We start from the raw sequence: 71,580 nt of genomic DNA, 5'->3' as shown, positions 1-71,580 counted from the left end.
TATACATATATGTTTCTTTCCTCCTATATTGAAAAAAAGCATTTAAATGCTGCTCACATCAACCCAAACACTCTGCAGAATGTCTTCTAAGAATGAGTCTAGGGGCACCTGGGTGGCTCAGTCAGTTGAATGTCTGACTTCAGCTCAGGTCATAATCTCATGGTCAGTGAGTTTGAGCCCAGCATCGGGCTCTGTGCTGACAGCTCAGATCTTGGAGCCTACTTTGGATTCTATCTCCCTCTCTCTCTGCCCTCCCCAGCTCATGTTCTGTTCTCTGTGTCTCTCAAAAATGAATAAAACATAAAAAAAAAAGAATGAGTCTAAAACAAGTAAAAAAGGTGTTTCAACATGGTGAAAAAGGACTGGAGTCAGTGTAAGGCCTAGACTCTGGAGCTGACTCACTGTTGCCCTGGGCCAGTGGTTGAGCCTCTGCTTACTGATCTGTGAAGTGGGCTCCATATGTCTCCCTTGACCCACAGAGTGTCATGGAACCCTGATGTTAATGCCGCTAATCTGTAGGAGCTGGTCACATATTGCTACTGGCTGTCAAGTCCAAGCCCCACCAACTTTCTTCCGCAGACCAGGGATGGGAGGCAGAATGTCACCAAGAATGTCTCTATCCTATACTATCAAAGAAAGAGAGTGACCTTGTTAGGTTAAGAAATATGCCCAGAAAAAAAAATCTTGTAAGAACTCCTGTACACGGTCATGCATGGTTGGAAATATTTTCCATGCCACATTGGGTTATTAGAAATAGAATGTAATGAAACAGCAGAAATCCATGGATTTCCACAAACACATCACAGTCAGCAAGATAGCAAGAGATGCAATGCTGATAAAGACGAAGGGACTCTGTGGATCTGATGCTCTCCCAGCCTTGACGGAGGGGCGGGTCCTTGGTGCTAAGTTGGCGAGAAGTCCTGTAGGAGACAGAGCTGGGCTCTCTGGGGCAGGTGTGGGCACGGACTGAGGGGGTACCAAGCCTGCCAGCTCGAGAGGGCCCCAAGTAGGCGACTGGCTGATAAGCCTCCATCAGGGTCAGAGTGAGCACTGTGTTTGCTGCATGGAAGGATACTGGTCGGGGGCTGACAGTGCTCATTTCCTTGTGGTTCCTCGGAACTGCGTTCCTTGCTTGCTGCAGGGGTGGCCTCTGCCTCTACTCCTCCTTGCTGATTCTTTCCTCAGGGAGCAGGATACAGAAGATGCCCCTAACATCTGATTGTATCCCTCTCTTTACCCTTTGATATGACATATTTGAAGGTGACAGCATCTACTGGAGAACTATTTTAAGAGCCATGTGGTGTTATCGGAAAGCAACAATAACATAGGGGCTGCCTGGAATTTGTCCCTGTGTCTGTCTGGAGGCTGGCCTAGGGCACATTCCAATTGCAGCCAGTTTGTCATAGCTCACAGGCAGGAAAGAGGACAAGTAAACAGGCAACAGCTTTTAGGTTTGGTGCTCAAAGCTCTTTGACTAGAGGAAAAGACGCATTATGTTTTTAAAGTAATAATTTATTGCTTACTTAATCTTAAAACTGGAAAGGCTTTCTTTCAGACATTACGTAGTCACAATGGGGTTCAGAGAGGGACATTGCCTGTCTAGAGCCACTCAGCAGGCAGCAAGGATTCTGGTCCCAGTTCTGCATCCTGTGACCCCAGTCCATTGCTCACCTATTAGTTCATGGGTCTGGTGTTTGTCACGTTTCTCCAGGAGGGAAGTGACAGAGCCTCGGGGGCAAATATAATGTCAGATGTGGCTGGAAGGTCTGGAGAGGCTAGTTGGTCACCTACTCCATTTTACAAATGAGGAGGCAGGTAAAAGCAGGCACCCGGCATGTCAGGGGATCATTACACTCATGATGAGCAGAGAACACTCTTCTCATGAGAAACAACACCCTGGGAGAGGCGGGCAGGTATAGATTGGGGAGATGATGAAGACCTGCCCATCTGCTCTGGACTGACCTGAGTCGACCTCTCTCATCTCCCCCATTTCTCCAGGTCTGCAGTCCCCTGGGAGTCCTGCCTGAACTCACCTTCCTGACCTTGGCCATGACAGTCTGACTCTTGGGTTCCACCCTTCCTGGTTATCAGCCGCCCACTCTTAGCCTCCTGGCCCTGGGTGTCATGTGAGAGAGCAGACAGACATTCCTCTGCTGGAGAAGGGCATGGAGCATGGGATCCAGAAGAGATTTTGTATCACAGTGCAGGTGTTATGGAAGTCACCTGCACCTAATGACAGGAGACCCCATACAAACTCCATCAGGGAAACAGGCATAAGTCAGAATAGATGACCATCTGCTTCAGGGAAGGGCTGATAACTGATGACCTAATGCTTCGCCCAAGATAAGGTACTTTGCAAGACTTCCAGGGTCCAGAAGGTATGGACTGGGAAACCCTGAACTATCAAGTTTCTGGTCCTGGCTTCTCACTGGATCTCCCTGTAGCTACTCTGATGGGGATGGGTGAGCATGTTGGAATTGCAGCCCATCCTTGGGCTAGCTGAACCCCCCTCCCCGCCCTGTGTTAGTTGGAGTCTGTCCAGTGCACCGGTCCTTCTGCCCATCCTACATCCTTTCTTACACCCACTTACTTACTCTCACTTACATCTTTACCCATTCTTACTCAAAAGCTTATTGCTTTTGACATTCCAGAGCTGTTTTTGTTGGAAGGTGGATGGGATGTTCAGGATGGGGGCATGACTCTGAGTGAGTTATAGCATCACAAAGCCCTGGGTTCAAATCCTGGCCTGACTGTGTACTACTGTTTGACTTAGGCAATCAGTAAAGCCCAGAGCCTTGGCTCCTCTGTGTGCAAATGGTGGTAATTAGAGTACATTCAGGCCATAGTGTCCTGCTGTGGGCACTGAGTGGGGTGATGAATGTGAAGCATGTGGCACTGCCTGTGGGGGTGGAGGACTCAGTGACCACAACCACCTCTACCACTCATAGGCAGTCACGTGAAAAGGGGCAAAGAGGCTTTAGAATCCAGAAGTCTTGAGGGGGATGTTTGGGTAGCTAAGTTGGTTAAGTGTCTGACTCTTGATCTCAGCTCAGGTCTTGAACTAAAAGTCATGAGTTCAAGCTCTGCGCTTGGCTCCATGTTGGGTATGAAACCTACTCAAAAAAAAAAAAAAAAAAGAAAGAAAGAAAGAAAGAAAGAGAGAAAAAGAAAAGGAAAGAAAAAAAAAGCAGAGTCCAGAAGACCTGAGGTTGCGTCCTAGCTCTGTCAACACACATTAGCTGTATATCCTTAGGCAGGTCACCTTCCATCTCAACCTCACCTTTTTTTTTTCAACATAACTGACATTTAATAAGCTATTTGGCCAAGTACCTTACTTACTGTAGGCCTTCTCCAACCTAGGAGAAATTTGGAGAGTTGATGATGTGAATATATAATTTAAAATACTCCCTTTATCTTTAGTTTTATGAAACTTGATGCCAATGTTAATATTAGGTAAGGTTTGGTTGACTAAAATCTAAATGGTTAATTAAACTTATTTGTCTTGTGTATTTGGAAATATTCAAGCTCATCAATGAAGCTTTTTAAACTCAGATTCACCATGAGTTATGTTGAGATTTATTTATTTGTTTATTCTTGGTTCCTGAGGCATGATAAAATAGGAATTTAAGGTTTGACCACTGTGGAAAAAAGAAGTGTTACACAGAAGACCTTGCATAGTGTTGTGGTGATCATTTTGGTAATGTATACATGTATCAAATCATCATGTTATACATGTTACATTTATATAATATTAGACAATGTTATATGTCAGTTATCTCTCAATAAAGCTAAAAACAATCAAGTCTGCATTTTATACTGAGTGGATACCATTAAAGGATTTTACATGGGAAGTGACATGAGAGGTTTTATGTCTGTGATGTGTTTATGCATCACTGTGGTTGCTGGGTATAGAAGAGCAGGAGTCAGAAGACAAGGGAAGGGCATTAAAATAGTCCCCACAAGAGGTGGTGGTGATTTGGACCAGGCTGATCCAATGGAGGGGGTGGTGGCTCTGGGATCTGTTTGGATGCTTGGACATAGGAGAGGGAATCAACAAGTGCACCTCTCACATTGGTGGAAGAAGGGGTGGAGAAGCTGTGGGGATGGGAGAGGCAGTCTGCCGGGAAGGGTGTGCCAAGAGTTCTATTTCAGTTCTGCTAAATTTCAGATGCTAGATGGAAATGCAAATGGGGAGGTCAGGAAGGATAGGGGAGTTGGAGAGGGGAGTCTGCTGGTTGGGAGGGGAACTTGTTTGGAGAGTGAATATAAGAACAGTCAGAAGAAAGACCAAAAAGGCCCTACAGTGCAAATATCCATGGATTGGTTATGATGGAGAGAAAAGCCAATGAGCCTGAGAAAGAGTGCTAACAGAGAGAGCAGAAAGGCAAGGGGAGTGTGGTATATAGGAGCCAAGAGAGGCACATGTGCCAAGGAAGAGGAGTGGCTGTTCAAGGTCAGTGAGAAGAGGAGGGAGATGCCATCTTGGGATTTGACCTTGGGCTGGTCTTTGGGAACTGTGACAAGAGTAATGTCAATAAAGCAATGAAAATGGATGTCCACCTGGAGTGAAGATTCCAGGGCAGGTGAAGAAGAGTAGAGAGCCTGTGTAGATGGTCTTTTTGAGAGGTTTTGCTAATAAGGAGAATGGAGAAATAAGACAAGGGCTTAAGAATAGGAGGAAAGTCAAAGGAATTTTGGTTGGTTTTAAGCATTTGTATGCTGTTGGATAATCCAGTGGTGAGGGAGAGAGTGGTGCTATAGGAAAGAAAGGGGATGACAGAAGAAATAGAAATCTTCAGGGGCGCCTGGGTGGCTCAGTCAGTTAAGCATCTGACTTTGGTTCAGATCGTGATCTCACCATTCCTGAGTTCAAACTCCGAATCAGGCTCTGTGCTGACAGCTCAGAGCCTGGAGCCTGTTTCAGACTCTGTGTCTCCCTCTCTGGCTCTGCCCCTCCCCTGCTTGTGTTCTCTCTCTCTCTCTCTCTCTCTCTCTCTCTCTCTCTCTCTCTCTCTCAAATGAATAAACATTACATTAAATAAAAAAGAAATAACGGTCTTCAGAAGATGAGAGGGGATGAGATTGAGAACACAAGGAGGGACTGACTCTTCACATGGCCCACAATGCTTCTTCACTTGCAAGGGAAACTCTTACCAGATACTCACCACCCTTTTCTTCTGCTCTTTAGCTGTGAGATAAGGGGTTTCCCTGAACCCCAGTGGGGCTGGTCAAATTGACACCATATGTCTTTGGTCTAGCTTAGACTCTAGGTCTAAAGGCTAGCTATGAGTATAAGCCAAAAATCTTTGAAAGGAGGTGATATGCAGCCTCTTGCTCTCCCAGCTCTTTCCCCAAGACTATTAAAAAATCTTTCAAACTGAGGTGAAGAAGAGAGTTTAGAGTGGAAGAAAGGGCATGTTGGGGATGCTCTACCCTTTATATCTTCCTGAGAGAGTTTGAGATCAGGGAGTAGAGAGAACTCGTGCTACATTTTTTTATGGTGTAGCCCAGGAATGAGCTGGTGGAATTGCTTGTGCTGTCCTGGGGCAACAGAGAAGTGTGGATATAGCATATCTCACTATGAGGGTCATTTCCTAGTATTCCAAGGCTCTGTATAGCATTTCAGTTTCTCTGTGGGTCCCTAGTAGGACATGGGAATTAAACAGAGACATGGATGGAGAGCTGGGACAATCCCTACTGGCTGAAGGTATGGCCAGGAGTCTGCCATCTTCAGAGAGCTTTGTGGGTATTGAGTCGGTGCCCACAGACCAGGCAGGCTATCAGTGAAGAGAGCATCACTCCCTGGCTATGCCACAGACCAAGGGCGATGTGTCCTATTGAAATCAAGGGAACACCTCAGACCTAATAGAGTTTGACACCAAGCACAGGGCACCTTCCTTCTTTTTTCTCCTCTGCCTTGTAAACCCCAAAGGTCAGTGTCAACTCCTGAAGCAACAAGAAACCCTGAGAGAGGGGGAAGTCCTGAAGAGGGAAAAATCTTGATGGAACTGTATTTTAAATCTTAATTGATAAGAAATTACATGTGTTTTGAGTTTATGAGAAAGCAAATAGATTGTCTATAAAAGATAGAATGGGGGCAGAGAGTCAAAAAGTAAACTGGATTGTAGAGAGTACAACCTTCATTTTTTGCGTACCTGTGCTGGGTGTCTTTCTTTTATCCTAATCCCAGCTATACTGCTCATTCTTGTCCACCCAGCTCTCTGCCCAGGGAGGCTGATCTGTGGGGACTGTACTGATGGTTTTCAGTTGCACTTGGCCAGTTGGGGGCACCAAGAGATCAGAGGGAAGAGAGTGAAGTTAAGGTGTTAAGGTGTTTACTTCCCCAGATCTCTCCTTACAGTCTTGATGGAAGGGCCTGGCTTCTCTGTCCAAGTGACCCACTCTGCATGATTATGTCTAGATTCTTGTAACTATTTTGTTATTTCCTCCCTTGTAGACTAAGTTTTATAAAAGCATGGAAAAACTGGTGTCATTATCATATTTTAGCCAACTGGTAATTTTTAAAAAATCTGTTGTTCAATCTCCTCCTCCTTCTTTTTACTGATTTTACTTTCTGCTGGTTTTGTCAGTTACATTGGGAGATGTTGTAAAAATTTCCTGCTATGATCATGGATTTGTCTGCTTCCATTTGAGTTGGGTCAATTCTTCTTGTATATATCTTGATGCTGTCTTGTTAAATGTAAAATTTTAGGATTATTACATCTCCCTGGTGAAAATTCTTTTATTATGAAATGTTCCTCTTTATTTCTAATACTGCTTATTCCTTCAGAATCTGAGGCATTCTCTTAGTTGGTGCTTGTATGGCATAACATTTTCTATTCTTTCACTATCAACTGTTGTGTGTCATACAATGTGTGTATTTTATAAGCACTATAGTCTTGTCCAGTCTGATGACCTGTGTCTTTTAGTTAAAATATTCTCTTATATTTACACTTATTGCATTTACCCATGTATTTATATATAAATTATACGTATGTTTAACACTATCTTCTTGCCACTTCTTTCTACTTTCTACTTGTTCTGCCAATTTCATGTTCTTTTGTCCTCTCCATTCCTGTCTTTTTTGGATTAAGTATTTTTTTAATATTCTATTATTTCCTGTTTATTAGGTGGTTTATTACATATCATTTAAGTAATTTTGATGATTATCCTAGAGATTGCATTTTATTTATGTCTACTACAGATTGATGCCTTCAGCTCTTCTCAGACAATGGAAGGCTGTTGCTCTTTAATTCCATCTCCTCCTCCTGCCCTATGTGTTGTCATGCATTTCAAGTCTATACCTATTCAAATCCCACAGACATTATTACTATTATTTAAATTTTTTTTTAAAGTTTATTTATTTTTAGAGAGAGAAGGAGAGCATGAGCGTTGGGGAGGGGCAGAAAGAGAGAGGCAGAGAGAGAGAGTATCCCAAGCTGGTTCCACACTGTCAGCACAGAGCCCCACTCAGGGCTCAGTCTTATGAACCCTGTGATCACGACCTAGGCTAAAATCAAGAGTCAGATTTTTAACTGATTGAGCTGCCCAGGTGCCCTTTTTCTGTTTTTATTTTAAAGAGAGAGAGAGCACAAGAAAGGGAGAGGGGCAGAGGGAGTCAGAGAATCTCAAGCAGCCTCCACACTCAGCACAGAGCCCCACATGGGGCTTGATCCACGACCCTGGGATTATGAACTGAACTGAAGTCAAGAGTCGGATACTCAACTACTGAGCCACCTAGGTGCCTGTCCCACAGGCATTATTATTATTGTTTTACACAATCAAGAGTCATTTATGCTGACTTACATTTTTTTTTCTTTCTATTGTTTATCATTTATTTATTTGTTTGTTTTTTGCATATCTGCTTCTATCTGGAATCATTTTCCTCATCAAAAGGAAGCCTATTAATACTTTAGTGGTTAGTCTGCTAGTTATAAATCCCTGTTTTTGTTTGTCTGAAAACATTTATATTTTGTTTTTATTTTTGAAAGATATTTTTGCTGGGTATAGAATTCTGGTTCTGCATTTGATTTTCCTTAAGGACCTTGAAGGTATAATTCCCACTATCTTTTGGTTTCCATCATTTCTGTTGAGAAATCAATGCTTGGTTATGACTGAACCCCTGATGATAATGTGACTATTTCCTCCTCTGCTTCTTTATATATTTTCTTTTTGTCTTTGATTTACTTTAGTTTTACTTTGATGTGTGTAGGTGTGGGTTTCTTTGTATTTGTCCTTCTTGAATTAACCCCCTGCCCTTTTGAGTCTATCCTTACTGTTCTACTTTAGAGGTTGGGAAACTGATGGATCATGGTAACCCATCTTTTGGCATTTACCAACCCCTCATTGACAGCATCATATCATTCTCTACTCTCCACCCCCCACCATGAGCTTCAATCTTACTCCAGGGGTTTTTAGAAGAGAATGTAAATGTTGATCAGATTGCGAATAGTTTGAGTTAAGAAATATTCTTCCAGATCAACACCATGCTCAGGCTTGTGTGATGATATCAGACATGGCACCCCCAGCCATTTATTGATACCCCTTTTCAGAGATAGTCTAGAATAGTAGTTAATATCACTGTTGATAATAACTAATAATAATTAAGGTCCACCTTCTTGACCAGACCTCCTGAAATTATGTCCCAGCTCTGCCACTCCTTCCCCCAGTAGCTGTGTGACCTTATGAAGTGACTTCTCTCTCCCTCAGTTTTTTACCTGTAAAATAGAGGACCCTAATAGTGCCAGCTCATGATGGCACTACTTCATAATGGTATTTTATTTTCCATTGAAGAAGCAAATAAATATCAAAAAAATATCAGAACAGTGTCTGGGACATAAGCTTTCTGTAGTCATTACTTACTGTGTTTATTATGATCCTGCTTTCAGGGTACACACTTCCATGTGAACATAGGGGCTGGTAAACACACATAATGACAAACAGCCCCACAATACAGGAAACCTACCATGGCAAAGGTTCAAAGTGGAGCATCCCCAGAGTCTCCGTGACCTGAGTTTGGCAAAGTGGTCTCCACCCTCTGGACCACGCATGTGTGCGGCATGTGTGGAAAGCCAGGCTCCTAAGCTATCTTGTCAAACATGTTGGTGACATACTTCCAAGGAAATAGAGTTATGTTCTTTCCAAATGAGATCATGGGACCAGAGGTGTGAGCTACTCACTCTCTCCACATTAATAGAGTCTCAATAACTATTTGGCTTTGTTTCTATATCCAGCAGACACTACAACTCTCATTCTCCCCTCCAGCAATTAATAGAAGAGACATGTAGGGCTATTTTGGGAAATGTAAAGAGCCTATCAAAGTGGCCAAATTGTTAGCAGCCATGCTTGGAAACACAACATAGAAATAATGCTTCATTCCAGGGCAACCGCCCTTCCTGAAACACCAGGAAACAGACGTTATCCTCAGGCTAACCCTTTTGCTGACTTTATTATTAATGTTTCTCCTTTGGAGAATCATGGTGTTGTGAAAGGCATAGATTTTGGAGACCAAAATGCCTAGATTTGTATTCTGGTTCCCCTTTGGGCTAACAGTGACAAATCCCCAGCTCTCCCCCACCACACCCCTGAAATCTTTGGTTTGTGCCTCCCAACACCATAGGAGGGACTCTGGCTGGGCCATGTGGGGAAGAAGAGGTCATTCCCCAATTCCACCAGCCCAGAGAGCTTTGCATCATTTATGATTCTCTTTCTTTAAGCTTGCAACACTTCAGTAAGGAAAATGAACAGGAGGTAGGGTCAGGACTATGCACAGCAAGGAGAGAAAGAGAGAACACTTTGCAACAAAGATCCTGAGGGACAGGTAGGATGGTGAATGGCAACCCTCAGAGCTGTTTTGTCATTTCAGATTCCTCAAAGCTTTGGGGTGTGACATCTATAGAATAAAGTTGTGGGGCATAGGCTGATCATAAGGAGGTCATAGGAAAGATTCATTGAACCTCATCACCTTTCACCTGTGACTGCTCATCTATTACTCTAGACTTGGGCCTAGGTGAATGTAAGCTCTTTGCCCAAATCCAATTCATTTCTGGAATTTGCCTTTTTTGAAGAGAAGCAGAGGACGCTGCCCAGATATAGGATCAACAAGGTATGGGGCTAAAAGAAGGGAGGCCTGAGCCAGGCCACCTGCCAATGCCGTGACATGGGTTCTTTCACACCTCCAGGCCTCATCTGCTCCAGGTGGGTGGACTTAGCTATCCTGCAAGGTATTTCCTGCCTGATCAGTCTGTGCATCCTTTCATAAATATCAATTGCCTGGGGGATACACAGCCCATGGGCACTGTGGTGCAAAGACGACACTGACAGGGGGGCACCTGAGTGGCTTAGTCGGTTGAGCATCTAACTTTAACTCAGGTCATGTTCTCACAGTTTGTGAGTTTAAGCCTCACATTGGGCTTGCTGCTGTCAGCCCATCAGTGCAGAATTTTCTTCCGGTCCTCTGTCTCTTTCTCTCTGCCTCTCCTGCAGTTGCATTCTCCCCAAACTACGTAAATGTTAAAAAAAAAAAAAGAAGATGACACTCAAAATGTGGTGACATGGTGGAAACCAAATTATAGCAAGAAATACTTTTGAAGGTGAAGGATGGAGCACATTTGAACAACCAAGAGCTTTTCCCTAACCCCACCCAGTCTTGGGAACTTGTCACCTCCACCCTAAAATAATGGGACCTTTTTCTTTTCTTCTAGAGCCACACCCAGAATCCCATGTTGTTCAAACTAGCACTCATAGAAACCATCCCACAGAAGTCTGGCTCCTAACTACTGACTCTGACACATGCATTACTTCTGATGTCACTCTCTCTGTGCAGTGGCGCTTCAAAAACCCAGAGCTAAAGACATATTAGACAGTCCAGATAAATCAATATGGTGGCTACTATGATGATTCCTTTTACGGACTGCCTTTGAAATGCTAAATATCTTTCCAGTTGTACTTCAGAAATCATTTGCTCCCTGTAATTCCAAGCCACACTGAAGATCCCAGCTTATTTGTTCTTTAGTCTAAATCCTATCATGGGCTTTTGGCTAAAAGCAATAAAATCTGCCCCAACCTGCAAGCTTTATACAGGGAAATGTACAGATACTTTTTTTTCCTTTTATATAATTTTGTATATTCCAAAAAAATAATATCAAACAAAATCGTTCTGAGCAGAACCTTGTAGTGAGTGCATCCTGAAACTGTTACCAGTTTCCTTTCTAATGGAGAAAATCAATTCTCAGGAAGGCTGTGAGGCTGTGCCTGACATCTACCCTTGGTATTGAAACCTGAACTCAGGTCTCTAGTATTCTTGTTTCTACAACCTTCTACCCAGTCTGAGATGATTGACTCCAAACCTGCGAGGCTGTCTCCTGCCTTTGAAATGGAAAGCAGTTTCTACAGACCTGACTCAATGGTCACTGGACAAAGTGAGAGCTGAGACAATGGTAAGGTAAGCTAGTAACCTCCCTCCTGCCTATTAGCAAATCACATTCACAGCCACTGCTTCTGTACCGCAACTTCTCCCAGGAAGAAAGGCCTGGCAAAGTCCACACCGGAAACTCCTGATGCGTGACCTATGCTGTGTGAATGGCTTCAGGCCCTGGGAGGTGCATAAGTGATCAGACGAATTGCTGTAAGAGTTAAGTCCTCCAGTTTTGCCTCCTTCATGGTACTCTCCATGGCTGAGGGCCTGGCTCATAAGCTCAGGCAGAGTAGATTAGAGACTTTTCTTCCACGAGAGTCCTGTGGAGGATGATGGATGTGCCTCCAGGAGGCTTCCTGACCCCTAAACAGCACCAGTTGGTGGCAGTGGCCATATACGGTCTTTTAGTTTCTACAGGCATTTTTAATGCCGCACTGCCCCACTAGGGGGCATTTACATCAAAGCTGCCCAGGAGGAAACCCCCCCAGGACAGACAGGAGGGTTACATTTCCAATCCAGAACACTGGAGAAGAATTTCCCTCTTAGGTTTTCTACAGGGGGAGAAGGAAGGAGGGCAGCACTAATGGAACCCAGGGTTTTCTCTGGGCAGAGGAGAAGCCCCATTTTGGGTGTGGTTGCAAATGAGGGAAGGAATCACTTTGCTCCTCAGTCATTCAGCTTGGCGACGAGGCTGGCCAACAGCAGCCAGGCAGAGTCTGAGGGCCACACTCTCCCAACAATAGTGCCCAGATGCTACGCTTCAGTCCAAGCAGCCATTCCGGGCTGAAGGCTATTATAGTCCCTGGCTCCGCCTTCGCGAATGGGCTCCGAGCTCCCCTCCAGCAGCACTGGGGGGCTTCCCTGTGAGAAGACCACAGGCTCGGGAGTCAGCGGGCCAGGTTCCAGTCTTGTTGTCCGCAAGCTGCTCAACTCCCTGGGAGTCGGTTCCCTTACCTGGTAAAGGGATGGCAGGGCCCAGCGTCTTTGCTCAATACATTGCTAATCGCTGCTATTATAAATGATGCTTCTGAGGAGAAGCAAAGAGAAGGAAGATGTGGGTTCCCAAGAGGAAGCATTCCTGCCACCAGGCCCTGAGGGATGGAGAATCTTCTCTATGAGTTTCCTGTCAAAGCTTTGAGGCCCAAGAGACAAATCGTTTTGGAATGTTCTCTTTCCCCACCACGGTTCTCACAGGAAGGGCTGTGGCTTTGTTGTGGCTCCTCTTTGAAGGCAGAGTCTGTCTATAAACACGGATTCCACCTCCTTCCCTGGCTCAGTGTCTACATGTGCAGAAGTGAGGGGAGTATCTGAATGTGTGCCTCGCGGCGGGGGGAGGGGGGCTGTGCTGACTCCTGGAGCAAAGGCGGATGAGATGCAGGCGCTGCCATCTGCTCTCCTCAGGGAGGGGAGGAAGGGCCACAGAGGAACTCTGTTCCCTTGCCCCCTGGGCGTGGGGGTGGGGGTGGGGGTGGCCACGGAGAGCCAGCTGCAAGCCTCATGTGCTGCTGAGACTACAGGCCCTGGCAGGGAGGTGACGTGAGGGAGGATGTGGAGTGGCGGGGACACAGGATGTCTCTGTTACAGCGTTTGGCTGCCTGTGCCTAGAGAGAAGGCTGAGCAAGCCCTGGTGCAGGGTGTGCGTGAGCCCCTGTTTCTGGCCACTGGGAGGTGGAGGTGGGGTGGAGATGAGAGCTGGCCGGACGGTTGTGGGTGGGCCATCACGGAGCTTGAGCTGCCCAGCTTGGGAAGGAGGGAGCACATGAGTGGGCCCAAACCAGGCACAGCTGGATCTGGGGCCAGATGAGACCAGGAAGAGAGAAGCGCAGAAGTGCCCTGCTTCTGAGGCAGCCGGAAGTCAGTGAGGAGTGAGGTCAGGGAGGCTCAGTGTGAGGTGTTCCTACCAGGCGCCAGACACCGTGCTGGGTCTGTGAATGAACATCGACGTGGGGCAGGTGCAGTCCTAATTGCCTCAGTGTGTCAGCTAACATCATCCTGATGTTACAGATGAGGAGACGGAGGCTCTGGGAGGTTATGTGACTTGCCTTAGGTGACACCATGGGTAAGTGGGGTTGCGGAGGCTGGGCCTCAGACAGCTTGGCTCTAGCGTGGAACTCATGACCATCCATGAAGCTGCCTTCCTTCTGGGGCTGGCACTGCCTCGCGACAACTATGTGGAACAACCACGATTCATCCTACTTCACCTAGATGCAAGTGGTAAGGACAGAGCCAGAACTCAGAGCCGGCACTCTCTGGCTCCAAAGCCTGGGACCCTTCTTGAGGCCCCAACAACAGCCTGGACCCCCAGGGTCTCAGCCCCAAACACGGGTGATAGCTCAGCTTCCTCTGTTTTCTTTTTCCGAGAGCTGTTTCTCTAATGTAATAATGCTCACTTCTTCCTGCCTATTTTTGATTGTGGGCTCTGCCTCCTCCCTTAGTGTCCCCCCAACCCCCAACTTTAATTAGAGCTCACAACTGACTCATGATCTTGTTTCTTCCATCAGCTCCCCTGGTACTGAATGCTTCTGTCTCTTGGTTCCTCACAGAGCAAATGGCCCAAGGAGAGGGTCCAGGGCTTAGAGCTCAGGTAATTGGGGAGACAAACCTCCGAGCCGAGCAGCGGATAACGCCGCCCCCGGAACCACCAGAGCTGTGCTAGGAGATGATGTTTGACACTGGAGAAAGCTCTTCCCAACTGCTCAGAAGCAGGTGAAGCTCAGAACAGGATGTGATGAGAACACTAAATTCCAGTGGAAATGACGGAAGGATGCAGATAAGTGGTAGATAATTGTCCCAGTTGGGACCCAAGGCAGAAGTTTGAAACAAATGGAGCCTTGGTGACTTGCATAAAATAAAATGGAATAAAATCTTGAAAGCAAAGGAAAAGTACATAAAGCTTCATTCAGCCCCGTGCTTTAGAGCTGTGGTATTTTCGACAGGGTTGGATTTAACGGTTTGTGAGCTGTGGTCACCAGGTGGGGGGTGGGGCGGGGCAGGAGGTGCTGAGCACAGGAGACAGTTCTGTGAAAAATTCACTAAAAATTCTCCTGGGAAATTCTCCCTGGGAAAGCCTACTTGTCAGTTGGACCTTTGGGTTGGCAGGTATTGGGTGGCTACTGGTGTGGACTGGGGTAAGGGCTCTTTTAGAAGTGGGACACCTGCTGTGGCATTGATCAAAGTTTGGAAAATACAGAAAAAGTGAGGTGGGGAGACATTGGTTCTCCTGTAGGCTTATAGTCCAAACAGCTCTCTTATGTTTTGATGTTTTATGACAGTCTTTTCTTCTGTGTGTTTTAAATTTTTTTTAATGTTTATTTATTTTTGAGAGAGAGACAGTGAGACAGAGAGAGAGACAGAGAAACAAAGATAGAGTATGAGTGGGAGAGAGGCAGAGAGACACACATACACACATAGAAGCCAAAACAGGCTCCAGGCTCTGAGCTGTCTGCACAGAGCCCAACATGGGGCTTGAACTCACAGACCGTGAGATCATGACCTGAGCCAAAGTCAGACGCTTAACTGACTGAGCCACCCAGATGCCCCATCTTCTGTGAGTTTTTATAATCACGCTGTTTAAACAAAATCTGTATACTGCGTTCTCCTCAGATGGGCTTTTCCATCTTATTACTTTATAAAATTATTGTTATTAGTTGTACTATATCCCATCGAGTGTGTGTGTTCCTCCTCCGGTTTGGTATGTTCCTCTTTGAACATTGGGATATTTTTCATTTTCCATTGTTAGAGGATATATTTGTGCATAGGACTATTTTCCATCTTTGAATTTCTTTTCTTAGAAAAGAACTCCAACAGTACAGTTTACATGTCAAAGAGCATATCCATTCTGAAAGCTTTTGTCAAGACTTACCGACTGACCTCAAGGAGGACCACCCTTTATCCCGTTTACCATCCAAGAATGAATACCGAGTCTCCATCAGATCCCACTTACATCAGAGGCTTTGGTTTCTCTCTGCTACATTCTGATCCTGTTCATTCATTCATTCATTCATTCATTCACTTATTCATTTAACATTTAGTGAATCTCTGTTGTAGTCCAGGAATTGCTGTGTATGTAGTGGAAACAAAAAATGGATCTGACACATTCCTGTTGCCCAGAGAAGCCATGATCTTCAAGAGAAGGCAGGAAATGGACGAGCATGGTTTGTGTGGGTGGAGGTGGAGCCGGGTGCCATGTTTCCCTGTGTCTGCCGCTGCCAGTCCATCTCAGTTCTGCAGCTCTGCTCCACCAGGCTTAGATTCCCATTCCCTAATCCCAGTGTCCCCTGGGGCTGTCCCCATGCCTCTCCTTTCTCCAGAATCCTTCTCCTTTCACCTCCATCCCAGTGCCCTTTGGATTCTCCTATTTATACCACAGAACTCTCAGCTCCCTTAAATTCATAACTGTGCTTTCAGCCACCCACGCAAACCATCCCACATTCTTCAGACTGACTGTAGTTGGATTGTCTAACTCATTTTATCCCTTGGTGCTTCTGACTTTAGTTTTTGGCAGCCTGGGGACTCCTACATGAGCTCCCAGAGCCTCTGGGTTGTTTTATCTATGCATTTCAGCCTGTGCTGAGTTTCTCAGCCCCTGGCCTGGGGTGCAAAGGAGATATTTGGATAGAGGCAGCAGCAGAGCGGCAGAGATATGCAGAAGCCCTTCAAGCATTTCCGCCATCATGATGCCACTTGGATGGGCTTTGGGAAAAGATGTGGACAACAGCCCTTCAGAGAATTCAACAATGTGGATATTTCAGGGAACAGAAGATTGCTTTCTTGCAGCTTCATCAGGTGCAAGCTGTTGCCCTGAAGTTTCCATGTTCTTTTCATTTTTTTTCGGTGTCATAACCTGTTTTGAGGTAAGAAGTATTCATTCAATTCAAATCAATTCCTTTTTTTTTTTTTTGGCCAACTCTTGCACAGAGGCAAGGTTGATAAGAAGGAAGTAGTTTCTCCCCAGTCCCAGAGGACTGTAACAGTAACGCTTTAGCTTGCCTCTAATTACAGCCACCATGACAGTTCATATGTTGTAGCAATAAAAATAACCATAAACCTTACATAATCATTAAAGTTAAGCAAACAGCCCCTCACTGCATCATAATGTACAGGTAGTTGCTAATAATCCAGGAACAGCATTGGGGCATTCAAGGAACATCTTTCCTATCTCCACAGTTTCTTAAACAACTTTAGAGACATATTTTTATTAAGTATATGCAAGGCAGATGATCTTAAACCTCAAGAAGAGTGTGCATAATAATTGTGTACTCTTATAATGCTCTCCAAAGACCTATTCAGAGTCCATTCTGAAAGACAATAATATATCAAGAAGTTCTGCAAACTTCCTCCTAATGAAGACATGCCAATTTGAGACCAAGAATGTGGCCTCAAAGGACAAAATAACCACTGCTCTCAGTCTCTCGGTGTTTTGCTACTTTATTTCAGAGTGATTCAAAATCTAATTAAATTTCTAAACTCTAATGAAATTACAGAAGAAAAATCATTTAGGATTATATTATGTACAATTACTCACAGCTGAAAATTACAGTTACCCTTTTTCACCAGGATGGGTTCTCCTGGGAAAATGCTTGTTATTTATCCACCATATAAATCTGACACTTTTCCCACTATTTACAGGTTGGAGGTAAAGCTGAATTAATTAAATGTATATATCCTGAGCTGCAGCAGATATGTGGGGAGGGAGTCAAGGAAAGAGAGTGAACATGTTGGCTGATCTTCTCTAATGCAAGAAAGTCTGGGATTGGATGAATAAAGACTGACACTAGATTCCTTCCAGCAGATGTGATGCTCAGAGTCTGGGATCTCTTGGGAGCAGAAGCATTGCTCATCGAAGAGGTCCAAACTTTAGGTGATGAGCTTAGGGTGTGAGATGTTCATTTCAAGTTCTGTTTGACTGAGGATCCTAGCTTATTGTTCTGCAGATAAGAGAAGACCTTGTCACCAGAAGTTTGCTTAGGAAAGGTGGCCTGAATTTCTATTAAATTTTAAATTAAATCCTAAATTTATCTTAAACTGATTTTATTTTTAATCTTAACCTGATTAAGTTTAATCGGTCAATGCTAATATAAATAATAAGACTTGAGTCTCCAGCAGCAGGTTAGCGATTTCATGAAATCCATCCACTCAAAGTCTTGAGTCTCTGTGAGTAAAGAGCTTTGAGGAGGGTGCCTCTATACTTAAAAGTATTGTCATGCGTGGCAACAAGTTCGCCTTTGGAGGAGTCGGACTTCTGCGAATACAGACTAAGTAATTGTGATCTTTCCTCTCACTGAGAATGAATGAAAAAGCTAGACAAAATAGATATCCTTAAACATCTGTTGAAATTTATCAAAGAGTAAAAAGACAATGATGAAAACTAAGAACAATATATGGGAGAAGAAACTCCAAATGAACCTGGAATTTGAAAAGTTTTTCTTCCAGAGGCATCTTTTCATCCCGGAAGAGATGGCTGAGAAGCTGAGAAGTGAGAAAAGCTCTCAATAGCTTTGAGGAAATAGAATTCAGAACCTATTAATGAAGAGGAAGTGTAGGAAGCCTCTGAACTTTGAGTCAGGATTTTTAAAGGCTAATCCCTGGGAGAAATGGCAAACCAGAAATAAACTGGCCCTCACAAAGACTTAAATCCAGGCTTCATTCATCTCAGTCTCTCGCACTGTATTTAGATGTTGCATTTTTTTGCTAGTAAATCCTGAAGATTTTGAAAAGCAATATAAATCCATATGGAAGAAGATAATGTGATACTAGGCTTAAAATTTTATTTCTCTAATTTTTCATATATAATATCAAGGTGTCAGTAAAAAAATGGGCATATGAAAAGATAAAATACACTGGAAAGGAAAAAAGCAAGAGAAGCAATAGATAGTACAAACAGACCCCTAGTTAATTCAGGGAATGGAGCTATAAGAATATAGACTCTGAAAGTATATTCTTCACTTACTCTGTTCCACAAAATAAAAGATAGAATTGTGAATTCTGTCAGAGAACTAGAAATTATAAAAAAGGTCCAAATAAATATCGTAGAACTGAAAGTTACAATAACCAAAATTAACTCATCAGATTACATACATCTGAAGAGAGAATTGGTGAACCGGAAGAGAGTTTTGAAGAAAATATCTATGCTGAAGCACGGGAAAGTACAAGGATGAAAAGCGTGGAAGTTATTATAACAAACCCTGAGATATTCTAAAATATGTGTAATTAGAGTACCAGAAGGAGAGCACAGAGAGAATGAAACAGGAAGAATATTTGAAGAGATAATGACAAGGTCTTTTCTAAAACTAATGAAAAACATCAAGCCACATATTTAAGAAGTCCCAAGAACTCTAAGCAGGATAAATCAAAAGAAAACCACACTTAGATACAATAGGGTAAAACTAGTGAAAAGGAAAAAACAAAGGAAAACCTTCTAAGCAGCAAGAAAAAGAAGGAAAGAGCAGCAATAAAATAGATGGCCAGGGATGGATTCCTTCACACCAGTGAAGCTGAAACTCCAGGCTTCTCACTTTCATGAGTCCCTTCTGAAGCATGGGGTCATAGGTTTTTTTTTTTTTTTAAACCTGCTGGTAAGATATTGATTGACTGCTCTTTTTTTTTTTTTCCACTCTGATTCCCCTGTATATACTAGTTACCATAATGGATGGTGTGTTAGAGTCGTTCTGGCGTTTTTGGAGATCAGATCAAAGGGAAGGTGAGTTAGGAATTCATCTGGCTTGGTTTCATAGAATATAATTATGTGGTTCATGGTCACTTTCATATATACCATTATAATATATGTACAGTTTTCAGTGATACTCTTTCCTGCTGATTATGATGACTTGCTATGACACAAAGGCATAAGGTCCAAGGTTGCATCTTAGCATAAGCATGCTTATGGTGGCCATGCTGGAAGTGTAGAGAAAAACAAGCAAGCAAGCAGACAACAAAAGATTTGAAACATATGGAAGCCAGAAACATGTCTAGAGGAAATTCTTCCAGATCTTATAGTTCATAAATGAAAGGAACCTGGTATAGATTTTCCCAATTTTGACAACACACATCAACTTTTTTACTGCATTAATAATAAAGGAAGATGCTAAAGAAACTTTTATAGGGGTACCTGGTTGAGCATCCGACTTTGGCTCAGGTCATGATCTCACAATTTGTGAGTTCGAGCCCCACATCAGGCTCAGAAACTGGAGTTTGCTTCAGATTCTGTGTCTCCTTCTCTCTCTGCCCCTCCCCTGCTCATGCTCTATCTCTCTCACTCTCAAAAATAAATAAACATTAGAAAAATTAAAGAAAATTTTATAAACAATCAGTAACATAAATTTCAAACATGCTAGAGGAAACTTTACTCTTAAAAAATAGTTATATGCAGAGACATTCATGAATTTACAGCAAAAAGATGGGGGATAATATCATTTTGTTTCTCTAGATTTCTGATGCTTACAGTATTTTTAGAGTTTATAAATTTTAACTTTTTTTGTGATTTTTCTCTTATTATAAATAAATATTCACTTTGAACCTATTTTGTATTCATGATTTTATATTCTTTTTTAAAAATAAGCACTCTCAGTCATATAAGCTTCAGATAACATAAAACCTGGATCTTCCACTGCTGATAGTCGACTTTTAAGCAAAAATAATGAAAGTCAATACAATAATATTTTTCAAACGGTAAAGAAAATTATTATTTATCTAAAATTCCAGCAATATCTAGCAAAAAATATCATGTAAAAAGGAAAGGGACATAAAAGCCTTTTCAGGAAAAACAGAGCAGACCCACATTGAAAAGGAAGGTGTTCTTTCAAAAGGGTGTTCTTTCAAAGGAAACTGATCCCAGATGGAAGCTAAGAGATGCAGTAAGGATGAAGGATAATGAAAAGGATGTTTGGCTATACAAAAAATTTATCATTGCCATCATCATCATCATCTTTTCATTGCTATCATTACCACTTAGTAAGTATTAATATCTGTCAGGCCAAGCTTCCCTCCACCAACAGCCCTCATTCCTGCTTTGCCCTCATGCTGTCCTTCTACCAAAAACCTCTTGCTATTTTGGGGCTTGAATTTTCCCAGATATGTTTGAAATCAGTATGTGAAGCTCCAAAAAATTTATCTGGAATTTTTGTAATCTTCTTGAATCTATACATTAATTTGCAAGCAAATCATGTTTATAATGTTAACTTGTTCCACATATAACCACGGTGTTCTTTGCATTTATTTGGTCTTCTTGAATGTCCTGGACCTATGTCTCCATAAATGATTTGTGCATTCTTCCTTGAGTATACTTCTAGATAATCTATCATTTATGTTGCCACCATGAATGGTATCTTAATATTTGAAGATATTTTTAAATTTATTTTTGTTGCTATAAATGAGAGCTATTGTTTTATATAGTTGCTTTGTATTCAAATACTTACCTTAGCACCTTTATTAATTTTTATGGTTATACATTCTGTTGAGTTTTTATTCAGGTAATCATTTCATTGGAAAGGAATAACAGTTTCATTTTTTCCTTTTCAACATCATTGCTTTGTTTTTAAAAACCACAACTAGGTGCTGGAGTTAATTAAATGCATTTTTAAGATCTACTCAGATGATTATGTAGTTTTTCTCTTTTGATCCACAAATACAGAGCATTGCATTGACAGCTTTTTCTGATTTAAATCATTCTTTAATTCTTTGAATAAAACCATGTTTGGTCAAGTTTATCAGTTTTTTTTAAAGTAATAAGTTGAATGCTATTTGTGAATATTTTATGTAAAGGTATATATCTATATTTATATATTAATGCTCTTTTTATACTGCCATTATTTTTTTGGCATTATTTTACCCAGGTAATAAGAGCTTTTATTAAAATGAGTAGGATACATGTTACTCATTTTTTTCTGTAGAAATGTATGTGAGAATTATTCATTCTTGTAAAATTTGGTGGAGTTCACTTATAAGGCCATATAAATATGGGTTTTTAAAAGGAAGAATGTCTGATTCTCTTTTAATTTTTTTGATGGCTGTTGGTATCTTTATATATTTCTTCTCATGTTAATTTTGGCTTTTTAAATTTTTACCTATTGTGCATTTTTTGAGGTTTTTAACTTTGGTCATGTAGGTCTTTATAAAATTGTTTTTTTTTTAATGTTTATTTATTTATTTTGAGAGAAAGAGAACAAGCAGGGTAGGGACAGAGAGAGAGGGAGAGATAGAATCCCAGCCCCATGCAGGGCTCGATCTCATGAACCATGAAACCATGACTTGAGCAGAGATCAAGAGTCAATTGGGGCGCCTGGGTGCTCAGTCAGTTAAGTCAGTCAAACTTCAGCTCAGGTCATGATCTCATAGCTTGTGGGTTCGAGCTCCCTGTCGGGCTCTGTGCGGACCGCTCAGAGCCTGGAGCTCGCTTCGGATTCTGTGTCTCCCTCTCTCCACTCACATTCTGTCTCTCTCTCAAAAATAAATAAACATTAATTTTTTTTTAAAAAAGTCAGTTGCTTAACTGACTGAGCTGTCCAGGTGCCCCTTTATAAACTGTTTCTTAAAAACTGCCAATTATGTGATAATATTTTATTTATTTTTATGTTATTTCTCTTTTCCCTTTTCATAGATCTTGTTCCCTTGTTTCATAGATCTATTTTATTAGTAAGTGTAATGAACCAGTTTTGTTAATAATTTGTATTATGGGGCTTTTTTTTCTCCCCTTTACCTTGGTAATAAATTCCTCAATTTTATGCAGGACATGTGCATGTAAAAAATAGTTCTCAGCCTCTTTGCTGTTAGTTCTGGTCATATAATTAAGATCTTGCCAAAAAGATGTGAGCAAAATAATGTGTCAGAAAATGTATACTGTGTCTTTTTTGAATATAAGTGTATTAGTATGAGCTTATTTATAATTTACTCAAATTGCTTACTTCTTACTTATTTTTATCTACTTGATATCTTAGTTCCCAAAGACATGTGATATTCTCCAACTATAACTGTTTATTTCTCCCTGTGATTCTTTCTGTTGATGTTCTATATATTTTGAGACTATATTTTTAGGCACCTATATGTGGATTATCATTATACTTTTTTACTTTATTTTTTTACCAAGATATGTAATATCCACATTCCCTTCTCATATTTAGTTAGTACCTTAAACTCTGTTTTATTCCATATTGAAATTGAGACCTTGTTTTTTTGTATTTGGCTATTTTTTATTTCTTATTTTCAACTTATATGAATTTCTTTTTAAAATATGTCTTTGTTTAACAAGTGAATGACACACAGAAGTTTTCCAAAAAATCCAATATTAGTGTGTCTGTCTTATAATTAGTGAGATGTCCCTATTTATATATTTAAATTTTTATAAAGTTCAATTTACATACAGAAAATGTATATAGATCAAAATATAGAGCTCAGAGAATTTGACAAAAAGAACACATCCATGTAAAGTCCCCAGCTCATTATCGACACCCCAGAAGTTTCCTTGCGTTCCCTTTCAGTCATTACCACCCACCAAAGGAAAACACTATCCTGAATTATGAAAGCATAGATTAATTTGACCTGTTTTTGTACTTTACTCAAATATATCTGTCTTTTGCTTATATTATGTTTGTGAGATCAGTCTATGTTGTGTTGAGAGAGAGAGAGAGCAAGTAAGCAGGAGCAGAGAGAGAGGGAGAGAGAATCCCAAGCAGACTCCACACAAGCAGAGCAGAGTCTGATGCAGGGCTCAAACTCATGAACTCTGAGAACGTGACCTGAGCCGAAATTGGACACTTAACCAACGGAGCCACCCAGGTGCCATCTGTTTTGTGTCTTTTCAAAGAAGCCTTTCTTTTACTTCAAGTCACAGTGTCATTTTTACACATATATTTATTTTACTGATTTTGTAATTATTTTAGGCTACAATTTATTTCTGTTCTATGTTTTCACCATTTTCCTTCACTTAACTTTTTTTGTTATTTTTTATTCTCCTCTCCCATGTTCCATTACAATAGTTTTTCTTTATTCCTTTATTCATTTAAAATTCACATAGTCATGGGTGCCTGCGTGGCTCAGTTGGTGAGGTGTCCAACTTTGGCTCAGGTCATGGTCTGAAGGTTCGTAGGTTTGAGCACCTCCTTGGGCTCTGTGCTGACAGCTGGGAGCCTGGAGCCTGCTTCGCACTTTGTGTCTCCCTCTTGCTCTCTGTCCCTCCCCCACTTGTGCTCTGTCTCTCTCTCTCTCTCTCTCTCTCTCTCTCTCTCTCTCTCTCTCTCTCTCTCAGAAACAAACATTAAAAAAGTAAAATAAAATGAAATTCACACAGTATATTTTTGTTATTTTGACGTTTATCCCTAAACCTCTCATGGTGATCCCTATGATTTTCTCCCAATGTCTTGAGCTTGCCAACGCTTGTCCTCCTTGGAATAGGTCATTATTTTAGAGTGTGCTTACTTCCGTCTGATATTCTCCTCATCTTTATCTTTATGCATCCAACCCCACCCCATGCGTATCATCAGGAATTTTAATTATGAAAACATGTATGTGTCTGCATATGTATGTGTATATCCTGAATTATTTTAAAAATAAAAAGAGATGTAAAATGAAGAATGGAGAAAAGACAAATTTAAAAAATATATATACTTAAAATATGTTTATATATATTTATATTTCTTTCCATCTTTTGATAATTGCACATTTGAGTAATAGACTTTGAAAGTAATAGACTTTAACCCCAACTTTCAGTGTCTTTTATTGGCTTCCTAACTACTTCTTTTCGCTGGAGTATTTCTTGCAAGTCTTTTGAAAAAGATTGAAGTTTTACACTACTGAGACTATCTTTACTTTATCTTAGCATTTAAATGATAGTTTAGCTGGATATAAAATTATTGATTTAAAGTCCTCTCTTTTGAGTGCCCATTTTATCACTGCATTCATTGTTTCTCTTGAGATACTGGATGTAACCTGATCTGGTTTCCTTTGTCAGTGATGTACCTTTCCTCTCTTGAAGCTCTTAGAATTTTTTCTTTTTCTGTGATATTATTTAATTTCAGTAAAACATACTTAAATCTTTTTTCTCCCTTAAGACATCCTTCTTAACATTCTTTGGGCCATCTCAGTCTGAAATCTTTACTCTCTGTATTTGAGAAATTTAATGTGTCATTTCTCCAAATTTCCCCTCAGTTTTTTCTCTTCTTTTAATACTCCAGTTACACCAATGTTGCCACTCTCACTTCTGTCCTTCAGGCTTCTTAGCATCTATCTTATTATTCTTTTTCCTATATCTGACCTTTTCAGAGAGTTCCTAAACCTGATTTTTCAAAGCTTATTGATTGATTTTCCTGCTGTATTTTCCTTCTATTCATCTCCTTTCTAGTGTTCCTTAATTACATACTTTCAGACCCAGTGATTTCATTTTTCTTCTTTTTCATAACTGCTTGTTTCTGCTTAATGTTTCCAATATCCTCTCTTTTCTCTTTGGGTATGTTTTTTATGCTGATGTTAAATTATTTTGTTTTTTCCTGTTCCATTAACTCTAATCTTCTGTCATCGCATAGTTAGCTTTTCTGCTTTTCATACTTAGTGCTTGTGCTCTGCAGATATCTCATTATTTTTCCCTGGAACTCACGACCTCAGGAGGACTGGCTAGCCCGACTGGTGACACGAACCAGAGCTGCAACACAATCCCAGCTTCATGTGAACCTCCCTGAGAGTCGGGGCAGGTTAAGTGGAGGCTGCCTGGCTTTGCAACCTGGGTTCAAGCACTCATTTGCATGGTTCCCCCACTCCTGAGCCTCCAGGCTTAGCAGCCTTCATGGGACTGCTCAAGTAACTTGGCCTTCCTCTCAGTTCAAAGAATCAGGTGGCCTCCGTGGTGAAGTCCTTTGTGTACCGAGGGGAGGAAGGGGTAGAAGTAGTGTTAAAATGTGTAAGCCAGTCAACATCCACTGCTGTCACTGGTGCCCTTCCCTTCAATGCTGCCCTGATGACAACTCATGACTCCAGCTGGGCCTGCTCCCCTTTTTTTTTCATCTGGGCAATTTAGGGGAGGGTAGCTCAAGTAAAAAGCTCCCCACCAGCCTAAACTGGGCCTGCGTTGCCCAAGCCTTTCAACTCCAGACCACCGTTTCCTACATGCACACTCTGAGACCCAGCTGTCTTCTGTCTCCATGAGGTTTCTTCACAATTTTCACTTTAGACCCTTGGGATTCCCCAGTCTTCTCACTTTTCTGCGAGAAGCCCTGTCTGGTCTGTGAGGGACCCTATGCTAGTCTATGAGGGAATGTGATACGTTTCTAGTTGTTTAAGTCACCCATTGTACAGATTTATAAAATTTATTTTATAGGTCACTCACACTTGAGTTTACTCTTTGTAAGTCAATGTTACAAAAATAGCAATAACATCAAGCGCTTATACTTACACTTACAAGGTAGCAATCATTTTTTAGGAGGCTCAGATATATTAATTCATTTACTCCTCATAACAACACTTATGCCCATAACCATCCTCATAACATTTTTGTTTCTTTTTTTACAAACGAAGAAGCTAAGATGCAGAGAGGTTAAATTTAGGGTCAAGGTCATCTGACCTCAAGTCTGTGTTCTTAATCATGGCATTTATAGCTGACTCTAATTTCTTTTTAAAAAGCCTTACTCAACGCCAAATGGTTTCTCCAAAAATTTTGTCTCCTCCATCCCACATCTTAGTGCTTTAGTTAGTAATATCCTGGTGGGAATATTCCCCAAGGAGTTAGATCTTTGGATGTGTGTTGGTAAAAAGAAATTTTTCACATAGGCCCCATTTTTGGAATCTTTATTTATATGGTGACATTTGTTAATACAAAGAAAATGGTGTTTATTTAAACTCTTGTGATTCCAGGACAGAATCCCCTCTGCAAATTGGGGCTTTGTAGATGACTCAAGACTCACGTTCCAGGCCAAGAAGCTAGGAGAAAACTCAACTCCTTCCGAGAAAATGAGGCAGAGTGAGATGTTTGCTAGTGTTCTTCAAGAAGCTTCATGCATTGTCACCTAAGGTGCCCAGATGCTAGCCAATCCTTTACTAAAGGTTGAAGTCAAGAAACAGGGCAACTGGGTAGTCTGTATTTTTGCTGATTTTCAGTTTGATAAATTAAAACTTCTACGGTTTTGTAAGACAATGGGCTGAGAATTAAGTTTTATTCTCAATAGTGAGGGAAATACTGCATACACCATAGTGTCCTAATTCTCACACTGTCAAGTATAAATGAGGTTGGATGCCCAGCCTGAGAAAGATGCTCTGTTCCCTGAGCTCCCTTTGAGCCAGGGTCTTATCAGGCCATTCCTAGAGGTTTTGTTTGTTTGTTTTTGGTTTTTGGTTTTTTTTTTTTTTTTTTTTTTGACCATGTGTTGTTGAACATGGCTTTATTCCCCAAAGTCGCTTCGGTGAATGTCCAGCTCCCTAGCTCCCATGGGGCACTGGAGAGAAATTCAGAATGAAAGTTGCTTTTAGTTTTGGTAGTTTTATTATTTCAAGATCTATTACTTTAATAATGAAATTTGCATTAGTACCTTAATGGACTTTATACTTTTTATCATGACCTGGCCATATTTGAGGAAATTTAGAATTACAATATTATTCTTGGGTCAGCAACGAAGCAATGTACAGCTATGCAAAAATAAGGAAAGAAATTAAGCCTTATATATGTAAAGGCATAAATATAATTTTTATAATCAGGAAATATTAAAACAACAACACACATGTATATGTATTTATGGTAAGGTGGGATCACATTTAGGTATATGACTCCCTGTAGCCAACCTCCCAATGCACACATATCTTACTTTACCTTATTACTTCTGCTAACCACGCCCAAAGTCCTGCTGTTCTTTATTTGCACAAGGTTTTGGACAAGTGGTCTGTGCCACTGGCCATGTTTGCCTATAATCTTTGCTGTTCTTTGGAAATAGATATATATGCAAACTTGCTTAGAAACTCAAGCCAGTTGATGAAGGTAAAGGCATATGTTCACCACTACACGCTATTCTGTGCTATTTTGTTATATACATGGACCAGTTTAGGGTGGTTCTTGTCTTTATTTGTTGTTTTATTTTTAATTTTCAAAAATTGTGTGGTGAGCATCCTTATCTATACATCCCTCTACATTTGCTCAATTATCTCCTTCAATATGGTTTTGAAAGTGAGATTAATGTGTCAAAGCTTCTGTAAAGTTTTAAAGCTATTGACACTTATTGACCAGAATGATTGAGATAATTTAAACTGCTATCAAAACAATTCTGCTAGCATTAGTATTTGTTTTAATTACACTTAAATTATGGAATCTTTAATAAGGAGCTATGAATAAAGAGATCATATAATTTATGATCTGCACTTTTCGGCCTTTGTCAAGCCTTTGGGAATGAAAAGAAATGCTATTATTGCTGGACCAAGATAATGCACATAAACCAGGACTTATTGGGGAAAAACTCAACATATAATCTTTTACTCGTGAATCACAATAGTAACACAGATACCCATGCACCCACTCATAGTTAAAGAGCTAGAACATGACCTCTGTATCCTACTGTGTGTTCTTTACTTGTCTACCCACTCTTCTGAATTTTGTGTTTATCATTCTAATGATTTTAAAAATATTATTTAATGAAGAAAATATATGTATTCCCTAAACTCTTTACTGTTTAGTCTTGCTTGTTTCTGTGCTTCGTGAAAATGGCATCATTCCAATTGTCACTTTTTGCAATTTTATTTTTCACACAACATTATATTTCTAAGGTTTATCTGTCTGTGTTGCTGTAGTTTATTCATTTTTATAGCTATTTAATAGTACACATTTGCCCATTCTTTAGTTGATGTGTTTCATGTTTCCTTCAAGGCCTTTTTTGCTGTTACAAACCATGTTCCATAAATGTTTTGTTCTGTAGATCTCTGAATGTACAAATCTCAGAGCATCCCTGGTCACAGCTCCAGGAGCAGAATTGTTGAATCCTATGATAAACAAATCTTCAACTTTCCCAGAGAATAGGAAATTGTGTACAAAGATGTTATATCCTATTTTTTCCACAACCTCACTTTAACTTTAGCATTACCCAAGACTGTTTCCCCTGTCTTTACTTAAGGTATAAGTGACAAATAAAAATTTTATACATTAATGTTTTGATATACATTGTGAAATCATTGCCACAAATCAAGCTAACACACATCGCCTCACATAGTTACCATGTTCTTTTCTTGTGATGAGAACTCTTAAGAGTTACCCTCTTAGCAAATTTTAAGCATGTAATTCAGTATGGCTAACTACATTCATACTGCTGATCTTCAGAATTTATTCATCTTGCATATCTGAAATTTTATACCCCTTGACCATCATCTCCCCAAGCCCTGGGCTACCATCAATCTACTCTCTGCTTCCATGAGTTTGGCTATTTTAGATTCTTTCCTTTCCTTTCCTTTCCTTTCCTTTCTTTTCCTTTCCTTTCCTTCTTTTCCTTTTTCTTCTTCCTTTCCTTTTTAAAACATTTTTAATCTTTATTTATTTTTGAGAGAGAGAGAAAGACAGACAGAGTGCAAGTAGGGGAGGAACAGAAAGAGAGAGAGAGAGAGAGAGAGAGGGAGGGAGGGAGGGAGCCACAGAATCCGAAGCAGAGTCCAGGCTCTGAGCTGTCAGCACAGAGACTGACTTGGGGCTCAAATTTATGAACTGCGAGTTCACGACCTGGGCCAAAGTCGAACACTTAACTGACTGAGCCACCCAGGTGCCCTCTTTCCTTCCTTCCTTCCTTTCTTTTTCTTTCTTTCTCCCTTCCTCCCTTTCTTTTTCTTTCTTTCTTTCTTTCTTTCTTTCTTTCTTTCTTTCTTTCTTTCTTTCTTTCTTTCTTTCTTTCTTTCTTCCTTCCTTCCTTCCTTCCTTCCTTCCTTCCTTCCTTCCTTCCTTTCCTTCCTTCCTTCCTTTCCTTCCTTCCTTCTCTCTCTCTCTTTCTCTCTCTCTCTTTCTTTCTTTCTTTCTTTCTTTCAAGAGATTGCCAGTGTGCATAAGCAGGGGAAGAGAGAGGGAAGGCAGAAGAGAACCTTAAGCAGGCTCCATGTCCAACATAAAGTCCAACTTGCGCTTGATCTCACCACCATGAGGTTATGACTTGAGTCAAAATCAAAATTTGGATGCTTAACTGACAGCCACCCAGGTGCCCTGCTATTTCAGATTCTACATATAAGTGAAATCATGCAGTATTTTTCTTTTTATATCTCGCTTATTTCACTTAGCATAATGTCCTCCAGGTTTATCTATGTTGTTCTAAATGTATTATTCAGATTTTTATTCTTACCAATCTCAAAAGTGTATCATGGTATCACACTGTGGTCTTAATTTTCATTTTTCTGATTAGTAATGAGCCTGAGCATAGGACTGCACTGATACTAGAGATCACTTTGAGAAGAATTGATATTTTTAAGATTTTTTTAGTTTTCCTATACCTAATGACACTCTTTTTGTTTCTTTAGGTCTTCTTTAATGTGGTTAACTTAAGTTTTCTCCATGAAAGTCTAGAGTAACTTTGCTTAGATTTACAATATATATATTATATAATATATTGATCAAGTGATTGTATTATATAAAAATAAATTTATATATTATATAAGATATAACTATTTCTATAATTATATTTATTATTCAAATATAATATATAAATGAGATGATACATAAGTAATATATAAATTTATATTTATTATTTTTCATATAAAATTTATTATCTTCCATATATATTTGTGTATATGCAAATGTATTATTAGTAGTGGTATAATATTTGTTTTTTAAAAATATTTAAAATTTCTGTTTATTCTATTTTCTTCTTTTCTATTCTATGAGAAATATTCTCATAGAACAGTACCAAGCTTAAATAGTATTAACCTTAAAAAGCTTCATACTATTAGCTTTTTAAAAATTTTGTAATGTTTATTTATTTTTGAGAGACAGACAGAGTGTGAGTGGGGAAGTGGCAGAGAGAGAGAGAGAGAGAGAGAGAGAGAGGGAGGGAGACACAGAATTCAAATCAGGGTCTAGGGTGAGCTAACAGCTCAGAGCCTGATGCGGGGCTCGAATTCACGAGCCATGAGATCATGACCTGAGCCAAAGTCAGATACTTAAACTGACTGAGTCACCCAGATGCCCCTTGTATTATTAGCTTTTTAAAGGCAAACTTTAGGACTCGTTTATCCTCCTTACTGAATCTTTACTTTCTGGTTCATTTCTGCTTTCATATTTATTATTGCCTTTCTTCTGCCTTTTCTTAGGCTTATTCTTTCTAAACTTCTCCACTTACTTGCTTAACTCAGCTCTTTCTCAGCTCTCTTTTCTTAAGTATTTACATCCTTTTCTTCTAATTATTACTTTACTTGGAAGCTACAAAATCAGGTATGAAACATTTTCATTATTGTTAGGTTGTAGCTATTTTTAACTTTCACTGTAATTTTTTATTTGACTTCTGAGTTACTTAGAAATGTGTTTTTAAGGTTCCAAACATATGGACACTGCATGTATTTTTTGTTACTGTCATGTGATTCGATTGCACTGTGTAAAAAATGTGATCAGCCGTTCTTTGAATTTTTTGAAAGTTACTTCATGGCCCGGATGTAGTTATTTTTGTGTGTAAGTGTGTGTTTTGGGGGGGTGTTATTTTTTTTTTGATAAATATTACAGGCATGCTTGCAAATTTGAGAAGAATAACTCTTTTCTAAATGTTGGGTAAAGAATTCTATTTAAGTTCAATAGACCAATGAGTTTCAAGTCTTCCGCGTCTTTAATTCCTAAAGCTCTCCTGTAACAATGGTGGATCTGATGGTTTTCCCGTCTTGTATTCCAGGCAGCTGGGCTGTGAATTGTGTGCTCTGTGGCTGGTGCTGGGGTCGGGGGGGAGGGATAGGAGCTCCCGAATTCTGATGGGGGCCACGCTGGAGGAAGGGTGGCACCCCGAGGAATATCGGAGCTGAGGGCTCCTTCTCTTCAGATTGACAGAGCAGATCACCCCTTCTCCCCCATCACAGGCAAGGTCCAGAACCTTCCCACTCACAGGCTGGGCTGGCTCAGCCTGGGTGTGAGCTAGGCAAGTAAACTTATCCTTTATTCGGCAAACATCATTGGGACCTAGTGCTATGTCAGTCACCAAACTAGGTGCTCTGGCCCCTGCTTTCATAGGCTCTTGGTCCAGTAGGGGTCATCCCAACTGCTGTGACAGGAGCAGACTCAGGTTAAGAATGAGGCATTTGTTATAAGACCATGGGGTGGGGTACCCACTCTGGTGGGATGGGGGGTATCACACCACACTGAGACACCCCCCCATCACACCCAGGGGCACTGGTTAGGTGTCAGGTCATCTTTACAGAGTCTAGCTTATGAGACAGTCGAGCGTCTGTATTTCCCTCTTCTCCATGCAAGTAAGTAGCAGATGCTGACTTTTCTGGTCTCAGGAGTTTGTGGCAGGGCAAAAAGCAGAAGTTACCACCGCAACTTCCTGTCTTGGGTTTATATATGAAAGGCTGAGTCCTGGAATCATTCTTAAGAAGTATTTTAGAGGTGAAGTTACATACCGATGTCTAGTTTGACCTACTCCCATGCAAAAAGCATTTTAAAATTAGTACTAACATTTACAAATATGATTTCATAAAACACAGGACCTCTTTGTGCACTGGGAAGCCCTGGGCCTGCTTGCAGCCCCCCTGATGCATTTCCTGCAAGCCCCCAGCCCTGACTATGACTTATCGTGTCTGCACTGGCATGTTCTTACAGTCTGTTTAGCAAGTGAAAGGTTTCTTCTACCAACATCTCCATCAAGAGGGATAAAAAGTTTAAAAGTTTACACATTTCATGGGCTGCCTGGGTGGCTCAGTCAGTTAAACGTGGGTCCCTTGATGTCAACTCAGGTCTTGATCTCAGAGTCATGAGTTCAAGCCCCACGTTGGGCTCCATGCTGGGCATTAAGCCTACTTAAAAAATAATAATAAAAAAAGTTCAAACATTTCAGGAGAAGCCAAAGAGAGTATGTTTCCTGGGTTAAGTCAAGACTGCCCCGAAGTGTTTGGTATGAAATAAAGTGTGCCTGGGTAGAGGGATGGAACCTTAAGGCACCAAAACGAGATGAACTGCATTTTCTGGTGAACAATCCGCTCTGCTCAAGTCTATCATTTACGTGAGACTCCGAAGGACAAAAGCGCTCAGTGAGTTAGCTGTTTTAGGGATTTGGCAGAGGGAGCTTGAGAATGACAAAGAGGTTAACTGCTGTCATTGAGGGGCTCAGCGACTGTCATTAAGTGGCTTTGCATTTTGAAGAGTGAGATTTCTTGCACGTTTGAACTGGAGGCTCAACGGTCAAGCAGGTGTCAAGAAGTATGGCAACATGTGGCCCCAAATCTGTTGGTTGAGCCTGCGTTGACAACCAAGGGTCTTCCAGCATAAGGTGTGAACGTGGACAGGAAAAACATCATATCTCAAGTCTCTAGGCTCTGATGGAAACTTAATGGTTCTTTCCAATGTGAGGGTAGCCAAGACACCACAGTGATATTACTGCATGGGTGCCTGAAATGCAGATATTTTCATCCACATTTTAGCCGATGCAGGTATCTCTAAATATTGTTTACCTTTGTCACGGGGTCAGGATGGTGGCAGTTACTGCACCTGCGCTAGATCTTGCTATTGGCCATGCAGATAAAGAAACACACACATTTCTATATCATAAGCCTGCTTTCTAAATATTGGGATAACTGTTCATGTAGCTGGTTTCCTTTACAATCCTAGCTACTTTAGTTTAGACATCAAAAATGTGATTCAGAGAAGAGAGTCATAGGTGTCTCCAGACTCAGAGGGGTCTATGGCACAAAAACAGGGATTGGAGGGCACTGTGGGCTGGTGTGGGGGCGGGGAGGGCTTCCTGTCCCTGGCCCAAAGCCATTAGGGTTGTTGCAGGATCTGGATGTCCACGTTGACCAACTTTGCCCACATCCCCCTCTGAGACTTCTTGGTCTGAGTCTTTGGCAAGAAATTGCACCCAGGTGCACTTCTGTTCCCGTGCTGTGTGTGTGTGTGTGTGTGTGTGTGTGTGTGTGTGGTAGGGTGTGGATCAAAGCAGACAGTGTTGGGTGATAACTAGTATCCCAGCATTCCTCAGTGAGCCCTCACCTTGCTCCCTTCCACCGACTGACAGGGCAAGGACAACAGGCACTTCCCTCAGCCCTGCCCTTCGACAGAGCAGAGAGGAACTTAGGAGCCTCCCCGCCACCGCCACCGTGGCAGCAGCTTCCTCCTTGTCTGTCACGTGGAACTTGGCTCCTGGCCCTCGCAGCTTCGGGTCACACAGCCACAGTGGTTCCCCGGAGAGGGGCCAGGAGCAGAGAGCCAGCATGGGCTCCGCGGCCAGCGTGCTGAGAGCCCTCCTCCTTCTCCTCGGTGAGTGAGGAACGCAGAAACGGGGTGGACGGCACTCTTCCATGCAGGGGTGCCTCAGCGAGTGGGAAACTGGGGGAGCATCAATCCATTGGGGTCAGTCCCAAGAGCACAGATGAGTCCCTGTAAACAGACAGCTTTTCTCAGTTTGAGATATGAGGCAGTGAGGATGATTTTGTCTGTTTCATTCCAGCTGTAACTTATAAATGCTTGGGGGCCAGAGGAGAACAGGAAAGGATCATGTGGCGGAGGAGCTTTGGGCTTGGGACCTAGACCAGTCTGGCTTTAAATCATGGCTCCGTTGCTGACAAACTGCAGCAAGTTTCTTAGACTCTCTCTCAGTTTCTGAACCCATAAAATGGGGGATAATAATGCACATCTTCTAGAATTGTATGAAAATGAAGCTCGATTTAATTAAGTCAAACCAAAAGAATATAAAATGAGAAAATGTAGGTATGTAGATGCTTCTGTAGTTAGTGGTGAATCTGTTTTATTATGGAGTGGAGTAGGCTCTTAGTCACCCAGAGGTGTCCTGGTGTTTAAAATCATCTTTAATTCTGTGCATCAAAAGAAGGAAGATGGGAGAAAGCAGGATTAATGGAAAAGTAGGACCAGATATAGAAGGAGGAATGGAAGACCAGAGAAGCAGACAGGGAGAAAAAATGCAAGAGAGATAGAGATGGAGGCATAGAATGATGTTTAGAATGATGTGTGTAGGCAGAGACAGAGTTGAAAGACCTACATGACTTTGCACAATCCCCTCTGACATCGGCTGTTCTTTCTTTTATTTTCTTTCTATTTTTTTTGAAGCCTGTACCTTTATGGGTTTTTTTTTTATTATACTTTATTGTCAAGTTGGTTTCCATATAACACCCAGTGCTTTTCCCCACAAGTGCCCTTCTCCATGACCATCACCCCTCTTCCCCTTTCCCCCTCAATGTCCCTCCTCTACACCAAGATGCTGTTTCTCAGAACTTGCACTGGGTCAAAACTCAAAGGCAAGCAGTCTATCTTTAGATGTAATCTTTCTGGAGAAGCAATAGCCTATATCCTGGACGTGGGCAGTATTATTCCCATGGGCAGGACTCTGTCTGAAGCCTGCACCCAGCCAGGGAGAGAGCAAAGACTTTGGCTTTCTGGGAGCTAGCCTGTCAGGCAGAGAGCCTTGGCGTCTATCAGTTCACACATGGAAATGGACACGTGTAACAAGTGTCAATGGCCGTGAGGGGTGGCCAGAACCAACAATCAAGAACTAAATGTGGGCAAGGCAGAAAATGCAAAATGCGCTCCATAAAGTGGCAGAAGGTGGCAGATGTTCTGACCTGTTTCTGCTTTTGACCTTATCTAGATATACAAACCAGTGTGTCCTGGGGTGGGTGGGGGGTGGGAGAGGAAGTTAAATTTAAGAAATCCAATGAAAGAAAAATGCGCACAGTACACAAACAGGCAGCTTATGAAGAATTCCAAACAAATAATAAACCTTGAAAATGCTCAAGGTCACAAATAATAAAACAAACAGTAACATTTCACATTTGGAGTGCACGCACATGCTGCATGCTCCCTTAAACACTTCACATTAGCTCATTCCATCCCTACGGCAGCTTTATGAAATAGGTCCCACCATTATTTGCACTTTAAGGATGAGGTTTTAATTCACTGGCCAAGGCATCACAACCGGTTAGTGTTTTCATATACTATTTGTAGAGAAAGGAACATTTTGGAGTGTGTATCTAGCCCTATACCCCCTGAATGTTAATCCTCTTCCGCTATTTATCTGCCCCAGGAGTGCAGAAGGGTTGCTCATCCTCTCTGCTCAGTTTTCTCATCTGTAAATTGGAGATAATGATCGCACCAACCTCATAGGGCTATTGAGAGAACTCAGTCTGTTACCACATTTAAAGCATGTGTCTGTCATGGAGTGGCACCTGCTGTTGGGTATTTGGACACTAATTGAACCAATTTTCTCAGAAGGCAATTTGATAATATGTAGCAAAGTGTAAGCTGGTTACAACCTTTTATCTGGAAATTCTACCTTCAGGAACATATCCTGATGAAATAATAGGATAAATGAAAAGCTCCCCCAAATATTTAATGGGATGTTCTTCAGCACTGCTGACCCCATTGGAAATCAGAAACAAGCAATTTTCAGTTGGAATCTTGCTAAATCAAAAATACTTGACTGTTTCCATTGACATCCAATATGTTTACATGAAAGACATAACTTTCTCGGACTGACATGGACAGAGAAGTGACAAAGTGGCAGTTATGGAGTTATAGTTGGGTTATATTTTGCAATATGTTTGCTCGCCTCTCCAAAAATTGACTGGAAGTAAATACAGCAAATTAGTAATCGTTTCCTTTTACACTTTCTAGGAAATAGGATAATGAGGTGTGTTTTAGTTTCTCTGGATTGAAATTTTTCATAATGATCATATATATTCTTAATGCCAAATAAATAAATTTCTATGCACCAAAAAATAGCATGATAGCCTGTTGAACATTGTTAAGAAATAGTTTCCTGAACAAGCTGGTGGAACAGGTCTGGAGGATTACAGAGAGACACCTAGTAACCAAAGGCAGATGACCAGGGTGTATGGGAGAGCTGTGTGTGGGGACTTCTGGGGACATGGTAGGCATCTCTGCCTATTGACTCTAGGGAGGTCAAGGCTTGCATGATCCACTATTTCCCACACACAGAGTAGCTGGAGAGTTTGGGGAAAACTAATTTTCGAATATTACAATTATTTTTAAAACGGAGATCCATGTAATGAACATATGGACCCAACACCTTGAATTAACACATTTATTTTTTATTTAAAAAATTTGTTTAACATTTATTAATTTTGAGAGATACAGAGACAGAGCATGAGCAAGGGAGGGCATAAAGAGAGGGTGACACAGAATCTGAAGCAGGCTCCAGGCTCTGAGCTGTCAGCCCAGAGCCTGATACAGGGCTTGAGCTCACAAACCACGAGATCATGACCTGAGCTGGTCAGTCAGCCAGCTGCTTAACCAACTAAGCCACCCAGGCGCCCCTTAATTAACACATTTAAAAACTCAGTTCCTGTATTTGAAAGGAGATAGAGTAATTAACACTTCCATCAAAGAAACAAAATTTCACAAACCTTTTAGGCCCCCTCCTCTGTTCTGTTTTCCTCTCTCCGGAAAAAACAGCACCTCTGTGCTTCCTTCCTGTGTTGCTTTCTAGGTGTTCACACTCAACATGCTGCCTTCGCTTCCCATTCTGATTGCATACATTTGTTTCAACTGCTACTCCACTCTGATGAAACACTGTATCAAAATTCAGTTATACATTCTACTACCGGCAGGTTTAGGTTGTTTGTAACTGTTTGCCTGGCAGGGATGTTGCTCTGGGCCTTTCCGTCTTCTAGAACCCCCGTTCTTCTGGGAGACAATCCGGAAGAGGTGTCACTGTCCTGAGGAGTGCCATTCTCCTCTCATTGTATATTGCCAGATTGCTCCCCATTAGTGAGGTCTGGACATGTCTGTCCCTCTGCAGATTTAGTAATATTCAGTATGGTCAGACTTCTCTCTCTCTCTCTCTCTCTCTCTCTCTCTCTTTTTTTTTTTTTTTTGCCTATCAGAGTTGTAAAATATTATCTCCAAGGTTTTAGGCTCCATGTTCCTGATTACTAGTGAAAATATGAAATATATATTTATCAGACAGCCAGGTTTTCTGTAAATTTCTTGTTACTTTTCTTTGGTTATCGGTCTTTTATGTATTTTTTTATTGATTATTGGGCTCTGTCATGTGCTGCAAATATGCTGTCTCAGTATACTGCTTATCTTTTATCTTTGTGGCATCCTTTGCTCTGCAGAAGTCTCTAAATGTGATACAATCACATTTACCATTCTTTGACTTTCGGAGTGTTTGGTTTTTCTGTCTTGTCTAAGAATTTGGCTCTTTTTTTTTTTTTAACTTTAAAGTGGTTGCATTTTTCACAACTGGAATTTTAATTTGTTTGGAATTTATTTTGTGTGTGGCCTAAACAAAGGATCTAATTTTACTTTTTTCTGTATAAAACAACCATTGTCTTAATATCATTTGTTTAACAGTCTTTCCTTTCTCCCATGCTTCGCAATGGTTCTTCTATTTTACACCCATTTAATGAATGTTTGAACTGTTACTGGGATTCTTATTCTGTGCCACTTTTTGTGTCTGTCTCTGTACTGAGTCATGTCACACTGTTTATGAACCTTGATAACTTGTAGGTAAGATCGCTTCTCCTTCATCTCTCTTTTTAAAAAAATGTTTTTAGTGTTTATTTTTTTGAAAGAGCAAGAGAGAGACAGAGCTCAAGTAGGGGCAGAGAGAGAGAGTGAGACACAGAATCTGAAGCAGGCTTTATGCTCTGAGCTGTTGGCACAGAGCCTGATGCAGGGCTTGAACCCACGAACTGTGAGATCATGTCCTGAGCCAAAGTCAGTCACTTAACCGACTGACCACCCAGGCGCCCCATCCTTCATCTCTTTCTTCTTCTCCTCCTCCTTCTCCCTTTCCCTCTCCCTGGTCCTCTTCCTGTCCCTATTTCTGTTCCTCTACTTCTTTGGCATTAAACTCAGCTCTTACCATGTCTTCTCTCTTGCATGTAGAATGATTTCCTGGAAAACATCATAAAAGCCCACTTCCTGAAAGCTGATTCTGAGCATGGTGCCTCACCCAGCACGTCTATGTAGACCTCATTTGTTTCTCACAAATAGCTCACAAAGCAGATACTCTTATCATCATGCCCGTTTCACAGATGAGCAAACTGAGGCACAGAGTGATAAAGTAGCTTACCAGAGATCACAAAGCAGGTGAGTGGGAATGCTAGGATTCAAATGCAAATATTTTGAGGCCGAAAAGCTGTACTTTTAGCTCTCATACCAAACTGCCTCCCAGCTGAGAACAGAAAGTAGTAGTGTCATCACGGAAAACTGACAAGACTTTTAAAACTGTTCCTTCAGTCTTCTTTTTCAAGATAGTTTCAAACTTAAAGAAAGGTTGTAAGAATGAATCATACAAAGGGCACCTATATGATTTGCTGGCTTCTTAATCAAATTACATGATTTGCTTTATCTTATGTGCTCTCTATGGAGAGATGTGTTTATATAAAACAAATTAATATATATGTATATATATGTATACACACACAGATACATAGAGAGAGAGGGAAAGAGAGGGAGATCTTTTATCAGAGCCATTTGAGAGTAGGTTGTATATATCATGTTTTTTTAAATTCTAAATACATCAGTGTACATATTTTTTTGTGCGTTTTATTTATTTTTGAGAGAGAGAGAGAGAGAGAGAGAGAGAGAGCGAGAGAGCGAGCGGGAATCCAAAGACAAGCTCCAGGTTATGAGCTGTCAGCACAGAGCCCCATGCACGGCTTGAACCCATGAAGCCACAAACTGTGAGATTATGACCTGAGTCAAGTCGGACACCCAACTGACTGAGCCACCCAGGCGCCCTATCAGTGTGTATTTCTTAAGAATAGAGACAATCTCTTGCATAACCACAGGATAGTTATAAACATCAGTACCGTTAACATTGACAAAGTCCTTTCACAGAATCTGTTTCAGTTCAGTATTTCAGTGCACCCACCAATGCCCTTTGCTGCCTTCACTGAGCTCAGCAAAGGGGTCAGTGGAGGGGAAGGTGTTACCTTTGGTATCTTGTTTCTTTAATCTTCTTTATCGGGAACATATCCACAACCTTTGTCTTTGATGACATTGATATTTTAGAAGCTTCCATCTCCTTTTTTTTCGTAGAACATTTCTCATTTTTGAGTTTGCCTGAGAGTCTAATGATTTCAGTTATCCATTCTGTGCTAGAAAATGTGAAACTGCTCTTAGATCCTTCTTGGGGTTTCGCATTTGGAAGCCTGAGAAAGCCTCATGTACTTTTGACATGATGGTAAAAGACTTACAAGTAGATTTTGGATTATGTTTGTCACAATTCTAAATAAATTATTTAGCACTTAACTACCAACCAATTTTTTAAATATTTAAAACATTTAAATATTTGTTTAACAATATTTAAACAAAATTTTAAATATTGTTAAATTTTGCTAAAATGTTGTTCTAAGGATAGCTATTGAAAAGATCTGGTGAAATTCCTAAGGCATTTTCTTACAGGTTTGCACTGTCCTTTTCACAAGGCTTCCATATAAAATATTCCTATGGACTCCAATTCCAAGCAAAACGTCAGCCATCTGTCTCTGTTTTAATTCAGTTGGAAAGCACCCGCTGAAATCTATGTATTATTATAATCATGATAATAAAAGAAATACAATATCACTTTAATTATGTTCCAGTGCCTAAAACATTCTTCACTGAAAGAGCCAGAGTTATTGAAGAGAGCAGAGGCTTCCCCCCGCGCCCCGCCTTAATTTATAATGAAAAGATGGCAGAGGCCTGGGTAAAGAGAATTAAATTCGTTTTTATCTTACAAGTCAAAGTCATCACTTTATTCCTTGGCTCTTAGTCCCTGAGATCTTTGTAAAAATCTTTCCTGACAGTTTTCCCCCGTTTCAGATTCCTGCCAGCACAATGGTTCAGAATCATGCAGCGTGTGTATTTCAGGAAGAAAGAATTCTTGACTGTTGGTTTTCTTTTGCTGTGTAACAATTTGTAACAAATGTGACAAAAGAAAACAATACCCTAGGGTCACAGAAAGGCAGCAGAAGGTGAAGGAAGAAGTCATGGCCCCAGGAAGGAGAGGCAAAATGTCTTGATCAAGCTAGAATTCTCTTCATGACTTCTGCCCAGTTTCTTTTTTTTATTTTAATTTTAATTTTTTAATAGTTTATTGTCAAATTGGTTTCCATATAACACCCAGTGCTTCTCCCCACAAGTGCCCCCCTCCATGACCACCACCCCATCCCCCCCCTCCCCCTTCAGTCCATGATTCATTTTCAGTATTCAGTAGTCTCTCATGATCTGTGTCCCTCACTCTCCCCCGCTCTCTTTCCCCCTTCCTCTCCCCATGGTCCCTGCCAGGTCTCTCCTGTTAGACCTATGAATGCAAACATATGGTATCTGTCCTTTTCTGCCTGACTTATTTCGCTTAGCATGACACCCTCAAGGTCCATCCACTTTGCTACAAATGGCCAGATTTCATTCTTCCTCATTGCCATGTAGTACTCCATTGTATATATATACCACATCTTCTTGATCCATTCATCCGTTGATGGACATTTAGGCTCTTTCCATGATTTGGCTATTGTAGACAGTGCCGCTATGAACATTGGGGTACATGTGCTCCTATGCATCAGCACTTCTGTATCCCTTGGGTAAATCCCTAGCAGTGCTATTGCTGGGTCATAGGGGAGTTCTATCGATAGTTTTTTGAGGAGTCTCCACACTGTTTTCCAGAGCGGCTGCACCAGTTTACATTGCCACTTCTGCCCAGTTTCTAATGGATTTGCTTGGTTTTTCCTTTTCTGTTAAATTTTAAGAGTTCTTAATGTGTCTGGACAGGAGTCCTTCGTCAAGCGTGTGACCTGTAAATATTTCCTTCCAGTCTCTAGCTGGTCTCTTCATTCTCTTCCCCGAGTTCTTAACACAGCAAAAGTACTTAATTTTAAGGAAGTCTAACTTACTGATATTGTTTCTCTTACGGATTATGCCTTTGATATTACATTTGAGGAGTTTTCACCATGCACACCCTAAGTCTCCAAGCGTTTATCTTATGTTTTCTCCTAGAAGATGTCAACTAAAAAAAAAGAGCCTGAGCTAAAATGAAGACAAGAACATTGATTCGGGGCCTCAGAATCACTGCAGGGAACACGGATTTGGGCAGCAACCCACATAGTGCTCCTCCAGGGGACAGAAGTCAAGGGGGTCTAAAGAGAAAGGGAATGCTATTGTTTACAAAGAATCTCGACTGGCGTCGGTGGCAGAAGAGTAATCCTGTGAGGCTGTCGCTGAGCAGTCTCTTCCTGTGTATAGCAAGTTATAGGTGTTCAGGCCAAGTCCTTCCAATATTTGCGGCGTGGCCCAGTTAAAAATTCAGGTGAGGATGTGCATCAGGCCCATCTCCTTCATGGCCTCCTGGTTCCCTTTAAAAATTCTTTGACAGGGGCGCCTGGCTGGCTCAGTCGGTTGCACGTCTGACTTCGGCTCAGGTCATGGTCTCACAGTTTGTAGGTTCAAGCCCCTCATCGGGCTCTGCTGACGGCTGGGAGCCTGCTTTTGGATTCTGTGTCTCCCTCTCTCTCTGCTCACACTGTCTCTCAGAAATGAACAAACATTAGCAAAAATATCCCTTGACCTAAGTCACGCTATTTCTACTTCACCTTTCACAAAGTTATATAGTTTTATATTTAAATCTATGGGTTGTTTGGAGTGAGGTTAGCTCAGGATGCTTAATTGATATTGTTCTTGCTGCCTGTAGATATCCAGTTTCTCCAGAAACATCGGTGGTAAAAACAATTCTTCCTCTATTGAATTGATTTTTCTCCCTTGTCAGAAATTGGTTGATCATACTTCTATGGTATTTCTGGGTCGTATTTTCTTTTCCATTGATGTGTGTGTCTGTCTCGCTGCCAATACCACACAGTCTTGATTTCTGAAGGTATACACGTTTTAAGATGGTAGAATGATTCCTCCTACTTTACTCTTACTTAAAAAAAAAAGTTTTTAACAATTATATTTCCTTTACCTTTCCATGTAAATTTAAAAATAATCTTATCTATTTTGACAAAAGAATCTTGCCAGGAGTTTGATAGAAATTACATTAATTCTATAGATCAATTTGGGGAGACCGGACATTTTTATTATGTTGTGTTATCCATGAACTCAGATTGTATTCCCATTTATTAAGATTCTTTATTTCTCTCATCACTGTTGTGGACGTTTTTAAAGTGTTTATTTATTTTGAGGGAGAAAGACAGAAAGAGAGAGAGAGAGAGAACTGGGGAGGGGCACAGAGAGAGAGAGAAAGAGAGAATCACAAACAGGCTCCGTGATGATGTTGAGAAGCCTTACGTGGGACTTGAACTCACTAACCATGAGATCTGAAAGAGGGGAGCATCCTGTTTCTCACTATTAAGGATGATGTTAGCAGTTGTGTTTTTTGGTATATTCTTAATTACGTTGAAGCTGTTTCCTTCTTTTCCTAGTTTTCCAAATATTTTTTATGAGTGGCTGTAGAACTCTGTCAAATATATTTCCACACATGGCTTGATATGATCATGTGATTTTATTCTTTAGTTTGTTAATATGGTGGATTACATCAGAGGATTTTTGAATATCCAACTAGCCTTGCATCCCTGAATAGACTCCCTTTGGTCATGATGTATATAATTCTTTCATTTTGCTGAATTCTACTTGATAACATTTTGGAAAGGGGTTTTGAATCTATATTCATGAGGAATAGTGGTCTGTAGCTTTGTGGGGTTTTTTGCACCATTTTTTCTCTGGTTTTAATGTTTACGTAATGTTTGCAAAATGAATTAGGGAGTGTTCCCTCCTCTTCTATTTTCTGGATGGGATTTGTGTATAAATGATGTAAATGTTTCTTTAAACATTTGCTAGCATTCTTCTCTGAAACTGTCTGAGCCTGCAGATTTCTTTTTTGGGGTTGGTAGGTTATGAATTCAATTTCCTTAATAGTGACAGGGCTATTTGAAGCGTCTATTTCATATTGGGTGACTTGTGACAGTTTGTACTTTTTGGGGAATTAATTAGGCTGTTTTATCGAAGTCACCCAGTGTTTATGTGTAGATTTGTTCATAGTGTTTCCTTATTATCCTTCTGATGTCTACAGGGTCGGTAGTGATACCCTTGTTTCACTTCTGATGTTGGTAATTAGTGTCGTCTCTCGTTTTTCCTTTGTCAGTCTTGCTAGAGGTTTGTCAGTTTGATCTATCTATTCAAAGAACTGTTTTTTTGTTGTCATTTCATTGATTTTATCTATTTTTGTTTTTAGTCTCATTGACTTTGCTCTTGTCTTTATCATTTACTTCCTTCTGCTTTTTCTAGTTTTTGATGTTCTCCTGGTTTCTTCAAGTGGGATATTAGATTATTGTTTGAAGACTTTTCCCTTCTTCTTACATAAGCATTTGTGATATAAAGTGCCCTCTCAGCACTGCTTTACTGTGTCTCACAAACTCTGATTTGTGTGTCTTCATTTTCATTTGGTTAACAAATATTTTGATTTCCCTTGGGACTTGCTTTTTTGACCCATGAATTACTTAGAAGTATTATTTGTTTCCAAGCATTTGGGAACTTTCCTGCTATCTTTCTACTGTCGATTTTTAGTTGAGTCCATTGTGATCACACTTTGTATGATTTAAGTTATTCTAATTTTGTTGAAGGTTTGATGCAGAATATAGGCTAGATATCTCGGTATATCTTACATGAGGGCTTGAAGAGAATGTGGTGTTGGGTCCTGTGACTTGATAGTGTCATTGAATTCTTTTTATATTATCATTGATTTTTTTTTTTTTGTCTAGTTGTTTTATCACTTGTTGAGAGAGGGTTATCAATGCCTTTATTTATTTATTTATTTATTACTTATTTATTTATTTTTAATGTTTATCTTTGAGAGAGAGAGACAGAGCGCAAGCTGGGGAGGGGCAGAGAGGGAGACACAGAATCCAAAGCAAGCTCCAGGCTCTGAGCCTGATGCAGGGCTGGAGCCCACAAACTGCGAGATCATGACTGGAACCGAAGTTGGACAGACAACCGACTGAGCCAGGCAGGTGCCCAGATCAGTCTTTAATTGTGTGTCTATTTTTTCCTTTCAGTGTTATAAGTTTTTGCTTCACATATTTTGTAGCTCTGTTGTTTGATTACAGATATTTAGGATTACTATGGCTATTTGGTGGATCGACTCTCTTATCATTATGTAATGTAATCAAATGTGATGCAATATCTCTGGCCCTAATACTTTCCTTGGCTCTGAGATGTATCTGATATTAATATAACTGACGCCTCTTTTCTTTTTGTTAATGCCTGCATGGCGTTTCTTCTTCCATCCTTTTACTTTCAACCTATCTACATCACATTTGGGGTGAGTTTCTTATAGACTGCATGTGGTTCAATCAGTTTTTATTTAGACTTTATAAATATGTTTTTAATTGGTATACATTTGTAGTTTACATTGTGTTATGTTTGAGCTTTCAGGCTGTCACTTTATATTTCAATTTCTCCTTGTTCTCCGTGTTTTATTTCTCTTTTCCCTACCTTCCTGTGTGTTACTGGGACATCTTTTAGAATTCAATTTGATTTGTCTGTAGTGCTTTTGAACATATTGCTTTCCATAGCCTTTTTAGTGGTTGCTATAGGTATTACATTATGTATACATGACATATCACCATCTACTTTTGTCAACATTTTCACAGTTCCTCTGAAAAGAGGAAATTGTGTCTCCGTCCCTTTCCCCTCTTCAACGTTTCCTCTACAGATACTGAGAACTACAATAGCCTGGACTGTCACATGTAATTTAGGAATCCTAGAGAGGGAAAGTCTGTTTTATTGACTCATATTTTTATGAGCTGTGACAGCCACACTACGACCTCAAGCCACATGCTGTGCCCATGCGGGCTCCCGAGGCTTCTCTACATCGTTTAGAATCTTCTTATGCTTTTTTGTTGTCCTATAACGTCTAGGCTTTACGCTATACTTAGTGAGAGGAATAGGGAAAAGTAAGCCTATTCTAACTTTCCAGAGATGGAGGCCTGAAATGAGATTTTAAGCGCCTGGCAGATGGGTGATTTGGAGGTAGCTCTTTGGGGAGGGGGTCTGGGCTACTTGACATCTCTCAGACACGCGGCACTGATCGGGGGGATCCTGAGGGGAGAACGTGCCCCACGGGGTAAGGGCAGGTGGGGTGACCTCAGCAAAGTGCCTGCCATGGTCTATGGACCCTGGACAGAAGCTGGCCCGGCTGGCACACAGATTAGCAGACTTTTTCACGCACTTCCAAATTAAACCACTTGTGCTTCTTCTTTAAAGTCACTGTAAGCATCTCTGTCACATCAAGACCCTCATTTATCCTCCAGAATTGCTTGAACTGCTCCTTTTATTAAATTTGATTCCATTAAATAAGGGGCTAATGGTTCTCAGTAAGATGAACCGGCTTGCTTTCTCCTGCGCGTCTGAATAAAACGGAGGAGCGGCTGGGGAACTTCTGCCTGGGATCTGGCTGGACCCCCTCAGAAACCGAGGCAGACCTTCGGGCCATGTTGTCAAGGAGCTGCTGTCTAGCGGAAGGTGAAAGGCATGGAGCTGGGCTCCTGGGCCATCCTGCTGTCCTGGGACATATGGACACTGGGGCTTTCTCTTTCAGTAAGCAAATATTGATTTTCACTGGGCTCTGCTGCTACACAATGTCAGGCTCCTATCTGAAGGAATTGATAGTCTGTAGGAAGGACAGTTGCAATGTGGTGTGTTGAGTGCTGAGATGAAAAAAGCATGGAGGAAAACAGAGAAGCCTCTGATCCATACTAGGGTGTTGGGAGGACTTCCTGGAGGAGGAATCTTACTGAGTGAGAGTTGATCATGGCTGTGCCTGTCTAGCTAAAATCCCTTATCAGCCTCCCCCTGCCGCCAGGACAGGCCTCAGTATTTAGGATGTCCACAGGGCCTCCTCAGCCCCTTCGCATGCCCCGCCCCGTGCTTCCGCGCCCCAGCCCTGTGGGATATCTGTTAATTTCCTGCCCCATCCTGAAGCCGCCTCGTGAATGATCTGCTCTGTGGGATTCGTGCCATCGTTCCCCAGAGCCCTCTGGGAGACGCTGTCTCACAGAGCTCCTCACAATCCTAGTGGCATATCTGTCTTCATGTGTGCCCATCGGGGATCTCTTTCCTCCCTGTACTGTCACTTCTTTCGGGGCAGGGATCTGGTGTCTCTCCAGGCCACTGCCCAGTGCATGCCCAGGAACCGCACTGGCTGGTGAGTTTACTCGTACATGAAGCGAACCTCCAGCTTCCAGGGGCCAGTCTGCAGGAATGGGGTGCGGGAACACATCTGTTTGGGACAGGAAGGATGGAGCGCTAGGAAGAGAGGAGAGCCCCTGCTGAGGCAGGAGCGGGAGGGTGGCCTGGCCTGGGGTTAAGGGGCGGGTGGAATAGGGCATGAGGCTGAGCAGTGAGCACAGGCTAGTGGAGGAGGGCTTGGTGAGCCAAGGGGAGGAAGGTGAGCCTTATCCCGTTGGGCATGTGCTGCAGCCTTGGAGGAGGATCCTGCCAGCTGCAGTGTGGCTGGTGGGCCCTTGTGGGTGTCCCTCCTGGGAGAGAGAAGACAGGGTGCCTTTGTCTAGGGCCACACCCGCAGGGTCTCCCAGCTGGAAGGCCGCATTGCACGCCTCATACCCACTTCCCCACTGGAGGCGGCGTGTGGCCGGAGGTGTTTGTGTCTGTCGTAACCTGTGGTTGGCCCGTGCGGAGCCCCACAGAAGAGAGGATTGGTTGGGGCTGACCCTGGGAAGGCTTCAGGAGACTTTCAGAGAACAGAGACCCTCCCATATTGCAGATGAGCCCTTACTCATTGAGCCCCACCTGACATGTTGAGAAACTGTCCAGCCTGTGTGCTGGTGTGAGTCCCTAGTCTGGAACCAGGCTGACCCAGACACAAAGCCCAGGATTCTTCTATTCAGGCATGTGACCCTGAGATGGCCCCTCGCCTGCTGGGGCTTCCTGTCCCTACTCTGGCTGGAAAGGGCCCCCATATCATACACATATCCAGATACAAAGACTTCGTTTTATCTTGTAGGTCTTATAAAGCGTTTCCAAAGTTCGAGAACTGGCTCAGCAAGCACTCTTATGGAATGATGGTGACCTGTGTGTGCACCAGGCAGCCCAAAGTGATGGTGGTGTGTCCAGAGAGGGAACCCAGCCCTGTTGGGGCCTGGAAACTTGAAGGCAAGGGAAGGGCTGCTTTTATTTCAGTGGCCAACAGGCATTCCTTGGCAGATGCTCAGAATATCTCACTTCCTTCCTCCACTTGGCAAGAGGGTTTGGGAGGCGCACCTCAGCGCTAGCCAGAAGTCCAGGGAGGAAAGCAAGGTGTAGGGGAGGAGGCCACTGGGAAGGCTGACTGCGCCCTGTCCTGAGTCCCTCAGGGTCCCAGCATTCCAGGAGGCCCAGGCCAGGCCCCACATCCTCCTGTTCTGCCCGGAAGACCAGCCAGCCTTCAGGTCCTCATCAGCGAAGAGATTTCCTCTCAGAGAGCTAACCCATGGGGAGTGGACAGTGGGACCCTGAGGGGCAAGTGGGCTGGGCCACGCGTGGCTTAATCTGGAACTTTTAAATAGTGAGATGTGTGGGGTGCCCTTGGCCCTGCAAATTTTAAGAAGCTTCCTTGAAAAACAAATGACTGGCACAGACCCTGGCCCACAGTAGAACTCGGAGAACCTCTTTCCTGGTGGATGGAGGCAGGCGGTGTGGTATTGCCAAGCCCCTGGGGCTCCCGGGTGGACTGGGATTGCTGTTTCTGCTGCAGTGTCACGGTCCTTTCCCCGTGGGCCCGGCCAGCTGTTGTCCCACAGCCCCGCCCCCTGGGCACATGCTTCCCTCTGCCGGGTCCCTAAGGACTGCGGAGCGGAGCTTCTCAGAGGCTGAAGAGCACAGTATGAATATTGCATGAATAATAATAACCCCACCACTTAGCGGTTATGCAGCGTTTTCCCCTTCCACAATACTTTACCATCATTAATTAGTTATTCTGTACTGTTTCCAGCCTTCCCCGTGCTCTCTGCAAAGGCACTCTTGCAAACCGGCCTTCTCTGGTCTGAAGCCCCCAGGTTGAGTGGAGGGGGTTGTCCCCCACCTGGAATTGCAGACCCTTGTGGATGCCTCTGCCCGGCTTTGCCACTTCTGATAAGGTTGATGGAGAGGACAGTGTCCTTTCTGACCCGAGTTTCTGTCCAGAGCTGCTTCCTGGTATGCTCTGTCCCCTGCATTTCCCACAGGCTCTAGGAAAGCCGAGAACTCCGTCTCAAGTGGGGGGCTGGGAGGCTGTGCCGGAGGGTTCCTTCCTGCACCTCAGTCTATGCCCACACACCTTTGGGGGATCCTCGCAACACTGCTGTGTGGTTCAGCAGTCTTCCTGTGGTCAGCCCCATTGCAGAGCGGCCACCGAGCTGCGAGTCCTGTCATGTCTGGCCCAAGGCCGCTGGCTGAGCAGTGGCAGAATGGAAACTCCGATGTCCTGGTTCTAAGTATCATTCCTTTCTACCCACTGTGCATTCAGTCATATGAAGCTTTCATGCCTCCACAGAGACACTGAGAGATGGACCAGCGCCCTCAACCAGTGTGTGTAGGATTAGCTGGGTGTCCCCACGGTGGGCCTCTGGGCCTGCCCTCCCCGGACACCACCCACCCCACCAGGGCAGCCTCCCCCTGGCTTCCAGCACCTCGGGCTCCCTCAAAGTTTCAGCAGCAGCCCTGCTAGGTATGACAGCATTCGATGTCCCCACCTTCTGGCCAGCGTGGACTTGGGACACTCTGGGAGGCCCTGCCCCTTTGGGAGTGCTTCTCATTCCTGGAGTGCCCTTGCCCTTGGTACTACCTTGGGCCGAAGCCGGCTCCCGGCCTCCAGTCCCTCCATTAGCCTGGAAAGGTATTGATCAGTTTGGCTTCTTTAGCTGAGTGTTTTAATCCCCGTGTGTGAATCTTTAAGAATTAATTAGCAAAGATGGCTCAGGAAAAACAAAGTGGGCACAAGTTTTGATACTGTCTGGTCACCCACCAGTATTATTTTCCTCTTAATTAGGATGCTATTTCTGGAAGCTGGAGGCATTTTCCCTTGTGTTTTGGAGCCTGGGGTCAGCCCCTCTTTCTTCCTGCTGGCCTCCTGACTCTAGTTCCTGCTCATGGTGGCTTTGTCCTGTCCCTTCCTCATCCTCTGGGGAACCCTGGGAGCCTCAGTTTACCCATGCACATTTGCTGTTCTGCCTCACGGAGCTGCCTTCTCCATTCCCAAGCCTTGGCTTCCCATCCAGCTGCTTGGCCTTTGCTGGTGCCTTTTCCTCTGCCTGGACACCTTCCTTGCCTGGTTCGACTACATGGCCGCTCCCACCCCCCCCCCCCTGTCTTCACTAGGTCCTACTTGTCCTTTCATTTTTAATTTAAAGAATGCTTATTCCAGGGATCCTTCTCTGACTCCCCTGGGCTAGGGTGGACCCACCTCCCTTGGTCTGTCTGGATGGCTGTGGCTGCGTGTTTCCATGTGTTACGGGGACCCCATGCGAGGAATACCCAGCTCAGTGTGCATCTGCAGGCACCAGAGTTCATGGCTGCAGCTTCGGTGCTGAGCTGGGTTTGCTGAGCTGGTGGTCTGACTCCTGACCCCCGCTTGGAGCTGTCTTTGCCTGCTGTCCTTTCTCCACAGCTTTCCTTTCGCTTTCTATCTCTGGAACCTGCAGGCTCTGGCAGGTGTGGGCTCTGCCTCGGGTCTGGGAGCTTGCATGGGAAGGGAGGAGTGCCTCGGGCCTGGGAGAGGAGTGGCCGAGTCCTGGAACTGGTAGCTGCAGTCAGTCTAACAAGATCGGAAAAAGGTATTGAGGAAGAGCGGTTTCAGTGGTTCCCAGGCTTGTGAACAGGGAGCCTAAGGTTTCTGTGAATTAGAGCTGTGTCCAGGGAAGGCTCTAGACCCCAGCACGTACCGAGCAGCCGCCTGTCGCTGGAGTGCCCTATACCCAAGCCAACCCAGGGCTCCTCTGGTGTTCCGTTCAGGAGAGCCTCCGTCCCTCATTCGGACCTCATGTGCTTAAATTGTAGCATCAAACAGCCCCCTGGAGGAGTGAAAGGGCCAGGACCATGCATGAGCTCTGTGGAAGGGGAGGGGTAACAAACGCCCACAAACAGCAAACCAGCTCAATGAGAGAAGCACACCTCATGGTCTGCTGGGGCCCCCAAGGTCAGCTTGCATTTCAGGGGGGCTCAGTACAAATGAGCAGAAAGAAAGAACCTGTCTAATTGAGTCCTTTCTACACATGTGGCTCTTACGTCCCCATTTTTGGATGAGAAAAGCAAGGCCCAGGATCAAACCGTGAGTGAAAAATATCTGGACTGTTTGCTTCCCATCGGTACTTCCAATTCCCATTCTGGTCCTTTCTCCCAGTGGGGTCCTGGCTGCCCTTTACTTGACCTGAAACCTTGGGCAGGAAAGACAGAGGCATCCTCAGCAATAGCAGCCACGCGTGTTCACGTGTGTTCACGTGTGACCTATGTGTTCCCTGTGTGTTGCATGAGTGTTTCCTGTCTCAGAGTTACAGGAGCAAAGTCACTCTTCTCTCTTTGGCTGAACTTTACTTCCCTTCGAGCCCTCGTTATCACTCAGTACTAGATAATCTTATCACTTGAAGCCACTTCTGGTTTTATGCTCTGTAGTTTTGGGGTCACTTCCCAGTCAGCTCAGGGTTCTCTCTTTCTACCTTCTCTCTGCATCTCACAGGAAGAGACTCTAAGCGCCAAGGAATCTCAGATATCATCCTGGTGCTGGAGGGAAACTGCTTATTCTGAAGAGGGTCCTTTGTGCCACAGAACAACTTGCTGGGCAGTGTGAGTGGAGCAGGGAGAGAAGTGTGACAAGGTGGCAGAGGTGATCCCGAACAAATGGAAAGAAGGAGGACTTCCTGAAGAGGGGGCTTTGTGCTAAGACTTTTTTTTTTAAATGTTTACTTATTTGAGAGAGAGAGAGAGAGAGAGAGACAGAGAGAGAGAGAATCCCAAACGGGCTCCACACTGTCAGTGCAAAGCTTGATGTGGGGCTTGAACCCACAAACCGTGAGATCATGACCTGACCCAAAGTGGACACTCAGCCGACTGAACCACCCAGGTGCCCCTGTGCTAAGTCTTGAAGGAAAGTAAGAGCTTTCCATATGATCAAGGAAGGCATTGCATCAAAGACAGCAGCATGCGCCAAGGCACACAGGTGCAATGGCGGCTCTGCCTGCTGATGCTGGTTGGGTTTATTAGAGGCTGTGTTGTGAGCAGCTTGTTCACAGCCAGCCTCCTCTGCTCCCCTCCCTGCCTTGCCAACCTGATTTCCAGTGATGCTCTATGAATACCTGCCACCCCAGTCATCAGGACTCTGCTGATGGCAGGCGACAGTTACTTAGCTTGGATTAGATTAAGATAAAGAAAGTGTTTCCTTTCTAAGTGACTGAAAAGTCAAGAAGAGGTGTTTGAGGCACAGTTGGATTCAGGCACTCAAAAGCTGTCTTTAAGATTTGATCTCAGATTGACCCTCTTTGAGGCACAGTTGGATTCAGGCACTCAAAAGCTGTCTTTAAGATTTGATCTCAGATTGACCCATTGGGGGCTTCAATTCCAGCAGATTCTTTCCATCCCCAGTGGGCCTCCCTCACAGCCCCACAGTTACCAATTCCATAAGGTACCCCTGTTTTTCCATATTGCCCTCCATGTCCCAGAGTGGAGTCTTATTGGCTGAATTGGATCACCTGCCCCACCTCTCATCCAATCACTGCTGACAGGAAGATGGAATATGCTAATTAATCAGGTAGGGTTCATGCATTCATCCTGGAGCCAGCCCTTGGGGAATCACATGGAGGTGGTGGAAAGCCAAGATACTGCCAGCAGCAGAGGGGTTGTGTGTGTGTGTGCACCTGCGTGCACGCACGCGCAGGCCATACAGCAAGTGTCCATTCTACACACCCCCATTTAGACTTGTTCTAGCTGCTGGAGACAGAAGTTTGCGGGAAGGTGCTGGACATCGCTTTTGACACTCCAATTTTTCTTTTTGTCTCCCTGGTCACTCTGTAAGCACACTGTAGGCCCGTCATGCCTATGTGTGGACTGTGTTAGGAGATGATGGGTGCCTGTCTAGACATTTGAAACCCTTTCCTTCGGCTGGGAAAGTTAGAATCCATGAGATCTAAAGTTAGGAGCCATTCTGCAATATTTAAGTTCCAGGATGAAAATGACCAGGCATCAGTGGACAAACACTGAGGGCAGCTTCTCTATTTTTAGTTCAGTTACTTATAGAACAACATCTGAGTTCTTGCATACCCACTGCCCCATAACAGGAACCACATCGCTGGATTCTGCCCAAATAAGGGTGGTGAGGAGTGCCAGCCCCATTGAGGGTGGGCCCGACAGGTGTCGTGGCCACTGCAGGAGGTCTGGACATCAGGGATGGGCTCTCAGTGGGTCAGATTCCAACTGAATGGGGCAAAGCCGAGCCGCGTCCTTTGCTCACTTGCAGAGAGCAGCCCTCTTGCTGCCTTCCCCTGAAGGCTGCCCTCTCATGCCCCAGGGGAGGGGACCCAGGGAGCCTCAAGGCCTCAGGACCATTTCCTTCCCATTTGGAAACCACTTGCAGAAGCAGACTGTGCTCTGCATGACTGAGGGGGGAGGAGCTACAGAGAAGAGGGCTGGAGACTGGCTATTTCGGCAGGGAGAGCCATCATCCTGTCTTCTGGAAGCATGTTCAAATAGGGCAGGATGAGGAAGCAGGAACCTGGGCAAGTGTAGCCTCAGGTGTGTGGTGTGGCGAGAGCACCTGGGCACAGAGGAAGACTATGAGGGTGGAGACCCATCCAGAGGCAGCCCTTTGCTCTCCGTGCTAGGCGGCAGCAAAGGCTGGGCTCTGAGACCTCTGCCCCTGCCCCTGCACCTGGTTCAGTGTGGGCAGTCCCTGGAGTAATGTCAATTCAGATGTGGCCAGCACTGCGCCCACTACCGCCCGGTGAACCAGTCAGCACAGCCCCTGCGTGGTCCCAAGGAGACTGGCCTTGTTACACCCGGGCCCTGCTCAGCCCCCTTGGACTCTCCCCGGGGTTGGAGAGTCAGTCCTCTGCATGCTAAGCTTCCTCCTCCTGCTTGCAAGAGAACCCAGAAAATACCAGCTGAGAATGTGCCCTGCAGCTTCCTCCTGGGGCTCTCACAGGTGTCAATGCAGGGGAGCATTGTGGCTGGGCTGCTAGGCCCATCCATCCTCCAGCTCCTTTGCAGAACCACGACAAAATAGCACTGGGGGCTTGCCAGGGGTCTATGTCCCAGAAGGGGCTCCTCTAGCTCAAGACGCTGGCAAGAGGGTGGTAGGTCAGCTGGGCTACCGTGCTTATGACAGATCCTCACCCAGGGGCTTGTTAGAGCGCAGGGCAGAGACACGGAGCACAGGGGGAAGGCTACATGGAGGGAGTTCCCTCCCCGAGGAGGGGAAAGGCTGCCGCCGAGTGGCCATCTGGCTGGCTAGCAGGAACAACTGGGACCGGATGTGTCCACTGCCCGGGTTCCTGTGGCTGCAGCTGGAAAAGCAGTGGCCCCACGGAAGGCATTCACTCCGCCCCTGACCTCGGACATGATAGGAGAGCCTGAAGCCTAGAGAGCCAGGGCAGGACCTGGCCTTTTGTGACACTACATGTTCTTTCTCCTCTTTCCTTCTCAGCCCTGCTGCCAAAGGTCTGAGCTCCCGTGGTAAAGGCTCCGTGCGTCCCTGCGTGGCCATGCCTCTTTGTGCTTCTTTCTCTCTGGTTCTCTGACTTTTTCCATCTCACTCAGTGCTCTTTCTTCCTTTTCTATTCAAATTTCATCTTGGCATGTTTATAAAAACATGCATAAGCTGCATGCTCCACATGGAGAGGGATGGTATCAGGGGGAGGACCAGGAAAGACTTTCACGTGTGAAAGGGGTAGAGGAGACACTGTCCCTTTGTGGGCTTGGCTCCACTTGCTGATGTCCTGCCTTGCCCTCCCCCCTGTCTCTTGCCTACCAATGGCAGAGAGGGACCAGATTGATGTCAGGAAAGGAGCCAAGGTGAGCACGCAGCTATGCAGCCCTAAAGTTTGGGCAGCAGTCTGGAAGTCAGCTCCTAGCCCAGCCCCTCATAACAAGCCCATCTGTTATGTGCAACATCCAAGATTTTGTCCCATCGCTGGACTAGTTTTCAGCCTGGCTGGAGCAGCAGGATTAATGTAAGGAATGTAAAGAAACAATGAAGCTCAGTGGGAGCTGTGCTGACATGACCAAGGTCATATTGTTTGTGGGGGTGTCTGTGGTGTGCGTGTGCATGGATGGGCCTCAGTTAGGGGTGTGCATTTCAGAAGAAAGACAGAAGTCACTCAGTTTCCAAGAGGACATGTGATTAGAGCAAGGCTGTGTACTTTTGCTTCATCACTCCCAGCTTTATCCATCTACGAGGTGAGGCCACCAGAAAATCCTGACCTCCATTACGATGATCCTTTTCCCCGCAAACACACGCAGAGAATGTGCCCTGCAGCTTCCTCCTGGGGCTCTCCCCAACACACCACCCCAGGCAGCACTGAATGTTGCCGGCAGATGTGGCCCTTGTGGGGAATGTCTTGACTGAGCCAGTGCCTCGATCATCATTCAGCCTCCCAGAGGTGGGGGGTTGGGAAGTGAACTTGTCTTGCAGTTCACCTGGGGAAGACCTGGCCCCTCCCAATGAGGGTTGTGACACTTCTGGCTTCTGCCTGGACGCTTATACCTAGAACCAGGTTTGGGTCTCATCACCCACCCACTCACCCAACCCAAGCCCCTCCAGCCCTTGGCCTTAATGGTTGTGGGGTCATTTTTTTAGCTCCCTGGGATTTGAGCTTGCAGGGCGTCTGGGGCCTTCAGTGCGAGTGACGTGGCTCAGACCCTGGCCTGCCATGTTCCACTTCTCCTGGCCTTGGGGCCTGTTATCAAGCCTTCCACGGCACTGGCTCCTCGTTCATCAAAGGGAGATGATACCAGCCTATTTCACACAGTTGTCACTGCGAGTATTAAATGTATTAATGCGAGCACCGCACCCAGTACCGCCTCAGAGTAAGTGGCCAATTAATGTACGCCTTCCTCTGCCTTAGTTCTTCTAGGCCTATCTGCAGGGACCATGGCCCCGGCTTGGGAGCCATGTCTCCGGATGGAAGGTGTCAAACCCTGGCCCGAAGAGGGAGGCACCCTTGCAGAGTGCTCTGTCACCATTATTCACCCATTTGGGGAACATCTGTTAACATCTCCTCCGTCCCAGATGCTGTATCAAATACTGAGGGTAGAACCCCCCTCCAACAGGGCATGGAGAGCACAGTGGGGAGACTGGCTGGAAGATGCAGTCAATGGATTAATAGCTGAGAGACTTAGGACGCAGGGTGCCTGGCACACGCAGCACCCTGTAACATTGTTAACTGAACGGTGTGGTCGGGTATGATGGCTTCACAAGGGAGGGGTGGGAGAGCTGGGGGTGTGAGGGGAGAAGGGAGAGCGTGCAGTGGGGCAGCTGAGGCCGGTGTGGGCCTCGGGAGGAAGAACACAGAACCAAGGTGAGGGGAAGGAGGAGAGGCGAGAGGAGAAGATGGGGCCAGGCAGAGGGGATGGCCCAGGGGCAGCAGAGTCCAGGGACTGGGTGGGGGACTGAAGGCAGTGCAGTCTAGCTGGGGTGAGCCAGTTTGTGGGAATGACAGAAGATAAAGCAGCAGGCAAGGGTCAGAATTTGGGTCTTGGAGACCATGTTAGAGAGCTGGCTGAACCCCGAGGGCACTTGAGGGAATCCCGCTCCCCGTGTGGGGTCGGAGCAGGGCTCTAACAGACCTGCAAAGCTCCAGGACACCTGTGGCAGCCAGCAGCCCACCTCTGTGTTTGGAGGCTGGAGACCAAGCGGGAGGGGTACCCATGTAGGTCCTTCCCAGGTGTGGGGGAGGGAGCAGCAGGGGACAGGGCGTCGGCCCTCAACCCCTGGCCTGACCGCAGCCACCAGTTTTGTTCTAACCAGAGTCTGGGTTTTCTTTCTTTACAGATGTTGGAGGAGCTCAAGTGTTAGCAACTGGCAAGTCTGCTGGGGCCGAAATTGGTAGGTGGCTGCCCAGCTTCCTCTGTGTGCAGGGCTGAGGGGCATGAGGACACTCGAGAAGGCATGGACAGGTGAAGGCATGCAGGAGATGTGTGTGGCTGGCTTCCTGCTAGTCATCCCAGAACAGGAGCAGTGCTCACCTCCAGACCTGCCCAAGGAGCTAACACAGCTTTACCCTGGTGGTATGGACCTGCTGGAGAGCCTGTCCTCAAAGGGACGTGAGTCACCAGAGCCCTTGTCTGCTCTTTGTTAGCAGAGCAGCTCCAGCGTCCACAGGCCCTGCATTCTGCCACACTTCCACGCCCCTGTCTACCTGCATGGTTGGTCCCAACTCCTCTCCCCCTCAGGGGCTCACCTCAGCAGGCACGGTACAGCCTGCAGACCACCTCCTCCGGGAAGGCTCCCAGCTCACACACCGGCCCAGCCCTCGACCCCCCCATTACCTGGCATTAGGGTGAGCTCCCAACGGCCCCAACGGACTGCAGGCCCCTTGCGATGGAGTCAGATCTTTTCTCTTCCTTTGCCTTTCTGCTCACCACAGAGCAGGCAATTAACACGTATGCGAGAAATGAATTAATGAAAAGGTAAGTGAGGAAGGAATGCGGGAGGCCAGAGAAATGAACCATCAGCCACAGGGGAATGATTTCCGCAACTGAAGAGAGCAGGATGGACATCTAGGAGGAGGGGAGGGGATAAGGTGTGGGCGAAAGGCAGGGAGCATGTGCCCCTGGGCTTCAGCGGATCAAAAGTGGAATTTTAGTGTCCTCCACATGACTTTGGACTTCACTCAGAACATGAAGGGAGCCGTATAAGACCTTTGCAGGATGGTGACTGGTTGATGCCCTTGTTCAATTCCTCCCTGCTCTACAGATATCAAGTACGCCATCATCGGGTTGGCTGTGGGCCTTGCCATCTCGGCGGGCTTCCTGGCCCTGAAGATCTGCATGATCAAGAAGCACTTGTTTGATAATGACTCCTCGGATCTGAGAAACTCAAACCTGGGCTTCAATGGTAAGGGGACAGTGACCTCTGCCCGGCCCAGCCTAGGGTGGTCAGGGCAGCCTGAGGCACTGGGGAGCTCTGAAGCTTAGTTAGAGAAAGACTGAAAAACTGGGTGGAAAAGAAACGCAGTGAGCTCTCTGTGTCCCTGTCGATCTCTCTCCCTCCCCTCTTCTTTCTCTCTCTGTACTTTTCCATTCCTAAGAATCAGATTTCTTGGAGAAAGGTGGGGAAGGGAGCTGAGTTGGCTTCAGACAGAAATGTCTCTTCTCATATCCAAAAATGTGACCAGATAAAATCGATCCCAGGAGGGGATGAGGCTGCATGGTGCTGTGAGCTCAGAGGATATGGGCCGAATTGCTTTTTTGTCATAAATTGGGCTTGCTCAGAGCTGTGCTGGGTCCTCCTGATCCAAGCAGAACTGGGCTTTCAGGAACTCTGGTATGGTTCTCGGGGTCCCATGGCATCTGCAGGGAAGTGAAACCTACAAACACTGAGCAGGCAGTTTGTGAGTTTTGATAGCAAAATACAGCATTGTTCGCAACCCCCTTCTCCAAGTTGGGACTTGCAAAAATCATTCCCAGTCTGCCTCATGAGATGATGACACAGTTGTCCAGGCGGTTTTCCTGAGGATGAGGAGGAAGGAGCCTCTCTGTGTCTCTGCAAAGTGCAATTACTATCTGTGAAGACAGGCAGGAAGGGGAAGTCTGGGCCAGGGAGAGGAGGCACAGCCTTTGGGAACTTTCTGAGATGCCAGCATGCCCAATTGCATAAGGGGTTTAATTGGTCATAGGAGTTTGCTTACTATTGCTTGTGTATCCTTAGGAATAGGTGAGTAGAAGAAATAGCCTCTTCTTCACAGAATGGGGGACATGCTGGATCCTTTTAGGGCAAGAGGGTCTAGGAGCTGCAAGTGAAGGGGGGGAGTGGGGGTAGGAGGCCCTACGTATGTGCCCAGCTGAGGGGGTTCTAGATGGGACCTGGATAGACCAACTCCAACAGAACCAAAGGGGAAGGATGAAGAGTACTCAGTCCAAGACCACCCCCCTAGTGCCCCAACCTAGGGAGCCTTTCAGAGCTACTGGGTCAGGTTGGCTCTGACTCACACTCACTTGCCTGGCACTGAGCGAGCTGCACCACCGATCACAGTGTCTCCTTCCTCATGATTTGCTCTCTCTGTTTAGATACCATCACAGTAAAGAAGAGAGTCCCAAGGTAAGGTCACTACTGTGGTAAGTGAGGGGTATCATTTTCCCTCCTGTTTTATCCATTGTACTTCCTTGCCTGTCAACCTAGCCCTTCTCTCCAAAATGCTTCCTAAGAGACCAGAATGCACCCCATGCCTCCTCTTCCCTTCTTCGGTTCAGTGGGAGAGTCATGAGAGTGAAGGGGGCACAGGGTACAGTAGCCAAAGGGGGCTTGGGCTGGCCTCTGCATACCCTCAGTTACATTCTGCCATACCTCCCACACAGAACCCCTCAGTGCATCCCCTCAACACTCAGAGAGAGGTCCCTAGCCCTTACCTTGACCCACTTGGGAAGCCCATGTGGCCTACTCCAGGTTAACTGGCTTCCCCGCGAGCAATGAGCCACACTGCTCTTCTGCATAGAGACTATGTCTTCTGAGGACAATCCTGCCTCAGGACCTTTGCATATGCTGTTTTCAGTCATATGGAATGCTTTTCTCCCAGATAGCTGCAAGTTTTGCCCTTCACTTCCTTCATATCTCTGCTTCAATGCCGTCATTTCATTTTAGACACCTGATTGAACTAGAGCCTTCTTCTCCTAGTCATTATCCTCCCCTTCCCTAGCTTTATTTTTCTTCATATTACTTTCTGTTCACTGACATCATGTGATATATGGCTTTAGGTGGTTTTCCCCCTGAAATGTAAGATCCTTAGAGTGGAGTCTTTTTTTTTTTTCATCTTGGTAGCCCCAGCACTTAGCACAGTGCCTATAACAGACTGGGTACTTATATATGTGTTGAATGAATGAATGAACGAAAGGCTCTGGGCTAGGTGCTGAGAATTAGGAGAAGATGGCCTCCTTTTCAGTCAGCAGGGGAGACTGGCCCATCATGGGTGCTCGTTGCACAGTGTTGGGGTCCGGGGAGTGCTGTGACTCAGCCAGGCCTCATGCCTGGGGATGCAGACGAGTGTCTGGTCCAGCTGGGAAGCAGGATGTCTAGGGGTGCAAGCAGGACTGGCATTGCATATGGAAGGATGAGAAGTTCACTGGGGAGGGGGGCAGAAAGAGAAGTGCACGTGGACAGAAGGCACCCCGATGTGTGTCCGCGTGCGCATCCAGGGAACCAGCATTCCACGTGACAGGAGCAAAAGCTTTACATAAAGTCCTGCAGAGAAGAGGCTGAGAGATCGGTAGTTTCTACTCGGGGTCTTATGTGCTAAGCGAAGGGGTCTGAACCCCATCCTGAAACTTCTCGTCAATCACTGATGGAGTCTAAGCAGGAGAGGGTGGAATATCTTTTGTCTTGTAGCGGCATGAGATGGGGGCCGCACTGGAGACAGGGATTGCTGCTGGGAAGCCCCCGAAGGGGTTCTGAAGTTCACTTTCTGGACCATTTCCCCTCCTTCAGATGTTCTGGTTTCTGGACCCTACAGCGCCTCCCATCAACTCTCCCTCCAAACATTGCCCCCTCCTCCTCTGACTCTCACTGTCTTTTTCTCTGTCCCATCTCTGCCTCCACTTGGCCACCCTGGAAGGGCTCGGGGAGTGTGATCAGGGTGACCATTTACCTTATCATCCGAATCAGGACATTGTGAAGGTGGAGAAGAGGCCCTGCTAGTAACTGTGTGAGGATGATGGATGTGAACCTGGGTAGTTCTCGGACACCAGGGCTTATGGGGGTCGTGAGGCAGTGGTCTCTGAGCCCCGAATGGCCACCCAGTTCTCCTCTTGCTGGCAATATCTCCGCCTCTGCATCTGGGGGTCTCACACAGGGGAGGGGCAGTCCCAGGGAGTTTTTGGAAATGTGTGATGGAATTGGGGGGGCATTTATGGGCTGGGAGACCATGCCACGTGTCCCATCTCACACACACATGTTCATACACACCCAGACACACACTGGCTAAAGTTGTCACATTCTTTTTCATAAAAGAACATATGTTAGACACCTCCTAAGTGCCACCAAATGCCTGAGACTGCTGGTGCAGGAAAAGTAGAATTCCAAGTTGGCTGGCTCTCACTGCCCTGTCCTTCCCGGCCCTGAGGGGCTTTGTCACAGGGGCAGCTCTGTCTTTGTTCAGCCTTCGGGGGATTGCCACAGTGCTGGGTTCCCCTGAGGGTGCAACTGTTACCCTCGTTAGGAGACCTCCTTGTCCTGGCTCAGCCAGAGACAGCACTCCCACTGCTCCTGGCCAGGTGCTGACTCAGGCTCTCCCACTGTAGAGTCAGGGCAGACTGACCTGCATCAGGGCCTCAAACAGGGCTTTGGGCAGATGGGGGTATGGGAGGCCATGAACTGAGTCTAGTAGGATGAGCAGGATGAGCTCCTGATGGTAGGGGGAGAGAGGACCTGGAAATAAATAGATGAACCCTAGGGGAAGAACCTGCATTGTCTTTGGGGATCCAGCTGGCATCTGTGACAGGGGTACAAGGTGCGAGTCATTTGGGGGTAGATGGGCTGTGTCTGTAACGGTAAAGAGTTTTTCCCCAGCATGGCCCCGGGGACCTCTGCTGAGTGGCTGATGCACCCTGGACATGTGGCTACTGACTGTTGTGGCCAGCTCTGGCGCCGTGTTACAACGGAGGGATCATAGTGATCCCCCCTGCCCCTATGGGGTCGGGCGTGCTGCTTTGAGCTTCCAAACCACCCACACGCATGGAGAGGCACTTTGAGTTAGGGTGCTTTGCCTTGGAAACTCCAGTGCCTCCCAGAAGTCTCTGCAGACCCTGCTTCAGGGATATCTTAGGCATGGAATTCACAAAAATGGAAGATTTCACAAATCCTAATTTCCAGTCCCCGGTGCATGCATACATGGGTGCGTGTGTTCTGCGGGGTGAGGGGGTGGAGAAGCTCTGGTGACTCATAGCGAGTGACTGACACACGTGTGTGTGTGCATGCGTGCGTGCAAAGATGCTGCTGTGTGAAGCACAAACAAACCGCTTTAAAAGCATTGTTGTTGAAGCAACTGTCACTGTGGCTTTATGTCCCCATGAATGATCCTGTCAGAAGAACATTGCGGTTTTGTGTGTGTGTTTGGAAGTTCTGAATTATTTTGAAACATCACAACTACAGGAGGCAATTTCCCTAATCCCAAAGAGGTGGCTGCAATAGTCATTCAAAAATAAAGGAGACAGGTGAAGTCCAGGAAAGGGAACTTGAAGGAAGCATGGGAAAGCCGGTGGGTGGACAAAGGGAGGAAGACATAAAGGGCAGGGGAGGGGCGGGCGCGGGTGGGAGTCCTCCCCAGCCCTGGGGATATGCCCGCACCCGGTGCAGGGAAGTGTTCATGGCACGTAGCAGCAGACCAGAGCTCCTCTGCAAACAGCGCTTTTTGAAGAGAAGGGAGGCACAATTTAAGTTTCCAAAACTGACACTAGATGGAGTCAGGCTGAGTCAGTCAGGAAGATGTGAGACCCGAAAGAAAAATCTAAGGGCAGGCAAGGGCCATTCTCCTGGAACAAAACTTTGCATGTGTTTTTGGTCACGTAGGAACAAGTTAATGAACATCTGATTCTCCTGTTTTGCAGGTCACACCTCAATGTCTCCGAAAGGTGAGTTGTAAGAGTGATCGCTCGCTCTGAAAGAGAGAGAGGCAGGGGCTCTCCAGAGGCAGCCCCGTGCAGGGGGGGTGGGGGGGGGGTGCTAGCCAAGACTGCTTTTGCCGGCTTGGCTGGCTGGGAGACCAGGGATCAGCTGGGTTGTTTTCCCCCCTAAAAAGTCCGTATAGTGGTACTTCAGCAAGATTTAAAATGATGCTGTGGGACATTTGCCTGAGCAGAGCTGAGAAAACAGGATTTTAGAAGCAGGATAGTTAACTTTTTCTTCTTTATCAGATTTTTCCCTTAAAAGCCCAATCAAGCCATTAACTAACCACCTGAGTCCACACAATGAAAAAAAAAATTCCGAACCTTTTTCACCATCAAGCTATCAGTTTGGCTGAAGTGTCTGTTTCCCCTGTGGCTTTCGGGTCTCAGTGGGGACGAGGCCTGAGTCTGTGGAATTGGTTGTAGTTCGTATTCCCTGGGCCCACTTGCCTGCACCTTCCTTCTTTTGGAAAACTCTTGAAATACACCAAGAAGTTGGAAGAACAGTATAATAAAAACATGCACATTCTTCACCTAGATTCCTAGATTCACAAATTGACATTTCTCCCATTTGCTTTGTACTGTATACCTACCTGCATTTTCATATGACCCACTTAAAATTTAGTAGCAATATCACCCTTAAATTCAAAGAGATATTTCACCTCTAAATACATAACCAGACATCTCCTGCATAATCACAATATGATGACCACATTTGAGACAATGACGGAGAAAACTCAATAATCTCACCTATGACATAGCCCTGTTCGAATCTCTCTGTTTCAAAAGTATCTTTTATAGCTGGAGCCTTCCAAACCAGGATACATGGTATTGATTTTGTCCCTGTCTAATCTCTTCTCATGTTGGACAACTCTGCCTTCTTTCCTGTGGCATTGTCAATATGGAAGTACTTTCGTATGATGTCTTATCTTCTGGATTTGTCTGACTGTTTCTTCCCGAGTAGATGCAGATTGAGAATTTTGTCTAGAACACCACGGAGGTGACATTTTGCATCTTTTATTGTACTGCCTCATGACTCCAGGCTCTCTCACTGTTGGTAATGCTATGTTTGATGATTGGTTAAGGAAACGATCACTAGATCTCTGTGTTGGGGAGACCAATTTTCCTCTTTGTGTGGTCAAAAATCTGAAGGGGGGTACTTTGAGACCACGTGAAAATCCTGACCCCCAATGATTCTTCACCCAATGATTTTATGTTTGTTCACAATCCATGTTTGAATCAGTTATTACACTGGGGGTTACAGAACATGGAGTTTCTAATGGTCTCATATCTTCTGCATTTAATAGCTGGTATTCTTCTAGAAAAAAAGACTTTTACCTTCCTCCTTTTTTCTTTCTCCCACTTGTTGAATATCATTATTGTGGATTTCAACAAATTATAATTCATTGGCATCATGGATCTTCATGATGCTCAAATTGTCCCGTATTTGTCCACTACCAGTCACTTCTTGGTGGCTTTTGAGCATTGCCTAGGCTGACACAAAGAGAACATCCCAGTCTCTCCCTGTTCTGTCCCTGCTCAGACCTGGAGTCATCCATCTTCCAGGGCCCCTGTGTTTCTGTTTTGTTTTTTGATGTGAAATAGCTTTTAGAAGCCAAGATCTGGACACAGTGTGTGCTCAGGGCTCCGGAGACATCATTGCTTCCAGGCCTTCTTCACAGACGGAATCAGGAAATGTATATTTGAACCACAAACTCATACCAGAAAGTTCTTATTAAGCATTCCTCACTCCATATTTCTGTTTTGCCTCCTCCAAAGTGACAGTCCTGTTCCATATAAATGCTTTTACCCTTTATCTGCCATCTAATATTACACAAAATACTTCCAGAGTCATAACACCATATACCTACAAACTTGCAGCAACTGGAAGATTTCTTGGCAATTCTTTTTGTTTAGAATTCGGTTCTCTGTACTTAGAGTATTGTTTTCCTTTTTTGAGATTTTTTTTTACTTAAAATTTTAAAAAACGTTTCATTTTTGAGAGAGACACAGAATGTGAGCAGGGGAGGAGCAGAGAGAGAGAGATGCAGAATCTGAAGCAGGCTCCAGGCTCTGAGCTGTCAGCGCAGAGCCTGACGCGGGGCTCGAACCCACGAACCGTGAGATCATGACCTGAGCCGAAGTCAGATGCTTAACAGACTGAGTCACCCAGGTGCTCCGAAACAAGGCTATTTAGAACGCCATAAAGGTGGCAAATAAAACGGGGGGAAATATATTTTCAGAAATAGATGCCACTTGGGAAAAAGATAAAGTTGGATCCATGTCTCATACTACGCACCATAATAAATGTCAAATGGATCAGAGATCTAAATAAAAAACAAAACCTTATAAAAACTAGAAAAATATATGTGTACATATGTATGTTTTAATTTTATAGAAATTATATATATATAATTTTAATTAAATATAGTTGTGTAAGAGGAATACAGGAAGATAAAGCAGCAACTATTGAAAATTTAAAAAGAGAATGACAAATATCCTTGTTTATTGGACTATTTCTGGACTTTGTCTTATTTTCCGTGGTATCTGTGGTTATTTGTGCGCTCGTACCACTCTCCTGCTTGTGCGGGCTTCATGAGTTGCTCCACAATCCGGCGCACTCTTCTAGCATCTTCTATTCAGGGGCTTGTTCTTGCTATTTTCTGCTAGCCATTCTTGCATCTCTGTTTTTCCCTGTGAATTTCAGAACCAACTCCAAGGTCTACCCACAGAACAGACACCTCGGTATTTTCCTTGAGGTTGCATTAGGCATGTGTATTAAACTGAAGACTATAGACTTCTTTATGACGTTAAGCAGTCCTTCATGGAAAGGGGCTTTTATTTGCAAGTCTGTGTTTGTGTGCCTTATGAGAATTTTTGGATTTTTACCTTACGGGTTTTCCACATTTCTTGCTAAGTTTACTTCTAAACTTTTTTATGTTTTTGTTACTTTTATAAATGGAGTTTCTCATTATGTCTCCTACGTAGTCATTGATTGCTTATGGATTGTTTTTGATATGTTAATGTTATAGCAGCAGCCTTATTGAAAGCTTTTATTGTGCGTGTGTGTGGTTTTTTTCTTGTTGATTTCCTTAAGTTTTCATAATATTATATTATTTTCTATAATATTTAATATTCATAATATTATGTCATCTCCAAATTGTAAATCTCCTTTTCCAGTTCTTACGCCTCTGATTGTTTTCTCCTCTCTGACTGCATTGGCTAAAACCGCCTATGTTAAGTAATAGTGGAAACAGGGCACGTAGAGTCCCCAAAAGTCTCTTTCTCATTTTCTTCATATAAAGCCTGGATCTGCCCCCTCATTCACTTGCTAGTCCAGCCTCTGCCCAGTTTTTATCTTTTCTCTCGGGTTGTGTCTGGCTCTCTAGGGTCCGGTGATACAGCCGGAGGAACAGCTGCTCTGTCGGAGAATACCTTCCTCCATGGAGTGGCTCACAGTGTCACTTCCTCAGCTGAAGGTGACCAGGAGTAGGAAGAAGCTGCATTCCTGGTTTTCCCATCTCCCGTAGACATCACACTCAAGGGCAAATGCTGCATATATACAGCTTCTTTGGATCCTCTTCCTAACCACACCAGAAGGGGCCCTTTGAACTCAGGACTTGTTCATGGGTGATGAACAGGAACGGATGAACTTTCTGTTGAACCTGTGGACCTTTAGACCATCCAACTTAAACTCTGTTTCTTTGGACCCATCATATTATAAAGGAGAAACATGAGACTCTGACAGCCTTTAGACTCTCTCGGAATCCCATCAAACTTCTCTATCACCATCCTTGCTTGGTTCCAATTTGGGTGTCTTCCATGCTGTCTGCCATCAGGCTCTGTAACCCTGACCTCAACCTGTGTCCTTCGTCCTCCACACACGGGGTAGGTAGATACTTGTGTCTCTTTTATGGCCTTTGGCTTGGTTTATCCCATCGATGCTTCACTCTGCTTTATCTTTATGCTATTGCTGTCCCTTCCCCATGTTAAAGAGCAAGATACCGAGACTGAGCACGAACAGTCAAATGGCATAAACAAGCATGCAACATTCATACTGTTATAATCACAACCGTTATGTGAAACTACAGCGAAGTGTTGGTGTGAATTCAATCTCTGTGCATGGAGGTGTTGGTGAGGCCTTGAGCTGAAAGTGGCCACAGCAGGGTCTGTGCCCTACTTTCAGCCTCAGTTCTATTATACTGGGGTCTGGTTTGGTGACCTCATCTTTTCTTCCATGTTCCTAATTTTATATACATATGGATATATAGGTATGGTAGATACGCTGTGTGTGGAGAAGTCTCACTGTAACAGCACATGTTCAGACTTGAAGGTATCAGTTTCTAGTACATTTGCAAAGGTCTGTCTACCTTGTTCCTTATAGCATCTTCCCAGATCCACGCAATTACTTCAAGCACATGAAATGGCATTTTCCTGCAGACATACCTCTTAACCTTGGGGCATGACTTCTTCCCTTATTGCCACCAAAGTGCGTGAGGTTTTGTGGCTTGGGGTTTGGCAAGCAGAAAACAGTCTTTCAGTTGAGCTGTAGCTGAAAAACTCTCCCTTTATCTAGAAGCCACTGGTCTTCAGGTACTTTTTTATGTTGCTTGAGGAAATGTCCCACTTTGCTAAGATATGCTGATGAATTCTTTCATACCTACTTAACTGTGTACGCTGCATAAGCGCATGCTGTGATTGGTTAGAGCATGATTTCTTTGTTAATAAGTCTTCCAGATGGTTCTTTTCTTTTCCAGAGATGCACAAGTGATTGAGCTCTAAATGAGTGGCCTCTTCAAGAGAGGTTGGGAGGCCTGGACAGCTGCCCACAGTTTCAGTCTCATAAATGTCTTGGGTTTGAGTTTCCAAAGCCAGTGGTGGACCTTCATATGGAACTCAATACCCAGGGCAAGTAATAGATCTACTGTATTTCTGTCCTGAAGGAAAATATCAATTCTCTTCCACAAGAAGCTGACTGCATAGAGTGAGGCACAAGTACTTTATCCAGCAGTAAGAAAGATGGAAGCCAATAAATATATACCGCCTATCCTGGTTCTACATGGTGGAGCTCTTCATGCTTCTATGATAGCGTTGTATCCATACTGATGGAACCTATCCATAGCAAATGGCTTATGGAAATGGGACACAGTCTCCTTAGCACCGCCGTCTATCTACAGGGAAGCATCATTTTCTAGAACTGTTGGCCTCAACTTCTCAGTTGCCACGAGTCCCTCTGCAAAAATTCAGGGGTCTTGAAACATAAAGACCATGGGGCCATCTCTAGTCTTATAAATGAAAGACTGACCTTCCACAGGAAGAAATGAAGGACTGGGCTGGAAAGGAAGGGGTCTCAGTGACCATGGGATGGCCTGCAGCTCTGCAGCCCTTTGAATGATGGAACCAACAAAGGATTAAATGAAAAGCCGATGGTGTGCCTTATAGAGAGCTACACAACGTAATGGATTATTATTATGTTTATAGCATTATTTTGTGGTTATTACTACAAACGTTAATGGCTTTTGCATGCAGGACATGACTGGCAGAGGCTTAAGAAACCCTCATCTTTTTATTATTGCCATGAACCCAAGGTTCTGTGACACAAGCCCCATTCACATTTCTCTCCCCGCTAATATTACCATTGTGTTTCTAGGGCTGCACTGTGGAACACTCTTCATCTTTCCAATTCAACACAAATCCGAGTGGTTGTGTTGACTGGTTCTCCTTGGATTGGGTTACTCTCCTTGTGTGTGATGAAAGATGAGCAATATTTCAAAGCCAAGCTCTGCGTTGTAATAATTTGCCTGGATTCCCAAGGTGTCTTTTATCTGACTTGATAACAACGCAGTTCATTAGCAGCCTTTGTTAACTGATAACCTAAAGCGGTAACATGATACTCATAAGCAATTTTCTGTGTGTAAGATAGAATAAACCATCTTGTAAGGTATCTGTTAATTGATTTGTGTCTTTTAACAGCATTTTAATTAAGACTTCTGGTTGGTGAATGGCAGAGACACTTATAAACTGAAGGTGAATGCTTCATAATTCTCAGTAATCATTTTATTTTCTATAGACACAACCAAACCGTAAGGTCCTCTTCTCCATCCCACATCATAATGAATTTCCCCTGTGCCAATCCTGGACTCTGGTTTCGTTTTACCCCACACAGTGTTTCCTGGGTGAAGAACACAGAGAAGGATGCTAAAGGCCAGTGCTCTCTCCTTGGGTTTTAAAGGATGCCATGCCCTGGGAGGCAGAATGAGACTCTTTGCAATGGTTCCCTTAGGCTTAAACCCCAAATTCAAGCTCACTGAATTCAGACTTCCTTCTGTGGCACTCTTTCTGGAAGCTCTATAAATCCCCTCTTGACAACCCCTTTCCATGGTAGCAGTTCCTGGTGATGGAGGTTCCGATGGGCAGGAGCTCACAGAAGTGTCTGGAAGCAACCACAAGAAGCCACTGTGTGTGTGGGTACAATATCATGAGTGAGGCTATTCTGACTGCCTCACCCAGTGATTTGGACATGTGGTAGCAGAGGCCAGGGGTTAGGGGAAACTCCTGCCTTCCCTGCCCAGTGGGCCCCAGGGCTCCCAGAACACATGCAGGTCTGGACAGCCCACCTTGGCAGGCAGAACACCTGCCCAAAGAGAGCGGGGCCAGTGACCCACAACCACTAGAAGGAAGAGCCATCATTACGTGCATGGGCAGAGCAGGCCATGGATGGCACCAGCCAGCCAGGATCTATGGGAATAACTGTTTTTTACTGCATCCAGGACTCAGTGCCCAGAGGGTGAGAAGGTGAGATGGAAGAGGGTTATCTGGCAAGGTAAACAAATTTAAAATGTACATCAATCTCTGTCTCTATAAATTAAATATATGTTCATGTTGAATCTATAAATTAAAATCAGGGATGCCTGTGTGGCTCAGTTGGTTGAGCATCCAACTTCAGCTCAGGTCATGATCTTGTGGTCTGTGAGTTTGAGCCCGCATCAGGCTCTGTGCTGACAGCTCAGAGCCTGAAGCCTGCTTCAGATTGTGTGTCTCCCTCTCTCTCTACCCCTGTCCCTGTTGCACTCTGTATCTCTCTCTCAAAAATAAATAAACATTAAAAAAATTATAATATATATGTAAATTAAAATTAATGCATAGAAAGCAAATGCATATATGTGTGTATATATATTCTTCTATATGTGTTTTAAGGTATATAGGAAATATGTAGGGTTTGATTTAGTTAATAAATGTTACTTTACTCCTTTTCATTATCCAAATTTGGAAATAGTTGCGAGTTGACAAACAAGCAGATGGAGATCACAATAAGAGAGTTATTGTGATTTTCAAATGAGTCATGACATGTCAACATCACATGGGGGCCACAAGAGTGTGGCTTGGTGTCCTTGGTCCCAGTCCAAGTAAGAGGTGAGTGTGGCTTGGGCTGGGGTGCTGGAGGCAAGGATGGCCGGGGGTGGTTGTACTGGAATGGGGTTTAGAGGCGAAGACGTTAAGACTTACTGGTGGGTAGATTTGATGGAGAGGGAGAACATGATTCAGAATTGCTTGTAGGGTTTGGTGCCACTGACTAGGATGTGGAGGACCCGGGGAGTGCCAGCCTTGGGGAGGCTCTGCAGCTGGCCTTGGGTCTCTTGTAGCAACTATTAGGGCACCAAAGGATAAGCTGTATCTGGGGAGAGTGAACCCCATGTTCCCACAAGTGTTCAGGTTTGAGAACTGGGGTTAAAAACATGCTTGTTGGAATTTGCTCCCAAATGTGCTCTGGGATGGGTTAACAAAAATAAGGGAGGCTCAACCTGGAGGAGTCTTAAGACTCCTTCTCTGTGAGATAGAGTATGTGTGGGGTTTGCTCAGACAGAGGGAGGCTGAGCAGAGCCTAAAGATGCAAGCAGAGGGGTGGGGCCTGTGACGTCAAGTCTAAATGGGGCCAGGTCTAGGCTGTGCTCAGGGCCCATCCTACTGACTGATTCTTTTCCCTCCAAGTCATTTGTCATAATCTCAGACTTGTCAAATAAATTAATCATCCTTCAAAGACTACTATTTTCCACGTGTACGTTATCAGTGGATGACAAATGAGTGGTACATCTCTACGCAAAGCGCAGGGAAGTTGCTCAGGCCTCAAACATCCCAGACTCACTTATCAGCATATTTAGGGTCTGCGTGTTCATGATTCTGGAATGTCCGTGGACTTAGGATTTTCTCATCATCTGTGATCTCTCTGTGCAGCCTAGGGAGGTATTAGAGTACGTAGGGTCTGTAGCCAAATGCTGCTTTGTGGGCTGGACGAGTTGTATATCTTGCTATGCCTCAGTTTCTGCATCTGTAAAAAATGGGCTAATAGTTGTACTTACTCATAATATCTTTGTTGGCACTAAATGAGGTAAGCTCTTAGAACACTGACATGTAGTAGGCACTCAGCATCCGTGACCTATTATTTATAACTAGTTTTGGTCAACTTTTACTCCACTCCAAAATTCAGGAAAGTGAGATTAAGGAAATTTTCATTAAAAATTTTTTTTTAATGTTTATTTATTTTTTGAGAGAGAGACAGAAGATGAGCAGGAGAGGGGCAGAGAGAGAGAGAGGGAGACATAGAATCTGAAGCAGGCTCTAGGCTCTGAGCTATCAACACGGAGCCTGATGTGGGGTGTAAACAAAGGAACTGCTAGATCCTGACCTGAGCTGAAGTTAGATGCTTAACCGACTAAGCCAGTCACATGCCTAGGATGTTTTAATTTTTAGACATTAATTTCTTTACATATATATATTTTTTATGTTTTTTATTTATTTTGGGGAGACAAAGAGAGACAGCGAGAGCAGGGAAGGGTCAGAGAGAGAGGGAGATGCAGACTCTGAAACAGACTCCAGGCTCTCAGCTGTCAGCACAGAGCCAACACGGGGCTCAAACTCATGAACTGCAAGATAATGACCTGAGCCGATGTTGGATGCTTAACTGACCGAGCCACCCAGGTGCCCCCGTATTTTCTTAGCTTTTGCCTAACATCTCTTTTCTGTACTAGGACCCCATCCAGGATGCCACATTACATTTACCCATATTTGGATATTTATGAACTTGAGTTCAAATTCTGACTCACCAATTATTTTTAAGTTTATTTATTTTTTATTTATTTTGAGAGAGAGAGTACACAGTCATCATGTGCTGTCTTGGTTGTGATGGTTTCTCAGACTTTCCTTGACAGTTTTGAGGAGCCCGGGTCAGGCATGTTATCGACTGCTCCTCAACTGA

General features: G+C 44.1%; 1 protein-coding gene across 6 annotated transcripts; it reads left to right on the top strand.

Annotated features, from left to right (window-relative positions):
• Window positions 1-33,725: 33,725 nt before the first annotated feature.
• TMEM273 (transmembrane protein 273) lies at window positions 33,726-68,279 on the top strand. Of its 6 annotated transcripts, none has more exons than XR_003905616.1 (7): window positions 33,726-33,797; window positions 56,506-56,559; window positions 57,430-57,570; window positions 58,743-58,773; window positions 62,271-62,294; window positions 65,801-66,215; window positions 67,085-68,279. XR_003905616.1 is itself a non-coding variant. In XM_029932113.1 (6 exons), the coding sequence occupies exons 1-6, from the start codon at window positions 33,752-33,754 to the stop codon at window positions 67,308-67,310; spliced, it is 336 nt and encodes a 111-aa protein (XP_029787973.1). In that variant the 5' UTR covers window positions 33,726-33,751; the 3' UTR covers window positions 67,311-68,279. The 6 variants fall into 6 exon arrangements, 2 of the variants coding, with proteins under 2 accessions (XP_029787973.1, XP_029787974.1); XR_003905615.1 differs by having other exon boundaries at window positions 65,717-66,215; window positions 67,271-68,279; XR_003905613.1 differs by having other exon boundaries at window positions 65,717-66,215.
• Window positions 68,280-71,580: the final 3,301 nt, after the last annotated feature.

This window comes from Suricata suricatta, chromosome 2 (genome assembly GCF_006229205.1).
Source record: "Suricata suricatta isolate VVHF042 chromosome 2, meerkat_22Aug2017_6uvM2_HiC, whole genome shotgun sequence".
Lineage (NCBI taxonomy): Eukaryota > Metazoa > Chordata > Mammalia > Carnivora > Herpestidae > Suricata > Suricata suricatta.
This window is presented reverse-complemented; position numbering and strand designations above follow the sequence as displayed.

Excerpts from the sequence above, each read along its gene's own strand:
- TMEM273 (XM_029932113.1), top strand. The coding sequence starts at position 33,752 with ATGGGCTCCGCGGCCAGCGTGCTGAGAGCCCTCCTCCTTCTCCTCG. Across the intron at positions 56,560-57,429 it reads GTCTGCTGGGGCCGAAATTG|ATATCAAGTACGCCATCATC; the intron begins GTAGGTGGCTGC and ends CCTGCTCTACAG. Across the intron at positions 58,774-62,270 it reads GTAAAGAAGAGAGTCCCAAG|GTCACACCTCAATGTCTCCG; the intron begins GTAAGGTCACTA and ends CCTGTTTTGCAG.